General features: G+C 34.9%; 1 pseudogene; it reads left to right on the top strand.

Annotated features, from left to right (window-relative positions):
- Positions 1–64,924: 64,924 nt before the first annotated feature.
- Positions 64,925–68,102, top strand: LOC118055119 (uncharacterized; annotated as a pseudogene).
- Positions 68,103–72,089: the final 3,987 nt, after the last annotated feature.

Raw genomic sequence — 72,089 nt, 5'->3', positions numbered from 1 at the left:
GAATGAATTAGGGTCACGCAAATGAATTTTGAAGTGTATACGAGAACCAAATGTGGACACAACTAGGTTTTTTGTACTTTTGAAAGATTTTGATGAACTATTATAGGATGGGTGCAAAAATCATAGTACTTAAAAGTGTATGTTTATCAAGGTTTTATATCATCATTTTGCACTTGAAGTATGAATAACTCCTTAACTAAAGCATGTTTTATAATAACAAGTTTGATACTATAAGATACCTTAATTTATGGTAAATGTTCATCTTAAATGCAGGCCTATCACATAAATAAAAAGATTGAATGATGAGTTTAAGTATTGAAAGTAAAAGGACAAAGAGATGGCCAAACTTAGAAAAGAGATGCTGGTGCAGTCCAAACCGGAACATTGCTCGGTAATTGGATCATATCTAGAGCTCTAGATCTGGGATTTAGGTCCATTTTACATGGATGGAAAGGTAAGACAAAGGCCTACAACTTTCATGAGGAGCCCAAGATTTAAAAAGGCCGTTTTGAAGTTCAAATTGAAGGAACAACGAAGAAGTCCGAAGCTTTCCTGCAGCCCAGACACTATTTAGTGTTCAGCCCATATCTTGAGTTCTAGAAGTCCAAATGACCTCATTTTTTTTTTTTGGAAATGCTGAGACAATTTCCTAGAACATTCTTGAGGATTCTGGGAAAATTATGATGTTAGCAATGATGTATTGTTTAGACAAGAAGATAAGGATTGTCACCAAGTCAAGATGTGGCCACCCACTCATCAATTAGTCAACAAATCAATAGTTTTAAATTTTGGCCTATAAAAGGAGGCACTTACCATGTATTGGGGCATCTTGGTTTCCAGATCAAAATCATGCTCTTGCTTTCTCTCTTTGTATTGCCTATGTTTTGCTTTCATTAATATCAAGTTTATGCACTTCATTTCCTTTTCTTTACTTAGTTAACTTCTTTCTCATTTATGTTCTTATCTTGTTCATTTATGTTTCATTTATGTTTCTTTCTTTCATTATGTTTAGCTAAGTTAATTATGTCAAGGTGAAAAGGGTACACTAATGGTGTAAGAATAAGTATAATATAAACTTAACATGGACCTTAACGTTGGATACTAACATGTTTAATATTTGTTATCTTGTTCTTTTAATACTTTGCTTGTTAAATGGTTAATCTAGATTTATATTGTATAACACTTGGTACAACAAATACTTGGTACTTTCATAGCCTATACTGTATGGTATAACCAACACCTGAGCTATGAAAGGAACTTGATTTGTTGTTAACATAAGATATAATCATGAATGTCTGCCAACATTTACAAGTATTAGCTTTATTCGAATAAGATAACTAATGTAATCATGTTAACAATTTATAATCTGATTGGAACCTCCTTTATGTGTGGTTTCCAATTGAGTAATAAGAGTTTATACTATACTTGTTTGAAGTACCATTAGTGGATTATCTAACCTTGACATTTATTTTTATCGTTGTTTAATCCTTACATTAATCTTTCATCTCTTAAAGTTCTCATTAATTTCTTCATCTTCTTCTTCTTTTACTACTACTACTACTACTACTATTATTACTATTACTATTATTATTATTGTTATTATTATTATTATTATTATTTACATTCTGTTTATAATATATAATATATCTCTTTGATCTTTTTATAAACTCAGTATATAGGCTGGAAACCTGTGACCCAATCTTTTAGATCATTCTCAGGTGTAACAACGCCACGTACTAAGTATTATTATTATTATTGTTGTTGTTGTTGTTGTCTTGTTATTTATAATTTATACAATTAACCTCTCTGTGGTTCGACCCCGGTCTTGCTGGGTTATTTATTACTTCGACACTCCTGCACTTGGGAGAAGACATCAAGCTTTTGGTTGTGTCAACTTTTTGATGCCGTTGCCAGGGAGGTAAATTCTTGTATAAATTATAATATTTAATTTATTTTCTCTTTTCACTTTTCATTTTATCTAACTTTTGTTTTCTTTGTTTTGTTTTGTTTCCTTTTCTTCTATTTTCTTTTCTTCCTTTTATTCTCTTCTTACACATGCATGAGAGTTTGGTCACGTACATTAAGTGGTCGACTTTGTAGGGTATCCTCATCATTTTCAGAAAATATAGCCGAAGAAGATAATCAATCGCTTCATAATGAGAATAATCGTATGAGAACACTTAGAGACCACATGAATCCCACAAGAACAAGTGCACCCTCATGCATAGTTTCCCCTCCTGATGCATCTCATTTTAATTTTAAGCCAGGCATTATTCAACTTTTACCTTCTTTTCATGGTTTAGACCTAGAAAATCCATACTTGCATTTAAGGGAATTTGAGGAGGTCTGTAATACTTATAATGACTCAAATTGTAGCATAAACACCATTCGATTAAAGCTTTTTCCTTTTTCATTAAAAGATAAAGCTAAAACATGGCTACAAAATTTGAGACCAGGATCTATTCGTGCTTGGGATGAAATGCAACAACAATTTTTAAAGAAGTTTTTTCCGTCTCACAGAACAAACTCTTTCAAAAGACAAATCATCACTTTCACTCAAAAACCAAGAGAAACATTTTACCAATGTTAGGATAGGTATCGAGATTTGCTTAATACTTGCCCTCATCATGGTTTTGAAACATGGAGATTGGTTTCACATTTTTATGAAGGTTTAACACCTAGAGATAGGCAAATGGTTGAATTGATGTACAATGGAACTTTTGAAGATAAAGACCCTAATGAAGCAATGGAGTACCTAGACTTGCTAGCCGAAAATGCTCAAAATTGGGACACCACAGGTACTTATGAGGCACCAAGTAAAACTCAACCTCATACATCTAGTGGAGGTATGCACAACCTTAGGGAAGATCATGACCTCTAAGCCAAGTTTGCATCTTTAGCTAGAAAAGTCGAAGCACTTGAATTGAAAAAGAGTGGTCAATTAAAATCTATTTAAGACATTGTGTGTCAAATCTGTGAAACCAAGGAACACTCAATAAATGATTGTCCAACTTTGCCTTCTTTTAGGGAATGCCTCCATAAACAAGCCCATGCTTTAAACAGTTTCGAAAGACCCAACCATAACCTATACTCACAAACGTATAACCCTGGTTGGAGAAATCACCCAAATTTCAGTTGGAAGAGTGATAGCAACAATGCACAAACTTCACAGCCACCGTTTCAAGTACACCATAATTTTCAAAATTCTCATGGACATGCACCTTCTTACGCTCCATCTCCTAGAAGAAATCTTGAGGAAACATTGCATGTATTCATTGAAAACCAGGAGACAATCAACACTCAACTTGCTCAAAGCATGACAGATTTTAAAGATGCTCTTGCAAAATTAACATCTGCTCTCAGTTTCCAAGAGAAAGGTAAGTTTCCATCTCAACCACAGCAAAATCCAAAAGAGCAATACAATGCAAATGCGATATTTCTGGAAGCCAACACATGGATCAAGTCAAATTAGTCATCACTCTTCATAGTGGTAAGGTTATTGAAAAACCCATTCTTGAACCTTGTGAGAAAGATGATGAGTCTATCTCTGAGGGTAAGGAAGGGGTTGAACCTGAACATTGCAAAGAGAAGGCTGCTTCCCCACCAGCACTTCCATTTCCTCATACCATGACCAAACAAAGGAAAGTCAATCACAACTCTGAAATCTTTGAAACTTTCAAACAGGTAAAACTTTAAATAGTGCTCAAATGAATTACACCACCACTAAAAAAGAATTACTTGTAGTAGTATTTGCTTGTGATAAATTCAGGTCTTATCTGGTTGGCTCATCTGTTGTTGTTTTTAGTGATCATGCATCATTGAAATATCTTTTTTCTAAGAAAGATTCTAAGGCTAGATTGGTGCAGTGGATTTTGTTACTTCAAGAATTTGATATCACAATCAAAGACAAGAAAGGCACCAAAAATGTTGTTGCAAATCATTTGTCAAGATTGACAACAGATTTGAAATCTGACATCACACCAATCGATGACTATTTTCTCAATGAATCTTTACTTTCCATTTGTATGATGCCTTGGTTTGCTAATATTGTTAATTTTCTTGTTTCAGGACAATTGCCAGCTCATTGGAGTACCCAAGACAAAAGAAAGTTCTTGAACGAGTGAAGAACTTTTATTGGGATGACCCTTATTTATTCAAATATTGTCCTGATCAAATATTTTGAAGATGCATTCCTGATAATGAGGTAAGTAGTGTCATTAAATTTTGTCATTCTGAGGCATGTGGGGGTCATTTCTCATCAAGAAAGACAACTGCAAAAATCTTACAAAGTGGATTTTATTGGCCCACCATGTTCAAAGACTCACATGCATTCTGCAAGGCTTGTGGAAATTGTCAAAAGTTGGGATCTATTTCAAAACGTCACATGATGCCTTTAAATCCTATTCTTATCATTGAGATCTTTGACTGTTGGGGTATAGATTTCATGGGTCCATTTCCTCCATCATTTGGTTTCGTGTACATATTAGTCGCAGTAGATTATGTTTCAAAATGGATAGAGGCAATTCCAAGTCGAAACAATGATCACAAAACAATGATAAAGTTTTTGAAAGACAATATTTTGAGTCGATTTGGAATCCCTCGAGGCATAATAAGTGATGGTAGAACACATTTCTGCAACAAGCCATTTGCTTCTTTAATGAAGAAATATGGAATCACACACAAAGTTGCCACCCCTTATCACCCTCAGACAAGTAGACAAGTAGAGCTTGCTAATAGGGAGATCAAACAGATCTTGGAGAAAACGGTGAACCCTAATCGGAAAGACTGGTCTTTAAGACTGAATGATGCACTTTGGGCTTATCGAACTACATATAAAACATCATTAGGTATGTCACCTTATAGACTAGTCTATAGAAAACCTTGTCACTTGCCTGTGGAAATTGAACATAAAGCTTATTGGGCTATTAAAGCTTTCAATTCAAACATTGATGATGCTAGTCAGTTTCAAAAATTACAAATAAATGAGCTTGAGGAAATAAGAAATGATGCATATGACAATTCAAGAATTCATAAAGCAAGAATCAAAGAGTTTCATGACAAGAAAATACTGAGAAAAACATTCAATATTGGTCAAAAAGTCTTGCTTTATAATTCTCGACTCCATTTATTTCCTGGAAAACTAAGATCAAGATGGAGCGGTCCTTTTATTGTGAAACATGTGTATCCATATGGGGCCTGTGATATCGAGAATCCAAAGAATGGCAATGTTTTCAAGGTAAATGGGCATCGATTGAAAGTTTATTTTGACAATTTTTCAGTTGAAAATAACTCTACTGAATTGAGTGATCCTGTATATAAAGATTGATTCTTTTTCTCACATTGTTTTGTGTTTGTTTTGGTGTATCTTTTGTTTTGCTAGTTTCTCTCACCCCGGTCAAATGACGAATAACGGTACTCCGTGACTCTTAAGTCGGTTCTTTCAGTTTCCCATGATAACTGATATCTGTGTATATAATTGTGCAATTCTCTGCTCTTTCTTCTTTCTTTGCATCTCCCACCCAATTCTCATTTGAAAATGGACACCACTCTTAAAAAATTGAAAAAGTATTTTCCTGCTCTGCCTCAGAATGCGATTACAAAAATTTACCGTGCTAGGTGTGAAAGATTGAGGTTGTTAATGAACCATGGAATTCCTGAAGATATTCGTTGGCTGATTGAAGCAAAGGTCCGATTATCAGGTGAGTCCTCCAATTCTTTCATTTCACACATGCCTGGAACAGGTAAAAACACTTTTGCAAAGAAACTTCGTGCAAAGCGACTGAAAGTCTGTCACAGATGTGCCAGATGGACTTGTAATGCGGCATGTCGTTCTTTAGGAATGGTATCTGTAAACCGTGAAGATAAAATACAATTCATTAAGGATGGCCTGAGTAAGGGGTCTTTAGATAATCTTTTGTTGACCCTTGAGACGCATCCTAGTGGAGATGTGCATCGTGTAATTCATGATTTATGACCACAATTCCATAAAGAATATGATCGACTTAGTCTTGGGAATCTGATTAAAAAAGACCCTGTTTGCCAGTTTTTAAAAAAATTGGATGGGAAGAAACTGAAATGATGGGTAATAGTAGTAAAACATATAATTAAATTATCCATTTCTTTTGCCGTCTTTTTTTTTTTTTTGGATGGAAGGTAGAAAGTATGAAAAGAGCTCAAATTACAATAGCAAAGACGAGAGGGCCTTGTGGGATCGGTCAAAATTACGAAGAATAGAAACTTCTTAGATGTAGTGACGCTGGAAGAAAAGGGAAAATATAGCAAACGCAGTTAACGGCTTGTTGTGAGGACTGTAAACAAAGCCCTTCTAAAATTCCCAAAATATCAAGATCCCAGTGCTTTACAGCAATAGCAACCAATGCTTTCCTTTTGTGAAGCTTCTAGCGACGATGCTCTTTCTAGTTTTTCGTGGCATCATCATGTAATTCCCAGTTCTTTTTCTTCAATGCTCTTCGACTCTCTTCTCTTCTTTTTATTAGAGTGTAGTGTTTTCTTACTCATCTAATCTACCTCGCACCGTAGGATATATGGCTCTGAAATCTTGAAATCCATCTCATCCTTGTGCTGCTTCTTAGTTTGTTTACAAAGTTATCGTCACCTTCCAAAATTTCCACTCAGGCTCGCACTTTATTTTCAAGCAGGGTAAACACTCTTGCATGAGTGGCCTTAGCTTTTCTTTGTATCTCCAGTATCTCTCGGTTATGGATGAAATTTAACCTCTAGGAAATAAAAAGCCAAAATGCTAATAACATATCTATAAAACCATAACTATATTAGTCGCCGTATCCTCATGTTATTGGGTTTTGCCCATATCTTAAATATTATAGAGACATTCATATAGAACAATTAATTCACTTACCTAGATATCTCATATATAACTTGGGATATTATACTATATTGACTTGACACTATTGGGAGTTTGAAATACTGTGAATTGAATTGAATGATTAAATTAATTTTTGTGTTTGGAATTTTTTGAGGGCATGAATTTAAATTCCAAAAAAGTTAAGGTGAATCATTAATTAATATAAAAATCTATATATTCTATGATAATTTTGGAAAATTTCAGAAAATGTACATGCCATTTATAATCAATAATATAACACACTTTCACATCTAGAAAAATCATTATTAAAGACCTAGTCGTGTGCACCCACTTTGTAAGGTGATTTAATTTTAATCATCCATTTGTTTGTAAATTTACTTTGATTATTCTAATCATCCATTTGTTTGTAAAATATATAATCCATGTATTATGCTAACTAATGTAATTTCTTATTTGATGATTTATGATAATTAATATAATTAACTTTATGTATGTAGTCTTAGTGTGTGTATGTCAGAAAAACCATATTAGGTCCGATAACAATGAAAATCAATTTACTAAAATCTAATACAATTAACATCCAACTTTTAAACTTCTATAAATATGTTTATAATTTGAATTATTTCTTTATTTATATTGAACCCGTTTTATATTGCACCTATCCAATCCAAACATATATATTTGTTCAATGATTATTTGTACAACTTTCTATCAATTGAAACTAAATGAAAAGAAAAAAGAATTAAAATTATTATTATAATAATAATATTTTCTTAAATGAAAATATAAGATATTCTATATATGCATATTTATTTGAAAGTTCTTAATTACACTCTCCTATTGAAAAAAAAATACTACAAGTTATATTACGTGATTTAATATTTTTATTTAGAAAGGACTTAATTAAAAAATAATAAGAGTGTGAATGAAATATAATTTAATCTCTATATTAAAATAAATTTTTTAAACAAGTTAAGATATCTTGAAATAGATTGGTTTGATATTAAAATTATTTTTCTTATTTTATGTTTAGTTAACAATATGCAATATACATTTTAAATAAAATGTTACAAGATAATTTTTCATACGGTCAAAATAAAAATAATTAGTTATAATGATAGTGTAAAAGATTTCATTTAAAGTTCTTTAATTTTGTTGAAAACAAATTATGTGTAATATTTTTCTTTACATAATAAATGTAGAATTTTCGTGAGACGCATGGCCTTAGCATATTGATCACATTGCTTGCCACTTGTCAACATGATAAACTCTAATAGATATTTCTACTATTTTACATATGAAGGTATCGTTTTACTTTTAAATATAAAGAGACATAGCTAGGTATTAAGTATTACTTTAAAATATGTGAGGTTTTTTTATTTTTTTATTTTTTTATGGTGTAAAGATTTACTATTTATCCTTTCATACATTATTATTATTGTGGATGAGTTTTATAAATTTTATGTTTTATAAATTTGTTCCAAAAACTTTTTTTTGGTGATTTAGTCTTAATTAAATACCAATTGATTTTGATTTCTTATGAAAATGTGGGATTAAAAAAAAAAGCATCAAATATAGATGACATGCTATAACTTTATTAAAAGATGCACTTTGATCCTTGAACTTTAAAAATCATGCAAGTTATACAATTTAAGTACCTCAATATTTTTCCAATTTAATTTTAGTACAATTTTTTTTTCTTTTTTAGTTCCTTATTGAGGGAGGAGAGAGAGAGAGAGAGAGAGACAGAGAGAGAGAGGTTGTCGAATTCCAGCAGTAGAGAGATAAAAATGTTGTTGACACCAATTTAGGTCATCAAATTTAACGATATTTATATCAAATGATTCTATTTGATAATAGGAGATCATATTAGGTGTTTATTTAACTTTAAAATTCATGAAACAATAAATCTAAACTTGAGTTGACTTTTGGGTTTTGGGGTGGTTTTTGGGTTTTCTGATGCCATAAATAGATTTATCACGATTCCTATGATTTTTATGGATATTTGGGGTAAAAAATAGGTTGAAAAGGGTTTTTGGGTAAAAACAACATAAGCATCGCTTTTTGAGCAAATCAGACGACACGTTGTCGAAAAGGTTTTTTCAAAACAATCATATTGTCCACCTCAGTTGCAAACAAAAAACATTAAGGGCTCAATTGCGTGGGCTCTAACAAAATGGGCCAAGCGGATTGACCTGACTTGCCGAGCCCAACAATGATTTTTGTTTTATCAGTTTTTCTCTTAATTTTTTAATTTATATTTAAATTTGAAGGAGTTTTTCTGATTCATTTATAATTTTTTTTAATCTTTTTTATGGATGAACTTTATTTTTCATAATAAAAAAATTATTTTCATATAATATTTCTAATATGTGTAGCCTTGCATGATATTTTTTTTCCCTTTCATTTTATTCGATCAATTTAATTTGTGTTTCTATTTCTATTATCATTTGGTTAAATAAAAAACAATTATTTTAATAAAAAAATTTAGCAAACCTAATTGGATAAATATCTCATCTTTTGAGATTAAATATCTTAATCTACATCAGTCTCTTAATTTTTCAATTTTTAATTTTAGGTATCGTTAATAACTTTTTATTTATTTATTCACACACATAATTCTCAATTTATTTGATTAAATGTATGCATAAATTTTTTTATTTGAACTTAAATTTTTTAACTATAAAAATGTGTTGAAAAAACCAACATATATAATTTTTTTTATAGGCAAGAGCACAAGTCACATAACTAGTACTATCTATAAAATTACGAACTCAATGTCAAAATTTTTTAGTTCATAAAAATTATTCTTAAAGTTTAAAAACCATTAAAAGTCTTTTAATCCATATAAATATATGTCACTATTAATATGCAATTCATCTCTATCTCTAAATAATAAATTAAGAAAGAGTTAAAATATTAATATAATTTAAAAAGAATATAAAACCCCCTTTTTCTCATTAATACATATTTATAAATCATTTCAACCCTTAAATAATATAAAGTGAATTTCTTAAATCACCCCTAACCTATATAGTACCTTATTACATATTATTTTGACTAATACAATTCTATTTTTTCAAAATAAGTTAATAAAAACCAGTAATTAAAATCTATAAAATAATTAGATCCACAACAATTTTTTTCCCCAATTCCTTCTTACAATGGATACTAATATTAAAAAGAAGATCCTTTAAATAAAAATATTTATAAAATTTCTCTTCATGTAAATGTTTTTAATTTTCACTCACCCCATTTAGAGTTAAAATCTTTTAAAAAATAAAATTATATTAAAATTCTAAAAATTATAAATTGAACTTTGGTTATTTTTTCATGTAGAGATCCTTATTCCTTTTTAGTGTGTGTTTGATAATGCGGTAGACAATACTTTTCAAAAATAATTTTTAATTGAAAATCAATCAAAATAATGTTTTTTTAAGTTTCATTTTTAAATCTTGATATTGACACAACAAAAACTATTGTAAAGCATCTTAAAAAGTATCAATTTAATTTTTTTTCATGCAAAAAATAGATTAAAAAACATTTTTAAAAATATTTATTTTTCATTAATGGATCCAAGCTGATTAGTACTTAAAAGTGCATATTTATCAAGGTTTTATATCATCATTTTGCACTTAAAGTATCAATAACTCCTTAACTAAAGCATGTTTTATAATAACAAGTCTAATACTATAAAATGTCATAATATATGGTAAATGTTCATCTTAAATGCAGGCTTATCATATAAATCAAAGGATTGATTGATGAATTCAACTACTGAAATTTGTGAAGATAAAGAGAGGGTGAAACTTAGAAAAGAGATTTTGGTGCAGTCCAAACTGGAACACTGTTCGGTAATTGGGTCATATCTCGAGTTTTAGATGTTCAAATGACCTCAAATTTTTACACAGATTCAGTAAGACATAGGCCTACAACTTTCATGTTTTCATCAAGATCTAAGAAGGCCGTTTTCAAGTCTAAATTATAGCAACAATGGAGAAGTCCGAATCTGTCCTGCAGCCCGAACACTGTTCAGTGTTTGGCCCATATCTGGAGTTCTAGAAGTCCAAATGACCTCTATTTTTTTTTTCTGGAAAGCTGAGTCAATTTCCCACAACTTTCATGTTTTTTAGTGAACCAAGTTCGGATGGTAGCATTTTTTTGTTATTCAGACAAGAAGATAACGATTTTCACCAAGTCAAAAGTTGGCCACCCACTCAACAATTAGTCATGAAATCAATAATTCTGAATTTTGGCCTATAAAAGGAGGCATTTTCCATGCATTTGGTTAGCTTGGTTGTTCAGATCAAGTTCATGCTCTTTATTTCTCTCTTTATATTTTTTTTGTAATTTTTAAGTTTTGCTTTTATTAATATCTTGTTTATGCTTTTCATTTCATTTTCTTTACTTAGTTAACTTGTATTTTCTTTATGTTCTTGTTTTGTTTATTTATGTTTCTCTTCTTCATTATGTTTAGCTAAATTTATTATGTCAAGGTGAAAAGGTTACACTAATGGTGTAAGAATAAGTATGGTGTAAACTCAACATGGACCTTAATGTTTAATATTAACATGTTTTACCTTTTTATCTTACTCATTCTTAATACCTTGCTTGTTAAATGGTTAATCTAGATTTTATGTTGTATAACACTTGGTACAACAAATGTTTGGCACTCTCATAGCCCAACCATATGGTATTACCTACACCTGGGCTATGAAATGAACTTGATTTGTTGTTAACATCAGTTAACGTCATGAATTATGAAAAGATCAAAGAGATATATTTTTATAATATAAACAGAATGTAAATAATAATAATAATAATAATAATAATAGTAATAATAATAATAGTAGTAGTAGTAGTAGTAGTAGTAGTAATAGTAGTAGTAATAATAATAATAATAAAAGAAGAAGATGAAGAAATTAATGAGAACTTTGAGATGAAAGATTAATGTAAGGATTAAACAATGATAAAAACAAATGTCAAGGTTAGAGGATCCACCAATGGTATTTCAAACAAGTATAGTATAAACTCTTATTACTCAATTTGGAAACCACACACGAATGAGGAGGTTCCAATCGGATGATTTGTCATTAATAGCTCATTATAAATTATTAACATGATCAAATTAATTATCTTATTTACATAACACCAAACTTTTAAATATTGTCAGGAATTCATGATGTTAACAACAAATCAAGTTCCTTTCATAGCCTAGGTGTAGGTAATATACCATATGGTTAGGCTATGAGAGTGTCAAGCATTTGTTGTACCAAGTGTTATACAACACAAATCTAGATTAACCATTTAACAAGTAAGGTATTAAGAATTAGTAAGATAAAAAGATAAGACATGTTAATATTAAACATTAAGGTCCATGTTGAGTTTACACCATACTTCTTCTTACACCATTAGTGTAACCTTTTCACCTTGACATAATAAACTTAGCTAAACATAATGAAGAAGAGAAACATAAATAAACAAAACAAGAACATAAAGAAAATACAAGTTAACTAAGTAAAGGAAATGAAATGAAAAGCATAAACAAGATATTAATAAAAGCAAAACTTAAAAATTACAAAAAAAATATAAAGAGAGAAATAAAGAGCATGAACTTGATCTGAACAACCAAGCTCCCAAATACATGGCAAATGCCTCATTTTATAGGCCAAAATTTGGAATTATTGATTTGATGACTAATTGTTGAGTGGGTGGCCAACTCTTGACTTTGTGAAAATCCTTATCTTCTTGTCTGAATAAAACGAAAATGCTAGCATTAGAACTGGGTCCACTTGAAAACATGAAAGTTGCAGGAAATTGCCTTAAAAAATTTGTGTAAACATTTGAGGTCATTTAGACTTCTAGAACTCCAGATATGGGCCAAACACTGAACAGTGTTCGGGCTGTAGGACAGATTCAGACTTCTCTGTTGTTGCTATAATTTGGACTTGAAAACGGCCTTATTAAATCTTGATGAAAACATGAAAGTTGTAGGCCTATGTCTTATTGAATCTGTGTAAAAATTTGAGGTCATTTGGACATCTAGAACTCAAGATATGATCCAATTACCGAACAGTGTTCCAGTTTGGACTGCACCAACATCTCTTTTCTATGTTTGGCCCTCTCTTTGTCCTTTCAATTTCCATACTTGAACTCATCAATCAATCCTTTGATTTATGTGATAGGCCTGCATTTAAGATGAACATTTACCATATATTAAGGCATTTTATAGTATTAAACTTGTTATTATAAAACATGCTTTAGTTAAGGAGTTATTGATACTTTAAGTGCAAAATGATGATATAAAACCTTGATAGATATGCACTTTTAAGTACTAATCGCACCCCCCAACCAGCTTATTACTAGTCCCTAGTAATCAAATCGTTAAAATAGAAAAACAATTTGCAAATTCTATAAAGCAAGGCATTCATCATTCAACTTACTTTAATCTATCCAGATAAACAAACTCTCATTAAATTCATATATCTGCTCAATACCTCTTAAACAAGATATTACTAAACCTTTCTTTTGTGCTCAAAATATCAACATATAGTTATGGGGCTTTACTTGGAAGAAAAACAAATTTTTGTTCTAATGTTTAAGGCTAACTTCCTTAGGTTGGGATTATTTTTTTTCTTTTTCTTTATTTATTTATATACACATACAACTTGAAACACAATGCATCTTTAACCCATGTAACGAGTTTTAGGCTAATGACTCTTAGACCAGTTGGTCTTAGGGCATTAGGTGTTGAGACACCCCTACGAGCTTAGCAACTCGGGTTGTAGATACTGATACATAGATAGTGCAATGTTTGATTCCCTTAAGCTTTTCTCCTCAACCCATGTAACAAGCATTGGGCCAATAGCTCCCAAGTTAGTTGACTTTAGGGTATTAAGTGTTAAAACACCACTTCGGGCTTAATTGCTTAGGTTAGGGAGGCTACGAAACCAAACTTATCTACCTTTTTATTATCATTGTGTTTTTTTTTGCAAATTATATACTATCCCTTTCTCTTAGTTTTACCTTTAACAAAAGAACATAAATAATGTAATGATTCGATGTGCAACCCACAATCATATGTTAAAGTGTGTGTGTGTGAAAATGAAGATTTAAAAATACTTGTTAAATGAGCATATGAGCAGAATCAAGTGCGACCAATACGAGAGTTTGTAAACATGAATAAAATGAAAATGCTAGCATCAGAAATAGGTCCACTTAGTTGTAGGAAATTGACTCAGCTTTCCAGGAAAAAAAATAGAGGTGATTTGGACTTCTAAAACTCCAGATATGGCCCAAACACTGAACAGTGTTCGGGCTGTAGGACTAATTCGAACTTCTACGTTGTTGCTATAATTTAGACTTGCAAACGGCCTTCTTAGATCTTGATGAAAACATGAAAGTTGTAGGCCTATGTCATACTGAATCTGTGTAAAAATTTGAGGTCATTTGGACATCTAAAACTCGAGATATGACCCAATTACCGAACTGTGTTCTAGTTTGGACTGCACCAACATCTCTTTTCTAAGTTTCACCCTCTCTTTATCTTCAACAATTTCAGTAGTTGAATTCATCAATCAATCCTTTGATTTATGTGATAGGCCTGCATTTAAGATGAACATTTACCATATATTAGGGCATTTTATAATATTAGACTTGTTATTATAAAACATACTTTAGTTAAGGAGTTATTGATACTTTAAGTGCAAAATGATGAATATGCACTTTTAAGTACTAATCACATCTTCTCCCAAGTGCTGGAGTGTTAAAGTAATAAATAATCCGGCAAGACTTGTGTCGAACCACAAAGAGGTTAATTATATAAATTATAAATAACAAGACAACAACAACAACAACAACAACAACAATAACAATAGTAGTAGTAGTAGTAGTAGTAGTAATACTCAGTACGTGACGTTGTTATACCTGAGAATGATCTAAAAGATCGGGTCACAGGTTTCCAGCTTATATACTGAGTTTATGAAAAGATCAAAGAGATATATTATATAATATAAACACAAAGTAAATAATAATAATAATAATAATAATAATAATAGTAATAGTAATAGTAATAGTAATAGTAATAGTAATAGTAATAATAGTAGTAGTACTAATAATAATAATAATAATAATAATAATAATAGTAGTAGTAGTAGTAGTAGTAGTACTAAAAGAAGAAGATGAAGAAATTAATAAGAACTTTGAGATGGAAGATTAATGTAAGGATTAAACAATGATAAAAACAAATGTCAAGGTTAGAGGATCCACCAATGGTATTTCAAACAAGTATAGTATAAACTCTTATTATTCAACTAGAAACCACACACAAAGGAGGTTCTAATCGGATGATTTGTCATTAACAGCTCATTATAAATTTTTAACATGATCATATTAATTATCTTATTTACATAACACCAAACTTTAAAATATTATCAGGAATTCATGAGGTTAACTGATGTTAACAACAAATCACGTTCCTTTCATAGCTCAGGTGTAGGTAATACCATACGGTTAGGCTATGAGAGTGTCAAGCATTTGTTGTACCAAGTGTTATACAACACAAATCTAGATTAACCATTTAACAAGCAAGGTATTAAGAATTAGTAAGATAAAAAGATAAGACATGTTAATATTAAACATTAAGGTCCATGTTGAGTTTACACTATACTTATTCTTACACCATTAGTGTAACCTTTTCACCTTGACATAATAAACTTAGCTAAACATAATGAAGAAGAGAAACATAAATAAACAAAACAAGAACATAAATAAGATAGAAGTTAACTAAGGAAAGGAAAGAAAATGAAAAGCATAAACAAGATATTAATGAAAGCAAAACTTAAAAATTACAAAAAAAATATAAAAAGAGAAATAAAGAGCATGAACTTGATCTGAACAACCAAGCTAACCAAATGCATGGCAAATGCCTCATTTTATAGGCCAAAATTCGGAATTATTGATTTGATGACTAATTGTTGAGTGGGTGGCTAACTTTTGACTTGGTGAAAATCCTTATCTTCTTGTCTGAATAAACAAAAATGCTACCATCCAAACTGGGTCCACTTGAAAACATGAAAGTTGTAGGAAATTGACTCAGCTTTCCAAGAAAAATAAATGGAGTGATTTGGACTTCTAGAACTCCAGTTATAGGCCAAACACTGAACAGTGTTCGGGCTGCAGGACATATTAGGTGCACATGTTCCACCTTGTGACATGTTTATGACCATTTCGCGAAGCTGTTTGTAGGCCGCTCTTTGTTGTTTAGACTCCGCTCTTTGTTGTTCTTTGAGTTGTGCGTACGCCTCTAATAGGTGATCGTACTTTTCTGTGAGCTGAGCTGTATGTTGCTGCAAGGCCATGAACTCCTTAGATTGGGAGCTCGATATTGATGGGGAGCTCCCGACGATTGAAGCACTACGGGTCAACCGCAAGTTGTCGGTCGTAGTGTTGGAGAGCTTGTAAACCTGATTTTTATTGGGTCCACCTAACGATCCAACCTCCATCCACAAATCCGGATCGAATTCCGAATGGGTCGTTGGATCATCCCCGTATCTCTCCTTCAACCGATTATTATAGGTCTCCTGAAAATAAAAAAAGTAATCATCATATTCAATTCAATAAACATAATAATAACTTACAAAATAAAATGGTTGAACAAACATACCACGAAATGTTGAGCACAATTGTCAACGAACTATTGTGCCCCCTTTTGGCGGTCTTGACTCCGCACATGCGTCTCCACAAAGCCTGTAATGAAAAAAATTTATTAACAAATTAATTGAACAAAATATTTCATTTAAATTAATATTACCATCCATTTCGCATGTGCAGCAAACGGAACGGAGTCGCCGATGTGCTTTGTCACCGAGCCATGAATTGGCCAATTTCGGTTGAGGATAGTGCGAACCGCTTAGACATCACGTGTTGAGGATAGTGCGGCCATATATCTTCCAGGATGTATATCGGTTTGAAATCCCTCCAAACCGTAATATCGTTCCAGCCTTGGAACCCCCTATCCATTGCTGTTTTTTTTGCCCTTTTTTGGGCTTCGTACCAAAAATCACACAACCTACTTCACGCAAGAAAAAATTATATTTCGAAACATAAATTTTTTTCTAAAAAAAACATTGTATTGTTTTCGATGTTACCTGGTTGCCGCGTGATTTTCATAGACCCTCCTCACAACAGTGTTATGTTCACTGTCCCAACAGAATCGATCCTGTGTATAAAAAATTAATTTTTTAAAAAATATAATAATTTATTTACAATTATATTAAGAGTTTATTAGAAATAAGCTAAAAATTATATATTATCACTAACCTCAAATCTGGAAAACCGTGCATTGATTTGAGGCATCCATTCAGGATGCCTTGATATCTGACTCCATTGAAACAATGGAATCTCCATCGACCATTTAAACGCCGATGATATTACTTGGGCGGCCTTAATGTTTGTGAACCTGAAAATAAATGAAATTAATGAAATAATGATTACTTCATAAATTATGTTCATTTTTTTTAAAAAAAAAAAAACTAAAACCTTAACAAACTTACATTGAAAGGTCGTCCTTCCACTATGCCTCGTACTTGCGCGTAAACTATTTCTGTTGCGAAGGCACGTCGTATCTGTGCTGTGAACCAGTGTTGGAAGAGGCAGCATCGGTTGACGGTGCAGGTGGTATAGGTGCCTCTTCTTGAGAGGCACCTAAGGAAATATCGTCCTCGCTGCTAAACGAACTTGCTGCAACCGTACATGAACAACTAGCTCTGGTTTTCATTCTCTGCATCTACCCAATTTTATATAAACAATTATATAATTAAATGTAAATGTTAAAAAAATTCGACAGCACCTCCCCTATACTATATACTACCCAAATCCACAAACCTGCAAATATTCACAATAACCACAACCAATAGACCCCAATCTATACTAATTATTCCAACATATTCAATTACTAATCCTAAGGCAAATTCAACATTAACAATTACAATTCAAAATATTATTCAATAATTATGCCAATACAACAAAACAATAAATTCAAAATAAATGGAAACAATTAAACACAAATCATGCAATAATAGAGTAAAATTAATAATTATTTCAATGTATTCAATTACTAATTCAAAGGTAAATTCAACATTAACAATATTAATTCAATAAATTAATCAATAATTATGGCAATACAACAATAAAATATATTGAATAAATTAAAAAAGAATTATAGACTAACAATTAAAATCAATGGAAACAATTAAACACAAATCATGCAATAATAGAGTAAAATTACTAATTATTCTAACATATTCAATTACTAATTCTAAGGTAAATTCAAAATTAACAATATTAATTCAACAAATTAATCAATAATTATGGCAATACAATAATAAAATATATTCAATAAATTAAAAAAAAAATATAGACTAACAATTAAAATCAATGCAAATAATTAAACACAAATCATGCAATAATAGAGTAAAATTACTAATTATTCTAACATATTCAATTACTAATTCTAAGGTAAATTCAACATTAACAATATTAATTCAACAAATTAATCAATAATTAGGGCAATACAACAACAAAATATATTCAATAAATTAAAAAACAATTATAGACTAACAATTAAAATCAATGAAAATAGTTAAACACAAATCATGCAATAATAGAGTAAAATTACTAATTATTATAACATATTCAATTACTAATTCTAAGTTAAATTCAACATTAACAACAAACATTCAACAAATTAACTAATAACAATTATGCCACTACAACAATAAAAAATATTCAATAAATTAAAAAAAAAAAACTATAGACTTTAGGAAAGAAATATACTTACCTTAATAATGTGTTGAGTTCAAAACTTTATCTACATTACAAAAAAATACACCAAAACAAAAAACATAACAAAAATAAAAATAACTAAAAATAAAATAAAATAAAATAGAAGAAAACACTTACCTTTTAATGTGATGAAGATTCACAACAAATCTTGCCAGAGATTCTAGGTGAAAGCCTTGAAGGATTGAGAGGAAAAAAATCAAAATTTTGAGGTGAAAAACGGAGGAGAAGAAAAAATGAACCGAAGCAGCGGGCGCTGGAATTTATAGGGAAGATTTACCGATGGATTCACCTACGGCAATTAAATTTTTTTTTTTAAATCCGTCGGTAATAGGTCAAAAATTTGCTAGTAATTTTTGAATTTCGCACCAAAATTTTTAATTACCCTCCATATTTTTCGTGGTCCGTCGGTGATTCCGTCGATAATCTGACACGGTCAGAGGTGCATTCAATTCACATCCTTTGGAATTCGCACATTCCATCGGTATTTGTGTCGGTAAAATTTGACCACCAACAAATTACCGACGAAAGTATTCTATTAGTATCGGCGTCGATAAGTCTGTCGGTATTGGTGTCGGTGATTGTGGCATTTTGTTGTAATTATTTTCGAACTCTCTGTGAGATGCCGACGGATATGATTCCGTCGGTATTGACATCGGTGATTGTGGCATTTTGTTGTAATTATTTTTGAACTCTTTATGAGATGTCGACGAACATGATTCTATCGGTATTAACGTTGGTGATTGTGGCATTTTGTTGTAATTACTTTCGAACTCTCTGTGAGATGTCGACGGACATGATTCCATCGGTATTGAAGTCGGTGATTGTGGCATTTTGTGCAAGAAATGTTGTGTTTGTATTTCCTATTTACCTTCCTGCAAAAACTTCAATGATAAACTGTCCATCGCACAAAACAATAGCAACAATACTTAAAACAATAAATATATATTTCGTGTCACAAAATATATCATCCATAATGTAAATTACATGAAGAAAAGGGTTTTACACAGGGCTTCATTTTGATAGTTAGTCAAAATTTTCTTCTTCTTCATCATCAATTGAATAATCATCATCTTCATCACAATCTTCAATATGGATATCATCTTCTTCATCGACATTTGCTTGTTCGCTAGAGCTCAAAACAACGTTCAACTCCTCTACGTCAACATCAACAAGACTATCATCGAAAACACGAAAATTTGAATTTTGTTCCAATTCAATCGAAGGAGCAACTCGATAAGGTTCAACCAACTCACTAACTTGAAAGACTTCATCTCACACACTTGTGTCTTCGTTCTCATCTTGAACAACCTCGACACGACCTCGTGGTTTTGTTTTTACAACGGACAACCAATTAACTCTTGATCGATCCTTTCTAAATGAAGGGGTGTATGTGTAATAAACTTGTTAACATTGCTTTGCGAAAACAAAGACATCGTTTATGTTATGGTGTTTAGCTTTTGAGTTAATTTCGACCAGACCATAGTGCGGACAACTTTGATTCCTATATCAGTTGTGTCATACCAATAGCATTTGAATAAAAACACTTTATTCTGCTCGCTATGATATTGCAGTTTGACGATGATGTGCCGTGAATGATTTGAAAATCGGCAACAATAATTATAATGAAAATGGATGAAGGATGGGTCTGGTTGTGTTGTCTTTCTTTTGGTATTTAGGCTGGATTGTAGTGATTTGAAAGTAAATAAAATGGAGGATAGACTAGAATGATACTTTGATAAGTCGATCTGGACGCCACAAAGATCAGTCTAGGATTTCGACGCCACACTCTTTGTGATTGAAGAGTGATAAGTCAGGTAGGGTTCTTCACAAAAACGAATTTGGAAGAACAACTCTTAATTCTCTGAATTAAGTTTTTTCAATTTTGGCCAAAAGTGTTTATTTCATATTCTGATACATATTTATCTTTGGAACATCCCTCCAAAGTTAGGTGAATTCAACATGACAGAAGTCAAGCCTAAAAACTAGACTTTTAATAAAGCAAGTAGACAAATTTAACTAACACACGTTTTTTGTTGACATTTCTAAAACATATGCAGACGAAATTTAAAACAGCCATAACTTTTGACACAAAAGTCCAATGCACTCATGGTTGGACAATATAGAAAGATCACGTTCTGAACTTGAATTTTACCTACATAAATCTTGTTTTCACATGCATTGGATGACTTCAAATTCGGGTTCAAATCCATCTACTGTTCTGACCGTAAACAGCATCAATTCCTTCACTTGCATTATCAATCCAAATACAAGTAGCCCAGCATGAAAAGAACCATTAAGGGCTTTTCCCATCTCCAAGTTCCAATTGTAGGCAAATAAGCACCCTTGAACCAATTTCAAACTGATTGCTAATTTTTAACTCCGACACAGCTTCAATCATTGCAATTTGATTCGTCAAGGCCCGTTGTAGTTGTTTCGCTCTCGCTCTTGTCATTGGACCATCTGAATCCTCTTGCATATTAGATTCAGCTTTACGAGATGGATTATAATTCCCATGATGCACATCATCAGCCCCGGGTTGAAAATGATTTGTCCTCAAATCAGAATCGTCATCATCATCCAAGTACGGAGATAAGTCTTTCACATTAAAAGTAGCTGATACGTTGTAATCACCAGGAAGATCTACCTTATACGCATTGTCATTCACCTTCTCTATAATACGAAATGGACCGTCAGCTCTTGGCATCAACTTGGACTTACGTTTGCTTGGAAATCTGCCCTTGCTAATATGAATCCAAACAAGATCTCCAGGTTCAAACCTGACCATCTTTCGCCCCTTGTTAGCTTGTTTAGCATACTTTGTTGTTTTCTCCTCAATATGTAGTCGAACCTGCTCATGTAGTTTCTTCATCAATTCTGCCTTTCTAATTCCATCCATAGATGTCCTCTCATCAATTGGAATATGAACAAGATCAATAGGAACACAAGGATTAAAGCCATAGACAACCTCAAATGGTGAAAATTTTGTAGCCCCATGCACACTACGATTATATGCAAACTCCACAATCGGCAAACAAGTATCCCAACTCTTCAAATTCTTATGTATAACAGCTCGTAACAAAGAAGATAAAGTTCGGTTTACTACCTCAGTTTGTCCATCAGTTTTGTGGATGACACGCCGTACTGAAAAGTAACTTTGTTCCAAGTTTCCTCCAAAGAGTCTTCCAAAAGTGGCTTAAGAACTTTGTATCACGATCAGAGACAATGCTTTTAGGAATTCCATGCAAACGAACAATCTCTTGAAAGAACAAATCAGCAACATGTACTGCATCGTCAGTTTTCATACAAGGAATGAAATGGGACATTTTGGAGAATCGATCAACCACCACCATTATTGAATCCTTCCCACGTTGTGTTCTCGGTAGTCCAAGTACAAAGTCCATGCTAATGTCCATCCATGGTTGCTCTGGAATAGGCAGTGGCATATAGAGTCCATACGCATTCTCTTTACCTTTAGCTCTCTTGCAAATAGCACATCTTTTCAATCACCTTGTGTACATCCCGTAACATGCTGGGCCAAAAAAAATGTTCTTTCAGCAGCTCATAAGTCTTCTTCTCCCCAAAATGACCACTAAGACCACCACTATGAGCCTCTCGCACAAGCAACTCCCGTAACGAACCTGAAGGAATACACATTCTGCCCATTTTGAACAAGTAACCTTCATGCATAAAGAACCCATCACAAGCTCCCTTTGCACATTCGGCAACCACATTAGCAAAGTAGGAATCATTGGCATACTGATCCTTCACCTGTTCAAAACCCATCAGCCTTGCATTCAACATAGAGATCAGTGCGTACCTCCTAGAAAGAGCATCAGCAACCACATTAACTTGCCCTTTCTTGTACTTTATGACATAAGGAAATGACTCCATGAACTCCACCCATTTAGCATGTCTTCGATTCAACTTGTTTTGCCCCTTAAGATACTTCAAGGCTTCATGATCAGTATGTATAACAAATTCTTTAGGCAACAAGTAGTGCTGCCATACCTCTAGAGCCCGAATCAAAGCATAGAACTCCTTGTCGTAAATAGAGTAGTTCAAACGCGCTCCATTTAACTTTTCACTGAAGAATGCAATCGGTCTCTTTTCTTGCATCAAAACAGCACCAATTCCAACCCCGGAAGCATCGCACTCTATTTCGAATGTTTTAGCAAAGTCTGGAAGTGCTAAAACTGGAGCTGTACACAACTTTTCCTTAATTAGCTCGAAAGCTTTCTGCGCATCTTCACTCCATCTAAACTCCTTCCCTTTTTTCAAGCATTCTGTCATAGGAGCAACAATAGAGCTGAAGTCTTTCACAAATCGCCTGTAGAAAGAAGCTAAACCATGGAAACTCCTCACATCAGTGATACTAGCAGGTTTTGGCCAGTCTTGAATTGCCTCAATTTTCTCCTCATCAACTCTAACTCCCCTGCTAGAGATAATATATCCAAGAAACACGACACTTTCTTTACAGAAGTAACACTTTGTGAGTTTCCCATACAACTTAGAATCTTGCAAAGTCTCAAACACAACTCTAAGATGCTTCACATGATCATCAAAGGTCTTGCTATACACCAGGATGTCGTCAAAATATACTACAACAAACAGCCCAATATACTTCCTCAAAACATGATTCATAAGCCTCATAAATGTACTAGGCGCATTAGATAACCCAAACGGCATAACCATCCATTCATATAACCCCTGTTTAGTTTTAAATGCTGTTTTCCATTCATCTCCCTCTTTCATTCTAATTTGGTGATAACCACTCATCAAATCGACTTTAGAAAACAATGCAGCACCATGCAACTCATCAAGCAAATCATCAAGTCTGGGTATAGGAAATCGATACTTAACTGTTATTTTGTTGATAGCGCGGCTGTCCATGCACATCCTCATGGTACCATCCTTCTTCGGTACAAGCAAAGTAGGTACGGAACATGGACTAAGTGATTCTCGCACATAGCCCTTCTCTAAGAGCTCACCGACCTGCCTTTGAATCTCTTTCGCTTCCTCTGGATTACATCTGTATGTTGGTCTATTAGGAAGTGAAACTCCCGACACCAAATCAATTTGATGCTCAATACCACGAATAGGTGGTAATCCTTTAGGTAATTCATCTGGAAACACATCTTTAAATTCTTCAAGTAATTCCTTAATCTGTCTTGGTAAGTCCAATCCTTCTACTTGTAGTAGTTGCTTTGCCCAGACCATGAAAACAAGCCCTGTTGTGGCTAATGCTTGTTTGATGTCTCCTTTTTTGGCTAACAACAGCCCCTTTCGTGATGTCACCTCTTTTTGTTGGCTTCGTAACTGATCCTCTCTAACTTGTTGAGAACTCAGTGGTAACAAGTTCACCTTCTTTCCATTCAGCATAAAAGAATAAGTGTTCTTTCGTCCATTATAGGTCACATCCTTATCAAACTGCCATGGACGACCCAGCAACAAATGGCTAGCTGACATTGGTGCAACGTCACATAAAACCTCGTCGTGATAGGTTTTAATGGAAAAAGGTACACGAACTTGCTTTGTCACCCGAATCTCCCCATTCTCATTCAGCCATCGCAAACTATAGGGTCTGGGATGTGGAAGGGTATTTAAACCCAATTTCTCCACCAAGGTAGTTGACGCAACATTAGTGCAACTTCCATTATCAATGATCATCCCGCACACCTTATCTCGAATCTGACATCGAGTATGAAAGATGTTCTCGCGTTGCTCATCACTAACGTCAATTTGTGCATTCAGAACCCGTTGAACAACCAACAAATCTCCCTTCACTGGTTCGAAATCCTCTTCTTGTTCAGCCACTTGTACCTCATCTTCGTCTTCAGTTTCAACCTCATCTCCACTGATCAGCTCTCCATGATCCCCATGCAAAATCATCACCCTTTTATTTGGACATTCCGAAGCAATATGCCCATGTCCCAAGCACTTGAAGCACTTGATGTCTCGAGACCTCCTAGGGTGTTGAGGTTCTGTCATTTTCTCCTTTCCCTTCAAAGAATCAGAACTGGTATTCCCCTTGCTAAACTCCACCTTCTCATCTCGTTTAGGTGTGCTCCATGTTCGTGTAGGCGTAGAAACAGCCCTTGTCGCGCTTGACGTAGTTACACTAGTTCGGACACCTCCTCGTCTCTGCTGCCTCTCTACTCGGGTTGCAAGCTTTATAACTTCCTCAAGGAAGATGTACGGTTGTAACTCAACAACATTAGCTATATCCTTCCTCAACCCTCCAAGAAATCTAGCTATTGTTTGCTCTTGAGGTTCCATCAATTCACATCGAATCAGCAGCAATTCAAACTCTTTCACATACCCTTCCACAGTCAAAGATCCCTGTCGCAAAGTCTGAAGTCTGATGTATAGCTCCTGTTTATAGTAATCAGGAACAAATCTCTTCTTCATCACTCTTTTCATAGTTGCCCATGTTGCAATCTCCTCCTCTCCTTCCCTTCTCCTCTGAATCTTTACGTTTTCCCACCATAAAAGAGCATAATCTGTAAACTCAAGTGCTGCCACCTTGCACTTCCTTTCTTCAGAATATTCGTACCATTCAAACACCTTTTCAACCTTCTGAATCCACTCCAAGTATTCCTCAGGTGAACTACTTCCTCTAAACGGTGGAATTTTAAGTTTGAGACCATTAGGAGGATTATAATTCTGCCTTCTTGGTCTGACCCTATCATCAGCCTCTTCATCCCCATCTGGATCTTCGTCAGCTTCTATAATATCATTTCGTGGCACCCTAAGTGCTTGCCTCGGTTGGGGTTGCAAATTATTTCTTTGCATCCTTTGCATAAGGGTATTCAACTGTTCACGAATTCCAGTCATCTCATCCCGAATCTCAGCATGAGATCGTTGTAAGCCCATGACTTGTGCCTGTTCCAAACTTAACCCTCTTGGCAAATCTTCTTTATCTCCAGCCATAGTTAAGTCTGTCAACCTCTGTTCCAGCAAACCTTTCTTCTTGTTGTTGTTGTTTTTGGCTCCTGTCTTAGATCGCAACTGATGCTCTGATACCAGATGATGTGCCGTGAATGATTTGAAAATCGGCAACAATAATTATAATGAAAATGGATGAAGGATGGGTCTGGTTGTGTTGTCTTTCTTTTGGTATTTAGGCTGGATTGTAGTGATTTGAAAGTAAATAAAATGGAGGATAGACTAGAATGATACTTTGATAAGTCGATCTGGACGCCACAAAGATCAGTCTAGGATTTCGACGCCACACTCTTTGTGATTGAAGAGTGATAAGTCAGGTAGGGTTCTTCACAAAAACGAATTTGGAAGAACAACTCTTAATTCTCTGAATTAAGTTTTTTCAATTTTTGGCCAAAAGTGTTTATTTCATATTCTGATACATATTTATCTTTGGAACATCCCTCCAAAGTTAGGTGAATTCAACATGACAGAAGTCAAGCCTAAAAACTAGACTTTTAATAAAGCAAATAGACAAATTTAACTAACACACGTTTTTTGTTGACATTTCTAAAACATATGCAGACGAAATTTAAAACAGCCATAACTTTTGACACAAAAGTCCAATGCACTCATGGTTGGACAATATAGAAAGATCACGTTCTGAACTTGAATTTTACCTACATAAATCTTGTTTTCACATGCATTGGATGACTTCAAATTCGGGTTCAAATCCATCTACTGTTCTGACCGTAAACAGCATCAATTCCTTCACTTGCATTATCAATCCAAATACAAGTAGCCCAGCATGAAAAGAACCATTAAGGGCTTTTCCCATCTCCAAGTTCCAATTGTAGGCAAATAAGCACCCTTGAACCAATTTCAAACTGATTGCTAATTTTTAACTCCGACACAGCTTCAATCATTGCAATTTGATTCGTCAAGGCCCGTTGTAGTTGTTTCGCTCTCGCTCTTGTCATTGGACCATCTGAATCCTCTTGCATATTAGATTCAGCTTTACGAGATGGATTATAATTCCCATGATGCACATCAGACGACCTCTTCTAATATATCATAGTAGTCAACTTCTAACTTACTACTAGTGGATCCCTTAACACAAACACCGCAGTTGTATGTCTTTCTTCCTTGCCCGTATTCTTCAGTATGGAAAACATATCCATTGATAAAATACCCGTTGTAGCACTTAAGTTTTCTTGCAGGCCCGAGGCTTAGTGAAGACAATGACTTAGGCGCACTCCTTCCTATTTGATAAACCTTGTATATATGTAATGTACATCAATAAACAGTAAATGAACTTGAATCTCGTTATGACATGCATACGTATAGTAATTTTGCAGTTAGAATGAGTTTGTGATAGTGCTTACATGTGTTCTGAACCACGTGGCGAATTGTTCATCTTGTAATTGAAAGATCTGGGATTCGGTCAACTGTGAGTTATTGGAGAGCAAATATTGTCGATGCTGCCTGCAAGTGATAATGAGTGTATGATATTACAATATATAATTAATAGTATATTACTGACAAAGTTTAATTAGTGTTACGCATATATAAACTTAATGAATAAAAGGTCTCAGCTCATCACAGTTAAATAGAACGTAGTTGTGTGCTTGTTTGAATTCTATTTCCGATAAATATCTTCCTCTTACGGCATTTTTTAGGTGTGGGTCGTCCAGTATTGGAGAATGTTGAGAAGTTCCCACTGGAAGGCACTTCATCGCCATCATCATGCCGTGGAATGCGATTGATTCTTGTTCTCATATGAGGTTCGAAATAGTACGAGATAAATGTTGAGATCTCCTCAACAATATAGGCCTCACATATCGAAGCCTCAACATGCGCCATGTTCTTAAGCTTTTTCTTGAAATTAAACAAGTACCTACATTGAATTACAATTCAAGTATTTTCAATTAAGAAAAACATAGAAAATACTTTTATATATGAATTACATTGCAACTGTAATATCTAACCGTTCGAATGGGTACATCCATCTATACTGGACCGGTCCTCCAGCTTTTGCCTCGAATGGTAGATGTATAGGGAGATGCTCTATTAAGTCAAAAAATGATAGAGGGAATATCATCTCAAGTTTGCATAGTGTCTTAATGATATTCATTTGAAGCCTCGTCAATGATATTCGTTTGAAGCCTCGAAATGTGCTCAACATTCAACTTGCTGGAGCATATATCTTTGAAGAAATGACTGATTTCCGTCAGTGGCAACAAATCACGAAAAGCTAATGGGATGAGTGTTTGCATAAACATATGGCAGTCATGACTCTTCATTTCATACAATCTGCAATCCTCTATATTAACCAGCCTTGATATGTTCGATGCATGTCCATCTAAAAAACACAGACTCTTAAGCCATTTGTAGACTAGCAGTTGTGTGTTTTTCTCTAACACGAAGCTTGCCTTTGGTTTTGCGACCTGCGACTCATCATAAACCAACTCCATATTTTTACGATTATAATATAAAGCTATATCCAATCTAGCCTTGATGTTGTCCTTTGTCTTCCCCTTCACATCCATGACGGTGTTGAAAATGTTCTCAAACACGTTCTTTTCGATATGCATGACGTCAAGGTTATAGCGGAGCAGATTGGTCTTCCAATAAGGAAGCTCCTAAAAGATACTTCGCTTTACCTAATTATGGGTCAAACCAAAACCAGGAAACTTTTGCTTACCTGATTGAAGGTCAAACACAATGTTATCGTACTCTGATACAACATCATGCAATTCTTCACCAGAAAGACATGGGGATGCAACATCTTTTTCAACTCTACCAACAAAGAAATCTTTTATGTTCTTTCTCTACCTGTGATTAAGTGGCAAGAAGCGACGGTGACAATTCTTCACCTCTGTTTGCTAGCGTGAATGCCTTGTTGTTTTCCATATAGTATAGGCATGCAAGTTTCCCATACGTGCTCCAACCACAAAGCATTCCATAAGCTGGAAAATCATTGATAGTCCACATCAAAGCCGCCCTCATAAGGAAATTTTATTTCCTCGATATATCATAAGTCAGAGCTTCGGAGGACCACAATTGCCGCAATTCATCAATAAACGGTCGAAGACAAACATCTATATTCCACCCCGAGCTGCTTGGCCGGGTATGACAGTAGATAAAAACATGAACTCCAGCCTCATACACATTCCCGGTGGCAAGTTATAAACTGTGAGTATGACCGGCCAATAAGAATAGGGAGCAACAAATGACCCAAATGGGTTGAATCCGTCTGTACACAACCCAAAACGCACATTTCTTGATTCAGCTAAAAAGTTAGGATGCACACTGTTAAAGCATTTCCACGCTTCGCCGTCAGAATGATGCACCATCACACCATCAACCGCATCATGTGCTTGGTGCCATGTCATGTGCTCAGTAGTCCTTGGTGACATGAATAACCTCTGCAATCTAGGTGTGATCAGGAAGTATCTAAGTTTTTTATAGGCCACTAGAGTCTTTCCCATGCCAGTTATGGGTTTGTAATGGGAATGCCCGCATGTCATGCAGTCGTTCATCTCAGCATTTTCAAGGTAGTATAACATGCAGAAGTTAGGGCACATGTCAATTTTCTGGTATCCTAAACCAAGGGGTTTCATCATGGACTTCGCAGCATAGAAGTTCTCTTCCAGCCTATTCCCTTCAGGTAAAATGCTTCTCGCCCATTCAATAATTTTGTCATACCCGGCCTCACTCAGCCCGTGATCTAACTTGATGGTGAACACCTGTGCCACGGCTGATAATTTACTGTGGTTTGTGAAGCCATCCCATAATGGTTCGTCAGAATCTTTCAACAAATCAAAAAACCTAGCTGCATTTGCATTAGGTTCTTCTTCTACGAGTGAACATTGACTGACATTACCTTGATTCATTCTCATTGCATCCATAACCATATTTCTGTAAGGATTAGTGTTGTCATTTGTCGTTTCATGCACGTTGCTAGCACTAGAAGTTGACCCAACCATCGTTTCTCCCATTCTCCTCTTACTAACAAATACTTCTCTATATGCATACCAACATTGGTAATTCTCCATAAACCCTTTGTGTAGAAGATGCATCATTACAACATCTGGATGCAGATACTTTTTATTTTGACACTTCCTGCATGGACACCTAATACCGCCTCCAGTAAAATTTCTAGGAATAGATGTTGCGAAATTAATAAAACCCTGAACCCCGTTACAATAATCCATCCTCCGCAATCCTCGGGGTGAATCTCGATACATCCATGAACGATCATCCATGACTTATATATATCGAACCTCTACAAAATTATGATGACATCATGTATTAATTAACTAAGTTAGGTAAATAAACTTGTAAAAATATTACTTTACCTTGAGATTATCCAACAAATCAATCACAACTTCTCATAAATATTAAATATTCATTATGATCATTTATTTAACGTCTATACATACAAATTAATATATATAAATTTACAGAAATTACCACACCGCAATACCATTAATAAAACTTAAAACGGACCCATTAAGCAAGCTATTCATTATTTCAAAACAGCACATATAATTAGGTAATTCCATAAAGTTTTAACGATTTACAAACAAATATAATCTTACAAAAACTAAAACAAACCATAATAGGTATAAATTTATACATTCATATACTACAAGTTTGTTTCAGAAATAACAATAAAACATTTACGTACATCTACTAACAAAATACATATACTAAAAAAAACAAAAAATTAAATTGACATTTAAATGTTAACATTTAAAAAGATAGATTGAATTACTTATAAAAATTGATAAAATCCGTCGGAAAATCAAAACACGGATTATGTGACCACAAAACTTCAAGAAATATAACTTGTTGCAGCAGATGAGGGAGATTTTTGTTTGGGTGTTGACTATTTGCAGATGTGGAGAGTTGGGATTAGGAAGAAGAAGGAGAAATAGGGGAGGAGAGGGTCGGCAGCAGGGAATTATATTAACTTTTTCCGACGGTTTCACCGACGGAAGTATCCGTTGGTAAAAATAGACATGTCACCGTATGGATCAGCCATTTCAAATCCATCGATGATTTCATCGGTATGTTTAACGGTGAACCAGTCATGTCACTGCATGGGCCTGTCGTTTTGCGTCCGTCGGTGATTTTGTCGGAAAAAACCTCCCCACCAAAACTTCCACGTCAGCCACCTGCCTTTTTTTTTTTTTAATTCTGAACTTTTCGTTCGTAATTTGGTCGGTAACTACCGACTGATAATATCCGTTGGTAAGTACTGACCGAATTACGGACGAAAAAAGTCCGTCGGTAATTTCGACCTCAAATTGTTGATAGAAATATTCCGTCGGTAAATCTGTTGCTATTAAGCGAATTTCTGGTAGTGTAAGATAAAAAGATAAGACATGTTAATAACAAACTTTCTTGGATATAAACATTAAAGTCCATGTTGAGTTTATATTATACATATCCTAACACCATTAGTGAAACCTTTTCACCTTGACATAATAAACTTAGCTAAACATAATAAAGAAGATAAATATAAATAACATAAGAACATAAGTATAGTAAAGGAAATGAAAAGCATAAACAAGAGATTAAGGAAAATATAACATGAAATAAAACTTAAACTTTACAAAAATATAAAGAAAGAAATAAAGAGTATGATTTTAATTTGAAAACCAAGATGCCTAAATGCATGGCAAATACCTCCTTTTATAGACCAAAATTTGAAACTATTGATTTGATGACTAATTATTGAGTGGGTGACCACATCTTGACTTGGTGACAATCCTTATCTTCTTGTCTGAACAAAATGTAATTGCTAACGTCAGAATTTGAACAGATTTATGTGATGAAAGTTCTAGAAAATTGTCTTAGCTTTCCAATAATAAAAAAAAGAATTGGTGCATTTGGACTTCTAGAACTCGAGATATGGGCTGAACACTGAATAATGTCTAGGCTGCAGGACAGATTCGGACTTCTCCGTCGTTGCTACAATTTGAACTTGAAAACGGCCTTTTTGAATCTTGCACTTCTCATGAAAGTTTTAGGCCTATGTCTTAGCTTTCCATCCATATAAAGCAGACTTAAATCCAAGTTCTACAACTCTAGTTATGATCCAATAACTGAATGGTATTCCAGTTTGGACTGAACCAACATATCTTTCTAAGCTTAGCCCTCCTTTTGTCTTCTCAATTTCAGTAGTTAAACTCATCAATCAATCCCTTGATTTATGTGATAGGCCTGCATTTAAGATGAATATTTACATAAATTAAAGGTATCTTATATTATTAGATATATTATTATAAAATATGCTCTAGATAAGAAGTTATTGATACTTCAAGTGCAAAATGATGATATAAAACCTTGATAAAAATGCACTTTTAAGTACTAATCACACCCCCAACTAGTTTATTACTAGTCCTTAGTAATTAAAGCATTAAAATAGAAAAACAATTTGCAAGTTTCACAAAGCAAGGTATTCATCATTCAACTTCCATTAATCTATCCAAATAAACAAACTCTCATTAAATTTATATATCTGCTTCATACTGTTGAAACAAGATATTAATAAACCTGTCTTTTGTGTTTAATATATTAACACATAGTTATGAGGCTTTACTTGGAAGAAAACAAAATTTTGTTCTAATGTTGGGATGGGTCTACTTCAACCTTTCTCAACAAAGTGATATAAAACACATCATGAATTTTTTCCAAATATGAGGGCAAATCTAACTTGTAGACCATTGGCCCTACCCTCTTGATGACATCATATGGTTCAATGTATCTTGGTGCTAGTTTTCTCTCTATACCAAATCTTAGAATATGCTTCTTTGAAGCAACTTTTAAAAATACTTTATCTCTAGTACTGAACTCAAAAGGTCTTCTTCTGTTATCTGCATAGCTCCTTTACCTATCTTGGGTAACTTTCATTCTATCCTTTATAATTTTTATCTTTTTTTTTTTAAGTAACTTGTACCATCTCTAACTCGATGAGCTTCTTATCCCTAACTTCTTCTCTAACAAACTAGCGTCTAACATCTTTTACCAAATAAAGCTTTATAGGGAGCCATCCCTATCATAGCCTAATAGTTGTTATTATAGGTGAATTCAACCAAAGGTAGGTGATCCTCTCAATTACCATTGAATTCCAACATACATGTTTTTTGTAAATCCCTCATTATCTGGATGGTTCTCTCGAATTATCCATAACCTAGGGATGAAAAGTTGTTCTTAAAGTCAACTTTGTTCCTAAAGTATGTTAGATACTCGGCCATAAGCGAGAGGTAAACCTAGGATCTCGATCTGAAACAATTGACACGGGCATCCTATATAATTTGACCACATCATTCACATACAACTTTGCGAATTTATTGACCAAATCTGTCATCTTTATATGCAAGAAAAGCACAAACTTGGTTAGCCAATCCACAATGACAAACAACATCTCTGCCCCTTCTCTTCTTAGGATGCCCGTGTCAATTGTTTCAGATCGATCTTGATCCTAGGTTTACCCAATCCTAGCATAACATCTCTGCCCCTTCTTAATTCATGCTAATAATCATTAATCAATCTCAATAACATTTATCCATTATAAAATCAATACAATTCCATCCTCACAAAAGCATAACATTCACAATTCATTAATAAAAACTCAAATTCAATGCAATTAATCTTGTCGCACCCTCGCGGCGTCCCTCAATTGATTTCAGGGTTTTCTTTTGTTTTTGTCTAGCTTTCAATATCCTTCTTCAATTAAATCCCTCATTTTAGCACTTTTTGATTTAGTCCTTGGTCCAAAAAATAATCCTTCGAATCAAGCCCGTGAACTTGGGCTAAACCCTTATTGTGGTAGGATTCTCTGATTTCATATTTTTAAAGAGAGAATTCATGGCCGAACTTTATTTTATTGATTGGGAAATTATGGAATACATCAAACGTAATATTTCCTTACAGATTTAGAATTCATAGGCCTAACTAGATCTTCTCCATCCATTCTAGATAACAATAAAGCTCCTCTCGAGAATGCTTTCTTCACCACGTAAGGGCCCTCATAGTTCGATGCCCATTTACTCTGATCTTCTCCTGGTAAAAGCAATATTTTTTTCAGTACAAGATCTTCTTCGTGGAATCCTGGAGGTCGAACCTTCTTGTCGTATGATTTGGCCATCCTTCCTTGGTAGAGTTGATGATGACAAATTGCAGCAGCTATCCTCTTTTCACTTATCAGATTTAATTATTCATATCTAACTTTGCCCCATTCTACCTCTTACAGCTTAGAGTCTACCAGTACTCTCAATGATGGGATTTCCACTTCTAAAGGCATCACCACCTCCATTCCATATACCAACGTGTACGGGGTGGCTCTGATTGAGGTTCGGACTACGGTGTGATATGCATGAAGGGAAAATGGCAACATCTCATACCAATCCTTATAGGTGACTACCATCTTCTGAATAATCGTTTTGACACTCTTGTTATCATCTTCTACCGCACCATTCATCTTTGGTCTATATGGCGAAGAGTTGGAATGCTTGATTTTCCATTTAGTGCAAAGTTTTATTATCATTTTGCCATTGAAATTCTGGGTATTATCAGTTCTAATCTTTTCTGATGGACCATACCGACATATCAAATCTCTCTCTATAAATTTCTTCAACACTTTTTGCATCACATGAGCAAATGACCCGGCTTCTACCCATTTTGTAAAGTAGTCGATAACCATGAGAATAAACCTATGACCATTGTTGGCTCTTGGGTTTATAGGTCCAATCACATCAATTCCCCACATAACGATGGGCCATGGAGATGTCAAGTTAAATAGAGGAGCTGGAGGGGTGTTGACATTTTTGGACATAGTCGATGCAATCCTTCTCTAATGTCATCCAGAAGTACCCGACTCTTTGTATCTTCCTAGCCATCACGTGTCGATTAGCATGGGTTGAGCAAATCCTTTTATGGACTTCCTGTAACACACCTTTTACCTTCAATTCATCTAAACATCTCAACAAAGTCCTGTCGGATGATTTCTTATACAAAATCTCCCCATCAAGATAAAAATCCATTGTTAACCTCCTCAAGGTCTTCTTGTCGATTTTGGATGCACCCATGGGATATGTTTGGTTTTGGATGAAATTCTTTATATCATAGTACCAAGGGTTTCCATCCACTTCTTTTTTGACTAAGCAGCAATGAGTTGGGTTATTTTTTATATTGATGTGTATCGGCTGTACCTTGTGCCCAAAGTCTATCTTGGCCATAGATGTTAGTGTGGCCAAAGCATTTGTAAACTGGTTTCCTTCCCTTCCTAAATGGGTGAACTCTATTTCTTCAAATTCTCTAGCCAGTTTAGATATGTATTCTTGTTAAAGCCTTAACTTCTCGTCCTTGGTATGCCATTCTCCTTTTACTTGGAAAATGATCAACATTGAGTCTCCATACACATCTATCTTTCTGATGTTCATCTCTAATACAACCCTTAAACTGAGAATGCAAGCTTCATACTCAACCGTGTTGTTAGTGCACCCAAACTGCAACCTAACTGAAATTGGATACTACTTTTTATCAGGAGAGATTATCACTACACCCGCTTCGTTACCACATACATTTACAGCACCATCAAAGTACATAATCCACCAATATGATTTCTTTTCCTCGATTGCAAGCACATATTCATTGGGAAATTCAAAGTTTAATGACTCATAATCTCCCATAGCATGGTCAGCCAGGTGATCGACAATAACACTCCCTTTCACGGCTTTCCTTGTCATATATACCATGTCATACTCAGCCAATAGAACTTGCCATCTTGCAATTTGGCTATATAGATAGGGCTTTTCACAAATGTACCTTAACAAGTCTAATTTGGAAATTAACCACATAGTGTGATACAACATATACTGACGTAATCTCTTTGCAACCCATGTTAGTGCGCAACACAACTTCTCAATCATAATATACCTAGACTTACATTCCGTGAACCTCTTGCTCAAGTAATAAATGGCCCTTTCCTTTCTTCTAGTTTCATCGTGTTGCCCAAGCACACATTCCATTGCTGTTTCGGTTACTGTTAGGTATAATATCAATGCCCTTTATGGTACAGGAGGAAAAAGCAGGGGTGGATTCAGCAAGTACTGCTTGATTTTCTCAAAAGCCTCTTTGCACTCTTCATTCCATATTCTAGGGTTCTTCTTCCTTAACAAATGAAAGATCGGGTCACAAGTTATGGTTAATTGGGATATAAACCAAGCAATGTAATTCAACCTTCCTAAGAAACCTCTCACATCTTTCTCAGTCTTGGGAGGTGGCATAGATTGAATAGCCTTTACTTTGTTGGGATCCAGTTCTATCCCTTTGTCACTCACCACAAATCCCAACAACTTACCGGATTTCACCTCGAATGAACACTTCACTGGGTTAAGCCTCAACTTATAATTCCTTAGCCTTTCAAACAATTTCTTCAATATTTGGTCATGATTCTCTCCCTCTCTAGATTTAGCAATCATGTCATCCACATATACTTCAATCTCTTTGTGCATCATGTCATGAAACAAAGTTATAATAGCCCTTTGGTAGGTGGCCCCAGCATTCTTTAAACCAAATGGCATGACTTTGTAGAAAAAGGTTCCCCATGGTGTTACAAAGGTTGTCTTCTCTTTATCCTCTTGCGCCATTTTTATCTGATTGTAGCCCGAAAACCCATCCATAAAGAAATATGTGGAGCTGTGTGTTGCATTATTAGCTAACATATCTATGTGTGGTAAAGGGAAATTATCTTTAGGGCTAACCCAGTTTAAGTCCCTAAAGTCCACATAAACTCTGATTTTACCTTCCTTTTTGAATACCACCACTCTGTTATATTAATTTTGTGAATTCCCATATGTTTTTCTTCACCCATTCCTCATCGTCTATAGCTACTATGTATTTTTTAAAAGTTTGGCCATTCATTCTCAATGTAAAGTGTAGGTGTTGTTGTGGAGGATCCGTTTTCAGGGTTTTTGAAAGCGAAAAGTGATGTGTAAATGCACAATAAGACATCAATACGAATTTTGAAAATGCATTATCTCATTAAAAGGAAAAGATTGGCTCAAAAACAAAAATAAAATCCAATTGACATCTTGAGCCTCGATTGTCAATGAATAAAACCAAAACAAAACAGAAAAAGGCAAACAAAATATATAAAATTATAATCTAACAATCATTGTTGATTACATTTTGAAAACCAATGGAGCTTCTTAGGTCTCCCAATTCTGGAACTTCTCACCTTCAGCTAGCTTTTGAATGAAAGTCTTGGTGGTGACTTCTTCTAGAGTGTAGATGGTTAATTGCGGCAGCTCTTTATCCCTTCTTCTAGATTCTATCTTCTTAGTAATGTCCTCGACTTGATCTTCCTCCAGAGTGTTTATGTTCATTGAAGAAAGCTTCTGAAGGAGATTTTCATGTCCCTTATCAGGTTACATCACATATAAGGCCTTTGGAAATGAAATCCTGATTGGAGGGATGGCTAAGCTTTCTTCTTCAGGCTTCCTTCCTTCAATCCTAGCCATTCTCTTCTCCCTTCTTGCACCAGCAGCTCGCTTGTAATCCTCCTTCTTGGGCTTATATCCCTAAGCCCAAACCTCTGTTTTGCAGCTTTCAACTTGATTATATCAATCCATTCAAGCCTTCCTTTCTCAATGTCATATGGGAAAGGAATCTTGTGTTTCAAAAAGTTTTTAGCGTCTATTTTTGGTGGCCTCCAAGATTTTTGGTTTCCTCACCACAGTGTTCTTGGGCACCCACTCGGTATTCACAACCTCAAATGCATGAAGGTTTCCATCCTTACAATCTTAAGCTTTCATGAATGGAACTGCTACATTTCTTACCATTGATATAGTCTCCTTAGCCTTAATAGTAACCAGAACACCATTGACAATGTACTTCAAACATTGATGCAGCGAGGAGGTGACAACTACCGTAGAATGTATCCATGGCCTTCCTAACAAAATACTATAGGAAGAGTGGATATCCATCGCTTGAAGGGTTACTAGAAAGACTTGTGGACCCACAGCTAGTTCAACCTCAATTGTCCCTATCACTTGCATTGGCGAGCCATCGTACGCTCTAGTAGTCATCACATCCAGCATATGCCTTGGTAACATATTAAGGGTTGAGCCATTATCGATGAGAACTTTACTAATGAGACAATCTTTGCATTGGACCGTGACATACAAGGGCTTGTTATGGCCAGTTCCTTCAACGTCAAGTTCATCATTTATGAAATATAAGTAATTGGCAACATGGATCCTCCCTACTAGATGCTCCATAGTCTTTTGTTCAATATCTTGGGGTACGTAGGCCTCATTTAGTACTTTTTGCAAAGCATTACGTACGGCTCGGATCTAAGTATTAATGACATGATTGAGATCTTGGCAGGGGTCTTCTTTAACTGATCCACTATACAATACTCACTATGCTTCATCAATTTCAGGAACTCATTTGTTTCTTCCATAGTCACAGGTTTATTTACCTCAAGCTCTTTATCGAGGTCCAACACCTCCTTGCCCTTAGCCTTTCTTTGCTTCTCTAGTTCTTCAAGTGTGAAACAATGACCACTCTGAGTTAGCCCACTTATCTCAATTTAGAACAACGACAAAGGAGTTTCGATATTTGAGGTATAACCATAATCTCCAAGCATCGCTCCATAGTCTACTTTGTTTGCATATGAGGGCTTAGTTAATACCAATTTCGAGAGCCCATTAGTTGTTGATTGGACTCTACATTTCCCCTGATTCTCTATCATCTCTATCTCTTCATTATCTCTTACTGCCTCGAACCTTGGCTCTCCTAAAGTCAGCATTTTTGCAACCTTTTGATGAAACTCAATGCATTCATCAATGTGATGCCCTTTCTTTTTATCGAATAGGTAAAAATCATTTTCCCTCATGCAATGTTCAGATGGTTTCTCCAAATGTCTAGATTATATAAACATCTCATACAGCCTTGCCATGGTCACTTTTAGCACCTTCTCTTTGCTACTGACCTCCATAGTATTCACTCCACTACCACCTACAACATGTTTAGGTAGAGGGTTCAAATTCACATTAGGCAAATCTTCAAAAGTGACCCATCCAATTTTGATAAGCTACAATACCCTATTCTTAAAAGCTACGTAGTTTTCGATGTTGTGACTCGTATTACCAACATGGTATTCACAAGTCAACTCGGTGTTGTACCAGGTAGGGAAAGGTGGCTGCATAGGTGGTAGTGGTAGGGGAGCTATCTACCTAATACTTAGCAATTTGGCATATAACTCTTTTAGGGTCATTGGCAAAGGTGGTAAGTGTTCTTCTGGTTGTCGGTTTCTCTCTTTTGGTAAATGTTTTGGTTATTGGCCGGGAATTTTATTTGATGGGGTTGGTTTGGGATGGAGGGTTTGGAAAAGTTAATGCTGGTGATTTAAGAGGTAGGTGTTTGGTAGTTTTGGTAGTTTTTTCCTTTTTCTTGGTACCTGCCTTCTAGGTTATTCACCTCGATTTCATTCTTCTTCCCAAAAAACCCCTTCTTCTCTATAGGTTCTGCAATTCTCCCACTTCAGATTCCTTGCTCAATCCTTTTAGCAATTCGCACTGCATCATAGAAATGCTGGGCTGAGCTACCCATAAGATGTTTATAGTATAGGGCCATAAAAGTATTGGCAAACAATGTCACCATCTCTGTTTCTATTAGTGGAGGTTGTACATTGATAGCTTGGTCTCGCCACCTTTGAGCATAAGTCTTTATAGACTTTTGAGTTCCTTTCTCCATGGTAATCAGATTGGTCCTATCAGGAGCAATCTTAAGATTGAACTTGTATTGCTTTAAGAAAGCATCTGCCATGTCTATCCATTTCTTTATCCTAGCATTGTCCAGTCTCATATGCCATCTGAGGGTCGATCCTGTTAGGCTATCTTGGAAGAAGTAAATTAATAATTTATCATTGTGGATAACTTCTGCCATCTTGTTATAGTAGGAATGAAGATGGGTCTTTGGGCATTCCATTCCAATATACTTAACAAACTCCAGCACTCTAAACTTCTTTGGAATTACGATGTTAGCCACAAAACATACTTCAGCGGCCCGAACCAAGTCAAATAAATCATTTCCTTCAATTGCCCTTAGCCTCTCTTCTAACGCAGTCCACTTATCATACCCTTCATGATTAGAGAATCTGACGCCATGTGGATCCTCGTTTGTTAAATCCATTATAATAGGGATTTTGATGGGTCGAGTGGGATTAGGATGCTACTTATTTGGTGTATTTTCCCTCGCGTTTATAGGTGCAAAAGGATTTGAGTTACTAGTGGTGCTTCATCAGGTTGAGTAGACATTCCCTCTCCATCTCTGGCTCTCAACATTTGCTCTAGCATACTGGTCAAGTGTGCCACATCATTCCAAACTCCTTCAAGCTCTCTTTGGTACTAAGCTTCTGGTTGTGACCTTTCTTTGTTTTCCATTCTTTTTCTTTGTCGAGTGTTGTGGATTCTAGAAGGGGGACCTATGTTTCTTAATCTACAGATGCGTGCATAGATGTATGAGAAAATGCATGATTGTGATAAGAATGCTTTTTATATTGGGTATGGATGCAACCTTTTCGTGGATGAATAATAGCCACCACCTTATAAACATAGGTTCTCTTGTCACGTTGCTTTGATAGTAGTACTATCTTTCGAGTCGTTTGCTTGAATCATATTCACCAAGAGACAGATTTTGCATAAGAAGATGGGTCAACACCGTTTTCATTAATGCTTGATAAGTTTATTACATTTAGAAATAAAAAAGGAAATACAACATATTAATCCCTTAACTCCACAAACTCTCTAGCCAAAGGTAAGAAGGCAAAGCCGCGGTTCTCAATCCTCCTAAGATACTAGCTTCTCATCCAAATACTTCACCTTTTCACGTTCCTTTTCAAGTTTTATCCTTATAACTTTTATCTCATTCTTCTTAACCGCTAACTCTGCTTCAACACCCTCAAAACCTATCTTTTTACTTTTCTTATTTTGCAATCCCCGTCGAACAGCTTTCCAACTCCATATATTTCTTATTCAAATCCTCATACTTCTCAATCTTATCCATCAGTTCAAACTGAACTTGTACAAAATTTTGTTGGTAATATTCTACACTTCCTTGGCAATCGTTAAAGTCAATCTCCATTGCTTCAAGTTCAGAGCAACTTTGCTTCCAATCCAAACTCATCCCTCCTAGCTCCTTCTCACTTTCTTCCGTAGCAATCTTCTCCTCACTTAGCTTTAACTCAAGCTTTGTTATTCTTGCATCTCTAGATTGTATTTGCTCATCTAGAAATGCTATCCTTTTATCCCCTTCTAGCATCATTTCTTCCAGCATTGCCTTGTCTTTTCTGCTTTTGCTCAACTCTATTCGAAGTTTTTCCACTTGTCTACTCAACTCCTCTTCATTATTTACCATTTTTCTCTTAATAGGCTCTTCTACAATTTGGGGAGATTTGGCTCCTATATAAGGCATGGCTAAAGCAGCTACATCTTTCCATCTTGCATATCCTTCACTTGCACCTGGATCCTTTAAACCTTTTATCTCAACCAAAACCAAATGCTTCCAATCTTGTTTGATGATCTCCAAAACTTCTTATGCAATGGGATCTTTGAACAAACCAAAGAATTGAGCAATTCCCATAGTCCTTTGAACAAACTGCATGCCCTAAAGTTGCCTTACCACTAGGGCAGGAGCATAACTCACATAACTTGTAATCCCTACCAATGGCACCCAATGTCTTTGTCCACAACTCATTAGGACTTCCATTATTGTTATCCATGGGGCTCTCCACTTAAAATCAATATTAGGCAAACCTTCTAATTTGTCAACCCAACCTTGGTTGTCTAGATCTCCCTATTCTTCTTCTTCTACTAACTTCAGGGGTCTTTAGGTGAACCACCAAAAATTATTGAAGACAGGCCTTTTTGTTTCGATATGGCTAACCGTCTAGATATACAACGATTGCGTGTAGCATCTCATTGCTCCTTTTCTGATCCTCCTACAATGGTTATGTGTCAAGATGGTTTCAACTAAAATAGCAGCCATTGCATTGATTTGTGTATTCTCATACTCTACATAAGCAATAGTGGCTTCCAAACTCACTACACCTGTCTGGCTTGAGAACAACATAAGGTCAAATATGCCCAAGGCAATCAATCTCTCTTTTTCTAACCCTGACTTCTTTTCTAGTTCAATTTCTAGTATCCTCCATTTCAGACCGGTAGCATTCTTTTGTAAAAACTTTTCCAAGTTGGAGATTTTGAGCAATTTTGACAGTTCGAGGATGATCTTGTTAGATCTCAAAGGCAAATAAATTTGATATAGATTGTTTGGAAACTCAGTCAACATCCAAAAAAACAAATCGATAGTTTGGATCCAAAAACTGAACTAAAGCTCGCACAGTTGGGTTTAAAACTTCTACCCTTGCAATTTCCACCAAACACCCGTATTTCTTAAAAAATGCACCTTTATCTACATTCTGAAAATGAGTCATTAACTTGTTCACCTCATTCATAATGCAATTCAGGTTATTGATTGGTGAGATCTTCTTAGCATCGCTTCTAAGGTAGTCTTCTTCAGTCAATTGTGATCGTTCAGAATTTTTTCCATACTCTATGATGGAAAATTTATTGATAATGGTCATTTCGTTCACAAGTCCTGCAATTCAAGATGCCTTGGGGTTAGACTTGTTTTGACGCAAAAGATATTATGGAGCATACACCCTAAGGATAGGTTCTAGTTCCTTTACGTGACACATAGGGTAGGTTTACTACTTGGTCTCTAAAAAAAGGTCTCTTGTTGTTCTAGTGATCACCCTCATAAAGGCAATATGGGGGTCCAACAGATAGTGGATGGCACATGCACCAATCACTATTAGTCTAAACACTTAGCAAAGAGTTGAGGTTTACACAAACTTAAACTTGACTCAAGTCATAAGGCAAGCTACTAGTTCCCCACTTAACTTAAAGTTAAATGTGTGTGCCCTCAAAAAGATAATAATAATAAAGAGATGCATGACTATACCATGTATGACAGAATGTGAAGATGCATGCTAAAGCTTTTAAACAAAGCATCATTCATATAAGAAAACAAAAACCAATAACACATAGCATAAACAAACAAATAACCAAGCCTAGTTTTAAGTCCCCAGCGGAGTTGCCATCCTGTCGCACCATCATGGCGAAGCAGCATCCCTCAATTGATTTCAGGGTTTTTTTTTTTTTTTTGTGTAAAGGGGTCGCCACCTAGTTTTGGTCACTAGGAACCCTAACTGGTCTTTCAGAGATTCTAAGGCAAGGGACTGGTTGCATAAAGGGAAGGTATTAGCATCCCTAAGACGCCCTACCTAAGGTAACGTGCTTGGTGTTTGGTTTACTTTATAATTGTTATGGTCTTGGTATTTTCTAATACCATCAGTTTTTCTAGGTTTAATTCAAACTAAATTTATTAAGATAGAAATCTAAGGAGATTCCATGTGCTTTAAAAGCTCATTTTCCCCTTAGTATTTCAAGAGTTTGCGACTCGTAAATCACAAGGAGGAGGGACAAAAATTTAGAAATATAGGGTGCTTTAAAAACCTATTTTTGGCTTAGTGTTTTATACTCTCATGGCTTGTAAACCGTGAAGTAAAAAATTAAAATGTCCTCGATTATAATCAAGGCTTCTTTCAAGGATGTGTGATGACTTATTATTCCTAGAAAATTATTTTTGGATATTTACCACTAAGAGTTTCTTTATCAAGTTATTAATAGTGAATAATAACAAGTTATTCCTAATAATATTTTGGATATTCATACCTTTGGAATTTTTTTATCCAAACATTAACGGTGAATGATAGATGAATTCGCCCTAAAATAAGATTTTTTATTTTTTTTGAAATATTGATCAATACCCTTTGGAGTTTTACAAAGCAAGCCATCATAGATATTGTAAGATTTACAAGAAACTTAAAACAACTCATAAAAAATCATTCAAATAAAATCCTGTAACTGGAAAAGGAATACATCTGTATGCGTAAAGGGGAGCCAAGGTTCTGACACCAAAGTTTGAACTAAAAAACTTGATGCAGTGCAGCCATACTAATTTCATGCAAAAGGAAAGGAACCTAGGTAGCATGCCTCTATTCCCCGTATGTTAAAGACTAAGACTAAAGAAATAAATGGCAGCTACCTCATTTTAAAGAAAATAGAAACAAGTGTTTGAAAAGAACGAACAGTAGCCCCTAACTATACATACGACAAAGAAGAAAAAAATTGAGGCTAATACCTACTAATATTGTTGTCTTCTAACGCAGTGAAGAGGACACAACAGTTGGTCGCTTGATGAGCCTCACTTTCTTTGAGAAATGTTCGCTACACTGCTAGCCTTTTATCCTTACCAAACCTCAACTTCGTGAAAACAAACTAGGACGGATTAGTACCATCATATTCTGCTGCCGGGGGAGGGGGGCAAATGGAGGAGAGACTGTGTGTGGCCAGAGAGAGAGAGCTCTCTTTTTTCTTTTCTTTTTCTATTTCTCACCTCACTTGGTTTTCTTTCTCCTCTCTTTCTTTACTCTTCTGCTCTGTTTTCTTTTTTCTTTCTTTCACGTTCTAGTGAAGGGTTTTTTAGTATATAAAAAAGCCTCCTTTCTTTCTCCTTGTTTTGCCTCTGTCTCTATTTTTTCTTCTCCTTTCTTCTGCTGTTTTTTTCTGCTCTTTCTCCTCTGCCTGTTAGGTCATTAGAAGGGCTTATATATAGTCTAAATACATCTCTATTTAGGAAAGATTCAATGCATTAATTTTAGGATGCAAATCCTTGCTGATCTACAGTAAAAAAAATACAAAAGGAAACTGAAATATCCTGATTCCTATTCTGATTTCAACAGTTAGTTTCCGGTGGTATAACTCCTTTCTTTCCTTCCACAGTTGGGACCATGAGGCACCAGCTGTTTCCTTTGAAATGAGGCAATAAAAATATGGTTTGCAGCTCTCCAATCAGCAAGACAAACATGGAGACCAGTAGGAAATTTGCAAAGAAAAAAAGGGAAGAAATCAGATGAGTAAGGGTGCATGTTGCAAAGTTTTATTTTCCTTATTCGGTGTGGTAGAAATCCTTTCATTTATGATGCTTTAGCCCACCTGTGCAGCTTTCAATATCCTTCTTCAATTAAATCCCTCATTTTAGCACTTTTCGATTTAGTCCTTGGTCCAAAAAAAAATCCTTCGAATTAGGCCTGTGAACTTGGGCTAAACCCTTATTACAGTAAGATTCTCTGCTTTCACATTCAAATGGGAATATCTTGAGCTTGTGATATTGAAATCAAGCGATTCGAAAGCCCAAATTTATCTACACATTTAGGACTCCAACTTTGATGAAGGTGTCAAAGTGAGATAAAATCATTTTAGAGAACAAAAACTGGCAGTAATCTAGTTGATCAAAAAGGATCTCCGAGTCTAATTCAGAAACTAACAATGCCGAGAATCCTGATATGACTGAGAGTATGACCTAAGAATAAATCAACAAAATTTGTGATGAAAGTAGAGTTTTTAGTGCAAAACTCGAGTTAGGATCCTTCTCGCAACAGAGTTCTCTACCTTCACGTTAGATATTCAAAAAGGAATATCTTAAGCTTCTGATATTGAAATCAAGTGATTCAAAATCCCAAATTTATCTACGCGTCCAGGACTACAACTTTGATGAAGGAATCGAAGTGAGAAAAATCATTTAAGAGAACAGAATCTGGCAGTAATCTAGTTGGTCAAAAAGGTTTTTGATCTGACAATGCTGAGCATCCAAATCTGACTGAGAATCTGCCCGAAGAACAATGATCCCTATGACCCAATAAAGGTGTAGGTCAATTTTTCAACATGTCATTAGTGACAGAATATAGCTAGGATGGTCAGATATCGTACGAAACCAAGTCAGAATCAAGGCCTAAGTCGGAAAAAAAAATTGTGGCAGTAGTAGAACCAAATTTTTTTAGTGCAAATTCTGAGGGATTTATCCAACCTTAAAGACCAGATAAAAAAGGAACGAATTTAGTATTATGAAGACTCCTAGTTAATCTAAGAAAACCTGACAATTTTGGTAGCAAAGGGGAAGGATAAAGAGAGTAGAAAATAACTCAAACAAGGTTTTGAAAAAAATATATTTCTTTCTCCACTTTTGTCTATCTTCTAACAAACATGAGCTAAACTCCTACACTCAGTTCAAAAGAGGTATACACCATCTCCAGCACGTGGGGTCCAAAATTGAGTAACAACAAATCTATTTGAAGGTATTTCTTACCTTAAATGGAAGATTTTTTTAAGTGTTGGAAGTTTAGGAAATCAAGGCCCCTTCAATTCCCCTTCCTCCTTTTTTTGTTTTTTCAAAACCCTAACCTTTAATGTACTCTCCAAAAGCTCACCCAAAACCCTTAATCTCCCTTTTTAATTCCTTTGCTAAGCTTTAAATACCCTAATCTCTTTATTTTTGGTTGAATTTTGCAAGAATTTGGAAGAAAATATCACAATTTCCCCCCCTTTTTCTCATGTAAATTGCTAGCTATGTGGAGAAGAAATGGGTATTTATACCCTAATTTTCCATTAATACAAACCCCCCTACATTTAATTCTCTTTTGTTCCACCTTATTTCCATCTAAGTACTATATGCCTTGATCCAATTTATTTCATGGCCTAAAAATAAATTTCGTTTACTTTTTTTTAGAAAATATGTAACCGGGCTTTCATATAGGCACACTAGCTTAATATTTTAGGCCTTGTCGCCTTTTTCTATTATATTTGTTTAAGATTTTTAATTGAGATGCTCTAAAAATAAAATATTGAACATGATATTTAAATTATTATTCAATTTTAGTAGAGTTTTTATATAATATTATAGGTTTTTATGGGAGTATTGAAAATTTCCTTTTCAATTATTATATAATATTATTTTTAACATTTTTTTTTTATTGAAACTTGCTTTTGAGTATCTAAAAACAATACTTCCAAGTAAAAAGTATATTGTTGTTACAACAATAAAGAGCTGCATTGATAAAGTAATGAAATTTAGATTGAAGAGATATATTTTTTTTACTTATTTTAAATGATTGAAATTTTTAACAAACTATTATAGAATAGGATTCTAATATAGGATGTTGTAATCATTACAGTTACTCATGTATCTATCAGAATAGGATTATAATGTAGGATGTTATAATCATTACAGTTACTACAGTGTTCTGCTGCCTCCATATAAATAGGAAGGTTGGCTAAGGCACAACCCAACACATTCCATTATTCTCAACTTGGTATCAGAGCCACAAAATCCTAAAATAAATTAAACCTAATTTTCTCACAGCCTCCCTTCTTCATTGGAACAGTCGCCACATACATCTTCAAATTCTGCAGCACCAGGAGTCCAACTTTGTTCTTCTCCGACAGTGCAGCCCTCTTCTCTTGCAGCGCCTCCTCTGCTTTCCTCTGCTACGTCACCGCCTGGATTCTCCTCTGCTATGGCTGGTGAACGCCTCCTCTTGCTGCCCATGTTTGCTGCCTCTGCTGCCACAAGCATTATCTCCCTTTCTCACACTCATCAAGTCATCTCCCTTAAATTAACAAACACCAATTATTTAAATTGGCGTATGCAAATGCTGCCTTATCTCCTAGGCCAAGGTGTTTTTGGTTTTGTTGATGGCTCCAACATATGTTCTTGCCCATGATGGTATCTCTCTTCAGGTAAATCCTCTTTTTCAAACCTGGAAACAACAGGACCAACTCATTCTAAGTGCTCTTCTTTCCTCCCTATCTATGGAAGTTTTGCATCTTGTTGTTGGCTGTCAAAGTTCTTGTTCAGCTTGGGGCACATTGAGCGAGCTCTGCTTCCACCTCCAACTCTCGTATTATGCAACTTCATGGCTCTTTTCAGGATCTTCAACAGGGTGATGAATCAATAACTCAATTTATGCAAAAAGTGAAGGCCTTATTTGATGAATTGGTCGCTGCTGGTCGGCCAGTTTCGCTTGAAGATTTCAATTTATATGTGTTTCGTGGTCTTCAGGGAGAGTTTAAAGACTTAGTTACCAGTCTTATTACCAAGGCTGAACCTTTATCATATGCAGATCTTCACAGCCATCTCCTAACATATGAATTTCTTCACAAATCTTCTGCTGCCATACATGCTCCTCTGCTGCCCACACCCAGCATTCCATCTTTTGCTCTTGTTGCGCAATGCCAGACTTTTGGCAATTTTGGCCGCAGCAAGGGCCGCTTCAACGGTGGCTGGCGTCCCAACAGCAGAGGCAACCAATTTGCTGGCTCCAGAACTGATCACCGCAGCTTCCAAAACTCCTCCTTCGGTGATAATAGGCAGGGCTCTTGGCAACGCAATAGGTGGCAGAATCCATGCTGCCAACTGTGTCAGAATTTCAGCCATACAGCTCCCCATTGCCCTCAATTCCAGTAGCGAGGTTATGGCCAACAACCTACTCCTAACCTGGTGCAGCGCAATCTCTCCTCAACCAATTCTATTGATTGGTTTCCAGATATCGGTGCCAATCAACACGTCACACCTGATCTTGCCACCTTGACCGCTTCAGAACCGTATCTTGGTAATGATAATTTGCATGTTGGTGATGGTAAGGGCCTTCCTATATCTCATCTTGGTCATACAAAAATATATACACCACATCTTTCTTTCACCTTATCTAATGTTCTTCATGTTCCTTAAATCACAAAACCTTTGCTCTCTGTTCAGAAATTGTCTTGATAATAATGTTTATTTTGAATTTCACCCTCGTGTGTTTTATGTCAAGGATTTCAACACCCATTAAGTCCTTCTCTCAGGTCAGAGTAAAGATGGTCTCTATGCCTTGACCAAGTCTTTCGTCACGTCAGTTCCTCAAGCCTATTGGTCTCCCTGCACTTCTGCCTCTGCCGATTTATGGCATCGTCGACTAGGTCATCCTACTTCACGTATTTTTCAATTGTTAATCTCGAAAAATAAGATCATTTGTAACAACAAACGTCTTAATTTTCAATGTCAAAGTTGTCCTTTAGGAAAATCATCGCATTTGTCTTTAGGACCTACGGGTCACAAAACTTCTGCTCCACTTGAATTAATTTTTAGTGATGTATGGGGCCCTGCTCCTCTTTTTTTTTCAGATGGCTATCGTTATTTTGTTATCTTTGTTGATGCTTATACTAAATATGTATGGTATTATCCTCTCGTTGCCAAGTCTAATGTTTACTCTGTTTTTCATCAATTTTAGACTCTTGTCAAACGTCAATTTTTATTAAAAATAAAATTTGTTCAAATTGATTGGGGCGGTGAATACCGAAAACTATCCACATTTTTTCAGACCATTGGTATTTATCATCGTCTGATTTGTCCCCACACTCATGAACAAAATGGAACAGTAGAGCGTCGTCATAGGCATATTGTGGAAACAGGTCTTACTCTTTTAGGGCAATGTAAAGCACCTTTTTTATTCTGGAATTATGCTTTTGAAACCTCTGTTTATCTTATAAATCGCATGCATACTCATATTCCTTCCCATCGCTCTCCATTTGATTATTTATTTCAATGGTCTCTTGATTATCATTTTTTACGTACCTTTGGGTGTCTCTGTTTTCCTTTTCTGCTTCCATATAATAATCATAAATTGGATTTTCGTTCCTCTCCATGTGTGTTTTTTGGATATAGTTCCTTGCATCTTGGTTATCGATGTCTTGACATTGCACCTCACTGTATTTATATTTCCCGTCATGTCCGCTGCCATGAACATGTGTTTCCATTTGATAATTCTGAACAAATTGGAAAGGTCTCCACCACAACCCCCACCCCACCCACTACTATCACCCTCCCAAATTTGCTAAATCACCCACCGCCACCCACTTTCACTAGCCACCCAAACAGCCCACAACACTCCGCTTTGCCACTCCAAATAGCCACCCGACCACAGCCTCCACCCATCCCTTGGCCATTATCCCATGCTTGTTTATCTAACTCTTATGATGCAGGTTCAGATCATCAATTGGTCTCCTCTCCTCATGGTCTTGGGGCACTTTCTAGTCCCTCCTCTACTTCGCCCTCCCTGGCTAGCACTCCTATAGCTTCAGTCTCTACCTCCAGCCCCTCCTCTACTGATAGTCCTGTGCTTGAGGCTGCTTCTTTATCATCCTCTCCCGCTGGTCTGCAACTTATGGTTGATTTGTCTTCTTATCAGCTGCCACAGGTCTCCTCGCTACAACCTTCTTCCCCTACGTCTCTGATTAGTACTTAAAAGTGCATGTTTATCAAGGTTTTATATCATCATTTTGCACTTGAAGTATCAATAACTCCTTAACTAAAACATGTTTTATAATAACAAGTTTGATACTATAAGATACCTAAATTTATGGTAAATGTTCATCTTAAATGCATGCCTATCACATAAATAAAAGGATTGAATGATGAGTTTAAGTATTGAAAGTGAAAGGACAAAGAGATGGCCAAATTTAGAAAAGAGATGCTGGTGTAGTCCAAACCAGAACATTGCTCGGTAATTGGATCATATCTAGAGCTCTAGATGTCGGATTTAGGTCCATTTTATATGGATAGAAAGGTAAGACAAAGGCCTACAACTTTCATGGGAGCCCACGATTTAAAAAGGTCGTTTTGAAGTCCAAATTGAAGGAACAACGAAGAAGTCCGAAGTTGTCCTGCAGCCTAGACACTATATAGTGTTCAGCCCATATCTTGAGTTCTAGAAGTCCAAATGACCTCATCTTTTTTTTTTGTTGGAAAGCTGAGACAATTCTATGGGCATATTTTGATGTTAGCAATGACGTCTTGTTCAGACAAGAAGATAAGGATTGTCACCAAGTCAAGATGTGGCCACCCACTCATCAATTAGTCAACAAATCAATAATTCTAAATTTTGGCCTATAAAAGGAGGCACTTACCATGTATTGAGGCATCTTGGTTTCCAGATCAAGATCATGCTCTTGCTTTCTCTCTTTGTATTGCTTATGTTTTGCTTTCATTAATATCAAGTTTGTGCACTTCATTTCCTTTCCTTTACTTAGTTAACTTCTTTCTCATTTATGTTCTTATCTTGTTCATTTATGTTTCTTTCTTTCATTATGTTTAGGTAAGTTAATTATGTCAAGGTGAAAAGGGTACACTAATGGTGTAAGAATAAGTATAATATAAACTTAACATGGACCTTAATGTTGGATACTAACATGTTTTATATTTGTTATCTTGTTCACTTTTAATACTTTGCTTGTTAAATGGTTAATCTAGATTTATGTTGTATAACACTTGGTACGACAAATACTAGGTACTTTCATAGCCCATACTATATGGTATAACCGACACCTGAGCTATGAAAGGAACTTGATTTGTTGTTAACATAAGTTATAATCATGAATGTCTGCCAACATTTACAAGTATTAGCTTTATTCAAATAAGATAACTACTGTAATCATGTTAACAATTTATAATCTGATTGGAACCTCCTTTATGTGTGGTTTCCAATTGAGTAATAAGAGTTTATACTATACTTGTTTGAAGTACCATTAGTGGATCCATCTAACCTTGACATTTATTTTTATCGTTGTTTAATCCTTACATTAATCTTTCATCTCAAGTTCTCATTAATTTCTTCATCTTCTTCTTCTTTTATTACTACTACTACTTTTACTACTACTACTATTATTATTATTACTATTTTTATTTATTATTATTTACATTTTTGTTTATATTATATAATATATTTCTTTGATCTTTTCATAAACTCAGTATATAGGCTGGAAACCTGTGACCCGATCTTTTAGATCATTCTCAGGTGTAACAACGCCATGTACTGAGTATTATTATTGTTGTTGTTGTTGTTGTCTTGTTATTTATAATTTATACAATTAACCTCTCTGTGGTTCAACCCCGGTCTTGCCGAGTTATTTATTACTTCGACACTCCTGCACTTGGGAGAAGACATCAAGCTTTTGGTCGTGTCAAGTTTTTGGCGCCATTGCCGGGGAGGTAAATTCTTGTATAAATTATAATATTTAATTTATTCTCTCTTTTCACTTTTTATTTTATCTAACTTTGTTTTCTTTGTTTTGTTTTGTTTCTTTTTCTTCTATTTTCTTTTCTTCCTTTTATTCTCTTCTTACACGTGCATGAGAGTTTGGTCACGTACATTAAGTGGTCGACTTTGTAGGGTATCCTCATCATTTTCAGAAAATATGGCCGAAGAAGATAATCAATCGCTTCATAATGAGAATAATGAGAATAACCGTATGAGAACACTTAGAGACCACATGAATCCCACAGGAACAAGTGCACCCTCATGTATAATTTTCCCTCCTGATGCATCTCATTTTAATTTTAAGCGAGGTATTATTCAACTTTTACCTTCTTTTCATGGTTTAGACCTAGAAAATCCATACTTGCATTTAAGGGAATTTGAGGAGGTTTGTAATACCTATAATGACTCAAATTATAGCATGAACACCATTCGATTAAAGCTTTTTCCTTTTTCATTAAAAGATAAAGCTAAAACATGGCTACAAAATTTGAGACCAGGATCCATTCGTGCTTGGGATGAAATGCAACAACAATTTTTAAAGAAGTTTTTTCTGTCTCACAGAACAAACTCTTTCAAAAGACAAATCATCACTTTCACTCAAAAACCAGGAGAAATATTTTACTAATGTTGGGATAGGTATCGAGATTTGCTTAATACTTGCCCTGATCATGGTTTTGAAACATGGAGATTGGTTTCACATTTTTATGAAGGTTTAACACCTAGAGATAGGCAAATGGTTGAATTGATATGCAATGGAACTTTCTAAGATAAAGACCCTAATGAAGCAATGGAGTACCTAGACTTGCTAGCCGAAAATGCTCAAAATTGGGACACCACAGGTACTTATGAGGCACCAAGTAAAACTCAACCTCATACATCTAGTGGAGGTATGCACAACCTTAGGGAAGATCATGACCTCCAAGCCAAGTTTGCATCTTTAGCTAGAAAAGTCGAAGCACATGAATTGAAAAAGAGTAGTAAATTGAAATTTGTTCAAGACATTGTTTGTCAAATCTGTGAAACCAAGGAACACTCAACAAATAATTGTCCAACTTTGCCTTCTTTTAGGGAATGCCTCCATGAACAAGCTCATGCTTTAAACAGTTTTCAAAGACCCAACCATAACCCATACTCACAAACATATAACCCTGGTTGGAGAAATCACCCAAATTTTAGTTGGAAGAGTGATAGCAACAATGCACAAACTTCACAACGCCACCGTTTCAAGCACACCATAATTTTCAAAATTCTCATGGATATGCACCTCTTTATGCTCCACCTCCTAGAAGAAATCTTGAGGAAACATTGCATGCATTCATTGAAAAGCAGGAGATAATCAACACTCAACTTGCTCAAAGCATGAAAGATTTTAAAGATGCTCTTGCAAAATTAAGATCTGCTCTCAGTTTCCAAGAGAAAGGTAAGTTTCCATCTCAACCACAGCAAAATCCAAAGGGGTAATACAATGCAAATACGAGTAGTTCTGGAAGCCAACACATGGATTAAGTCAAATCAGTCATCACTCTTCGTAGTGGTAAGGTTATTGAAAAACCCATTCTTGAACCTTGTGAGAAAGATGATGAGTCTATCTCTGAGGGTAAGGAAGGGGTTGAACCTGAACATTGCAAAGAGAAGGCTGATTCCCCGCCAGCACTGCCATTTCCTCATGCCATGACCAAACAAAGGAAAATCAATCACAACTTTGAAATCTTTGAAACTTTCAAACATGTAAGGATCAATATACCTTTGTTGGATGCTATTAAACAGGTTCCTTCCTATGCTAAATTTTTGAAAGATCTGTGCACTATGAAGAGAAAACTAAATGTGAAAAAGAAAGCCTTTTTAGCCGAACAAGTAAGTGCCATTCTTCAAAACAATAATGCTTTGAAATATAAAGACCCTGGTTGTCCTACAATTTCTTGCTTTATTGGAGAACATAAAATTGAAAGAGCCTTACTTGATCTTGGAGCTAGTGTGAATTTACTTCCATATTCAGTCTTTCAAAGTCTCAATCTAGGTGAGTTAAAACCAACCTCTGTAACTCTTTTACTTGCCGATAGATCTGTAAAAGTGCTTAGAGGAATAGTTGAGGATGTGTTAGTACAAGTTGATAAATTCATTTACCCTGTAGATTTTGTTGTCTTGGATACACAACCTGTTGAAGCATGTAATTCAATTCCTGTCATTTTAGGACGTCCATTTCTTGCCACTTCTAATGCATTGATTAATTGTAGGAATGGACTGATGAAGCTATCATTTGGAAACATGACATTGGAGATGAATATTTTCAACATTTACAAGCAACCTGGAGATGATAATGATTTACAGGAAGTGGACTTTATTGAAAAATTAGTTCATGATCAATTTCAAACCACTTCTAGTGAAACTAAGATTGATGAATCTGATGATTTGCAAATGGTCTACTTTCAGGAATCAAAGGCATGCAATTGGAGACCACAAATTGAAGAATTGCCACCATGATCAATTGAGCCCATACCTTCAAGTGTTCAACCACCAAAACCTGAATTGAAGTCGTTACCATTTAATCTCAAATACTCATTTTTTGGGAGAAAATGAAACTTTTCCGGTAATAATCTCTTCTAAACTTGATGCACATCAAGAAAGTAAGTTATTACAGACTCTGAAAATGCACAAAAATGCATTAGGATGGACCATAGCTGACATAAAAGGAATTAGCCCTTTGATTTACACACACAGGATTTATTTGGAGGAAAATGCTAAACCCTCTAGAGAAATGCAACGAAGGCTTAATCCTAATATGAAAGAAGTAGTGAAAAATGAAGTCATTAAGCTTCTAGATAATGGAATCATTTATCCTATTTCTGACAGCAAATGGGTAAGTCCTACCCAAGTTGTACCCAAAAAGTCTAGAGGTACTGTGATAACGAATGAGAAAAATGAGTTAATTCCAACTAGGACTGTTACTGGTTGGCGCATGTGCCTTGACTATAGGAAACTTAATTCTATGACTAGAAAAGATCATTTCCCTTTACCTTTCATGGATCAAATCCTAGAAAGAGTTGCAGGTCATGAATTTTATTGTTTCCTAGATGGCTATTCAGGTTACAATCAAATTGAAATTGCATTGGAAGATCAAGAGAAGACTACTTTCACATGTCCATTTGGTACTTTTGCATATCGAAGGATGCCTTTTGGATTATGTAAAGCACCAGCCACGTTTCAAAGATGCATGCTTAGCATATTTAGTGATATGGTTGAACGTTTTCTTGAATTTTTATGGATGATTTTTCTGTTTTTGGTGATTCATTTAATGATTGTTTGACTAACTTAGAAAAGGTTTTGAGCAGGTGTGAAGAAAAGAATCTTGTACTGAATTGGGAAAAATGTCACTTTATGGTAACAAACGGCATTGTACTTGGTCAAATTGTTTCATCAAAAGGAATTAAGGTTGACAAATCTAAAATCGAGTTAATTGCCAAATTACCAACACCAAAATCTGTTAAAGATGCTAGATCATTCTTAGGACATGTTGGTTTTTACATAAGGTTCATCAAAGATTTTAGTGTAATATCTAAGCCCTTGAGTAACCTTTTAACAAAGGATAATATTTTTGAATGGACTGAACATTGTGAAGAAGCCTTTGTTAAACTTAAAAACTTGCTTACTTCTGCTCCTATCATTCAACCTCCTGATTGGTCATTACCTTTTGAAATAATGTGTGACGCTAGTGATTATGCCATGGGTGCTATCTTGGGACAAAGAAAAGATAAGAAACCTTATGTGATTTACTATGCAAGTAAAACTTTAAATAGTGCTCAAATGAATTACACCACCACTGAAAAAGAATTACTTGCAGTAGTATTTGCTTGTGATAAATTCAGGTCTTATCTGGTTGGCTCACCTGTTGTTGTTTTTAGTGATCATGCAGCATTGAAATATCTTCTTTCTAAGAAAGATTCTAAGGCTAGATTGGTGCGGTGGATTTTGTTACTTCAAGAATTTGATATCACAATCAAAGACAAGAAAGGCACTGAAAATGTTGTTGCAGATCATTTGTCAAGATTGACAACAGATTCGAAATCTAACATCACACTAATCGATGACTATTTTCCCGATGAATCTTTACTTTCTGTTTGTACGATGCCTTGGTTTGCTAATATTGTTAATTTTCTTGTTTCAGGACAATTGCCAGCTCATTGGAGTACCCAAGACAAAAGAAAGTTCTTGAACGAAGTGAAGAACTTTTATTGGGATGACCCTTATTTATTCAAATATTGTCCTAATCAAATATTTTGAAGATTTATTCCTGACAATGAGGTAAGTAGTGTCATTAAATTTTGTCATTCTGAGGCATGTGGGGGTCATTTCTCATCAAGAAACACAAGTGCCAAAATCTTACAAAGTGGATTTTACTGGCCCACCATGTTCAAGGACTCATATGCATTCTGTAAGACTTGTGAAAATTGTCAAAAATTAGGATCTATTTCAAAACATCACATGATGCCTTTAAATCCTATTCTTGTCATTAAGATCTTTGACTGTTGGGGTATAGATTTTATGGGTCCATTTCCTCCATCATTTGGTTTTATGTACATATTAGTCGCAGTAGATTATGTTTCAAAATGGATAGAGGCAATTCCAAGTCGAAACAATGATCACAAAACAGTGATAAAGTTTTTGAAAGATAATATTTTGAGTCGATTTGGAATCCCTCGAGCCATAATAAGTGATGGTGGAACACATTTCTGTAACAAGCCATTTGCTTCTTTAATGAAGAAATATGGAATCACACACAAAGTTACCACCCCTTATCACCCTCAGACAAGTGGACAAGTAGAGCTTGCTAATAGGGAGATTAAACAAATCTTGGAGAAAACAGTGAACCCTAATAGGAAAGACTGGTCTTTAAGACTTAATGATGCACTTTGGGCTTATCGAACTGCTTATAAAACATCATTAGGTATGTCACCTTATAGACTAGTCTATGGAAAACCTTGTCACTTGCCTGTGGAAATTGAACATAAAGCTTATTGGGCTATTAAAGCTTTCAATTCAAACCTTGATGATGCTAGTCAGCTGCGAAAATTGCAAATAAATGAGCTTGAGGAAATAAGAAATGATGCATATGACAATTCAAAAATTCATAAAGAAAGAATTAAAGAGTTTCATGACAAGAAAATACTGAGAAAAGCATTCAATGTTGGTCAAAAAGTCTTGCTTTATAATTCTCGACTCCATTTATTTCCTGGAAAAATAAGATCAAGATGGAGCGGTCCTTTTATTGTGAAACATGTGTATCCATATGGGGCCTGTGATATTGAGAATCCAAAGAATGACAATGTTTTCAAGGTAAATGGGCATAGTTTGAAAGTTTATTTTGACAATTTTTCGGTTGAAAATGACTCTATTGAATTGAGCGATCCTATATATAAAGATTGATTCTTTTTCTCACAATGTTTTGTGTTTTGTTGTATTTATTGTTTTGCTAGTCTCTCTTTCACCCCGGTCAAATGGCAGATAACGGTACTCCGTGACTTAAGTCGGTTCTTTTAGTTTCCCAAATAACTGATATTTGTATATATTTGTACAATTCTTAGCTCTTTCTCCCTTCTTTGAATCTCTTCTCTAATTCTCTTTTGAAAATGGACACCACTCTTGAAAAATTGAAAAAGTATTTTCCCGCTTTGCCTCCAAATGTGATTAATAAAATTTACCGTGCTAGGTGTGCAAGATTGAGGTTGTTAATGAATCATGGAATTCCTGAAGATATTCACTGGCTAATTGAAGCAAAAGTTTGATTATCAGGTGAGTCCTCCAATTCTTTCATTTCACACATGCCTGGAACAGGTAAAAGCACTTTTGCAAAGAAACGTCGTGCAAAACGACTGAAAGTCTGTCACAGATGTGCCAGATGGACTTATAATGCGACATGTCATTCTTTAGGAATGGTATATGTAAACTGTGAAGATAAAATACAATTCATTAAGGATGGCCTGAGTAAAGGGTCTTTAGATAATCTTTTGTTGACCCTTGAGATGCATCCTAGTGGAGATGTGCATCGTGTAATTCATGCTTTATGGCCACAATTCCATAAAGAACATGATCGACTTAGTCTTGGGAATCTGACTAAAAAAGACCATGTTTGCCAGTTTTTAAGAAAACTGGATGGGAAGCCTATCCCCGACCCATAGAGGGCGTTTAAGCCGTTCTTGGACGTAAAACCAAGGGAAGATGTGAGCCACAATCACAACTACCTGTACATACATGCTTTGTCAAAATAAATAAATAAAGAGAGAGAGTGTGAGACTACAGCTGGCCTATATATAGGTGGTATGATTGCATTTTCACTTTTTCATCTATAAATTCTTCTCTTCCTTCCGTTCATTTCTACCCATCCCATACATTCATCAAATATAGAAGTGTGTAGAAATGGCAGGTTCCTCAAGTCATCACATAAGAAATATTTGTGTTTTTGGTGGATCCAGCCCTAGGAAAGAAAAAGAGTTTTTAGAATCAGCAAATCATCTTGGTCAAGTACTAGCTGAGAGAAAGATTCATTTAGTGTATGAGGGAGGCAGCCTTGGGTTAATGGGAGGTGTTTCAATGGCTGTATTTTTAGGAGGCAGACAAGTTTTGGGGATTGTCCCCACAGCTTTAACAAATAGGGACACCATTGGAAAAACAATTAGAGAGGAACTACAGGTCCCAACAATGTCTGATCAACTGAACGCCATGTTTAGCCATGCTGATGCCTTCATTGTCTTACTAGGTGGTCTGGGCACAGTGGAAGAGATCTTTCATATTTCATCTTGGGCCCAACTGCACATTCACCATAAACCTATAGGTTTGTTAAATGTTAATGGTTTTTATGATAAGTTGCTATCTTTCCTTGATCAAGCTGTGGAACAGGAATTTTTAACATCTTCAGCACAACAAATCATAATCTCTGCTGCTACTGCTAAACAATTGATTGACCAACTACAATCTTTCATCCCTGTCATTGATCCCTGCATGAGTCGCCTAGATTGGTCAATTAAGGAAAGCCGTAAAAAGCTTAGATTAGATTTGAGCCTTCATTTGTGAAACATTGTGTCTTGTGGTTTTATTAATAGCATATTATTTTATTTTGTTACTTCTTATATTTGTTTAAGTGTGTTTCAGGTTTGTCATTGTTCGTTGTTTCGGGTGATGTCTTCTATACTCTATCTTTCTACTTTAGGACATTGAGGACAATGCCTCGTTTTGGTTGGGGGGAGAGGGTAGTAGTTTAAAAAAAAATAACCAACTAACTGTTTTTGTTTTTAAAAAACCATTTGGCAAAACTGTTATTACTAGGATGGCAGAGTAAAGAGAAATTATTCTTGAGACACATCTTAGTAAAAACTTTCTAATGGTTATTTGCAATATTCATAACAAGGCCTATTAGAATATGATGCGAACCTCGTGATCACGTGGTCACGCAACCCACATGCAAAGACACCAATTCCCGGAAAGCCAAGTAAATCAGGTTTGATAGGAGTGTGACACAAAGATAACTTGTACCTAGGCACCAGCACTATTGGAAACGAAAAACCCCCACCCAACGAATATAGATTCGCGAACGAGAAGTATAAGGATGATGCCATAATGCCAGTTGTTCTTCGATAAGTCGTTTTCAATTCTTTAGAGAACCAAGGAAGGGAGATTATCTCACCAACACACACACACACAAAGTGCGGCAAACAAGAAGTTTTATTAATATGAATTGTCTTCTTACATGTCTGGTTATGCCCTTATTTATAGTGACTGCAAACTAAAATAAACCCTAATGGACCCCATATGTGGACTTATATGATGCCCACTTACAATTAAACCCAAATAATATAAATATACCCTAAACTAAGAAGAAAATAACATTAAAATAAATAAATCTAAATTTAATATCCTAAATATGATAGGATCAGATTTGTAGCCCTTGAGAAGTCCTATATAAGCTAGGAGAATCAAATCTGAAGGTAGAATTAGTTCTGAAATCTTCTTTCCTTTTTGTAGCTAGGATGAATAAGGAATCCTTGCAAGAAAAGGATTCTGAAACATTTATGAATCCTTGCCACACTTGGAAACTATGTTGCAGCCCATTAAAGATCTTTGTAGAATTAGGAGATTCCCAAAATAAGCTGCCGCATCCTTTTAAGAAAAGAATCCTAGCCAAATAGGAAGTCCACAAGTGAAAAGGAAGTAAATAACAAAACCCGTATAGCCTCTGTTGACCCGTGTTTGGATGTCTTTCCGAACTCCGATTGACATGATATTTTAACCCAAGGTACAAAAACATGTCAGGAGCCTCCACGTAAAATTTCAGCCCGATCCAACGGTGGGATTGAGAATTATGACTATTTCCGTAAAACTGGATAGTTGCGCATTTTACATCAAAATCCGAATTTGACCTTGGCTGGATCGTATCAGAATACTTCTTGAAATATTCAGGTTTACAAACTCTCGCATTGTTATCACTTGATTCTGCTCATATACTCATTTAACAAGTATTATTAAACCTTCATTTTCACACACACACTTTAACATATGATTGTGGGTTGCACATTGGATTATTACATTATTTATGTTCTTTTGTTGAAGGTAACAACTAAGAGAAAGGGATAGTATATAATTTGCAAAAAAAAAAATATTGATAAAATTGATGATAATAAAAACGTAGATAAGTTTGGTTTCGTAGCCTCCCTAACCTAAGCAATTAAGCCTAAAGGGGTGTTTTAACACCTAATACCCTAAAGTCAACTGACTTGGGAGCTATTGGCCCAAAGCTTGTTACATGGGTTAAGGAGAAAAGCTTAAGGGAATCAAACATTGCACTATTTATGTATCAGTATCTGCAACCCGAATTGTTAAGCTCGTAGGGGTGTCTCAACACCTAATGCCCTAAGACCAACTGGTGTGGGAGTCATTAGCCTAAAACTCGTTACATGGGTTAAAGATACATTGTGTTTTAAGTTGTATGTGTATATAAATAAAACAAAAAAATTAAAAGAAGAAAGAAGAAAGAAAAAAAAAAGTAATAATAATAATAATCCCAACCCAAGGAAGTTCACCCTAAACATTTGAACATAATATTGTTTTCTTCCAACAAAAGCCCCATCATCTATGTTTTCATATATTGAGCACATAAAAATAAGATTTATTAATATCTTGTTTAAGAACTATGAAGCAGGAATATAAATTTAATGAGAGTTTGTTTATCTAGATAGATTAATGGAAGTTGAATGATGAATGCCTTGCTTTGTGAAACTTGCAAATTGTTTCTCTATTTTAACACTTTAGATTACTAGGGACTAGCAATAAGCTGGTTGGGGGGTGTGATTAGTACTTAAAAGTGCATGTTTATCAAGGTTTTATATCATCATTTTGCACTTGAAGTATCAATAACTCCTTAACTAAAGCATGTTTTATAATAACAAGTTTGATACTATAAGATACCTTAATTTATGGTAAATGTTCATCTTAAATGCAGGCCTATCACATAAATAAAAGGATTGAATGATGAGTTTAAGTATTGAAAGTGAAAGGACAAAGAGATGGCCAAACTTAGAAAAGAGATGCTGGTGCAGTCCAAACCGGAACATTGCTCGGTAATTGGATCATATCTAGAGCTCTAGATCTCGGATTTAGGTCCATTTTATATGGATGGAAAGGTAAGACAAAGACCTACAACTTTCATGAGGAGCCCAAGATTTACAAAGGCCGTTTTGAAATCCAAATTGAAGGAACAACGAATAAGTCCGAAGTTGTCCTGCAGCCCAGACACTATTTAGTGTTCAGCCCATATCTTGAGTTCTAGAAGTTCAAATCACCTCATCTTTTTTTTTTTGTTGGAAAGTTGAGACAATTTCCTAGAACATTCCTAAGGATTCTGGGCATATTATGATGTTAGCAATGACGTCTTGATCAGACAAGAAGATAAGGATTGTCACCAAGTCAAGATGTGGCCACCCACTCATCAATTAGTCAACAAATCAATAGTTCTAAATTTTGGCCTATAAAAGGAGGCACTTACCATGTATTGAGGCATCTTGGTTTCCAGATCAAGATCATGCTCTTGCTTTCTCTCTTTGTATTGCTTATGTTTTGCTTTCATTAATATCAAGTTTATGCACTTCATTTCCTTTACTTTACTTAGTTAACTTCTTTCTGATTTATGTTCTTATCTTGTTCATTTATGTTTCTTTCTTTCATTATGTTTAGCTAAGTTAATTATGTCAAGGTGAAAAGGGTGCACTAATGGTGTAAGAATAAGTATAATATAAACTTAACATGGACCTTAACGTTGGATACTAACATGTTTTATATTTGTTATCTTGTTCACTTTTTAATACTTTGCTTGTTAAATGGTTAATCTAGATTTATGTTGTATAACACTTGGTACAACAAATACTTGGTACTTTCATAGCCATACTGTATGGTATAACCGACACCTGATCCATGAAAGGAACTTGATTTGTTGTTAACATAAGTTATAATCATGAATGCCTGCCAACATTTACAAGTATTAGCTTTATTCGAATAAGATAACTAATATAATCATGTGAACAATTTATAATCTGATTGGAACCTCCTTTATGTGTGGTTTCCAATTGAGTAATAAGAGTTTATACTATACTTGTTTGAAGTACCATTAGTGGATCCTCTAACCTTGACATTTATTTTTATCGTTGTTTAATCCTTACATTAATCTTTCATCTCAAAGTTCTCATTAATTTCTTCATCTTCTTCTTCTTTTATTACTACTACTACTACTTACTACTACTACTACTACTACTACTACTACTACTACTACTACTATTACTATTATTATTATTATTATTATTATTATTATTATTTATATTCTGTTTATATTATATAATATATCTCTTTGATCTTTTCATAAACTCAGTATATAAGTTGGAAACATGTGACCCGATCTGTTAGATCATTCTCAGGTGTAACAATGCCACGTATTGAGTATTATTATTATTATTATTATTATTACTATTATTGTTATTATTGTTGTTGTTGTTGTTGTTGTTGTTGTCGTCTTGTTATTTATAATTTATACAATTAACCTCTCTATGGTTCGATCCCGGTCTTGCCGAGTTATTTATTACTTCGACACTCCTGCACTTGGGAGAAGACATCAAGCTTTTGGTCGTGTCAGTCTCCACCAGCACACAGCAGACATCCTATGACTCTTAGACTGCGGCAGCCGAAGACAACTAATCTGGTTGCTTCCGCTGCCGCTACTTCTACCTCCACACGGGTACTGTATTCTCCCTCTTTTGAGCCTTTTGCATTCTCTGATGCTGACCGGTATGCAGTTTGGCATAATGCTATGTGATGAGATCACCATTTTACGTGAAAATTGCACTTGGTCTTTGGTTCCATTTCATCCTTCGATGAACGTTGTTGGTAGTAGATGGGTATATCGGATCAAACGTCATGTTGATGGTAGTATTGAGCGCTATAAAGCACGCCTGGTTGCTAGAGGTTTTACCCAGCAGGAAGGTATTGATTATTCTGAAACCTTCATTCAGTTATTAAGCAGGCCACTGTCCGATTGATTTTCTCTATCGCGGTTTCGCGAAATTGGAAGATTCATCAGCTTGATATTCATAATGCCTTCCTCAATGGTGTTCTTGCTGAAAAGGTCTACATGAAACAGCCTCCAGGTTTTGTTGACTCTTCTCTTCCATCTCATTTGTGCAGATTGCACAAATCATTGTATGGTTTGAAACAGGCACCGAGAGCATGGTACACTCGTCTAAGTGATTTTTTGCTCTCCATCGGTTTCCAAGCTTCCAAGGTTGACACCTCCCTGTTTATCTTATCTGATGGTACTAATATCTCTTATCTTCTGGTGTATGTTGATGATATTCTGCTCACGGGTAGCAACTCTGCTATGCTCCATCACCTTATACAGTTACTCAGCTATGAGTTCAAACTTCGTGACTTAGGTGAAGTTCAGTCTACCAGTATGGGTTTAATGTTGCGTCAACATAAATATATTCTTGACATCCTCACCCAAGCTGGTATGACTTCCTGCAAACCACTTGATACTCTTGTCTCCCCTTCGAAAGTCATTTTATTACCGGATCATTCATTCTCTGATCCTACATGATTTCGTCAAATCGTGGGTGCTCTTCAATATCTTACCTTCACCCGTTCAGATATATGTTTTGCTGTTAACAGAGTTTGTCAGTTTATGCATGCTCCTACAGAATCTCATTGGGCCGCTGTCAAACGTATTTTACGATATCTTAAAGGTACAACATCTTATGGTTTCCATATCACTTGATGCTCCTCTTTTGCTCTACATGGCTTTACAAATGCAGATTGGGCTAGTAGTATTGATGATCACAAGTCTACGAGCGACTATCTTGTCTTTTTTGGTCAGACGCCGATTTCTTGGAAATCCGGCAAGCAACGCACTGTTGCTCACTCCTCTACTTAGGCTGAGTATAAAGCCCTTGCTGATGGTACCGCTGAAGTCATTTGGCTTCAATACTTGTTAACAGATTTGCAGGTTCCCTCAGTCTCTGCCCCTACCATTTGGTGTGATAATCTTCGTGCTACCTATCTCTCAGCAAATCCTATCTTCCATGCTCATACTAAGCATGTTGAAGTGGATTATCACTTTGTCTGTGACCGTGTTGCCAAGAAAGAAATTCAAATTCGTTTTGTTCCCTTTTAGGATCAACTTGCCGATGTCTTCACTAAACCGCTTCCTGTTGCATCCTTTACTGCTTTTCGATTCAAACTTCGGGTTGATCCCCCACCCTCAGCTTGAGGGGGCATATTATAGAATAAAATTCTAATATAGGATGTTGTAATCATTACTGCCTCTATATAAATAGGAAGATTGGCTAAGGCACAACCCAACACATTCTATTATTCTCAACTCAAACCTTTATTTTAATAGTCGCTCTCTCATATTAAAAAAATATGCTACTAAAAAAATTATGTTATTAATTTTAAAAAATAATATTGATTACATTTCTAAATATACTCTGAATCAACTAAACACCATGGATACATGTGAGGCTAGATCGAGTTGCTAAAAAGCTACCCGCGGTAAAATATATATATATATTATATATATATATATATATATATATATATATATATATATATATATATATATATATGAAATTAAGAATCTTGCCACGCTTGTTCCTTTACCTAGTCAACACAACCGGCTATCATTGAAGGAGCAAACTGAGAAGAACAGTGCTGCTGTATAGTGTATACCATATTATCAGTTTCAAATTTTCAATGCACACCCATACAGCTCTCTTATAAAGCATATGATAAGTCAGACCATATTAGGACACATAACTTCTGATACATAAAGGCCAAACATATCTCATACTCTGAGTGGAAAAGATGGCCAAGTTTTGTCTGTTGTTGTGTTTTAGCCTGCTGCTGATTTTCGGGTTTCCAGCTATTGGCTCTGCAACAAAGGAAGAGATTGGCATGTATGAGCTCAAGAAAGGAAATTTCTCTATGAAACTCACCAATTAGGGCGCACATATTATCTCCCTTCTTCTCCCTGATAAATACGGTACAGTTTTTCTTCATCCATTATTTATTTCTTGAAATTTATTTGTTAATTCCTTATTTTGGGAACGTATGACATTGCATTTCAGGTTCAAGAAGATGCGTTCTCATGCTAAAGTTTTGTTTCTTGCTTTTGTGTTAATTAACAAATTAAAACAGGAAAGTTCGCTGATATTGTCCTTGGCTATGATACTATTAAGGAATACAAGGTGAGATTTGTTCTTCCTTTCCTTTCTTTTCCTTGTTTTTGCTTTGGTTTTATGAAAGTATATGATTTCACATTCTTTTACAAATTGATCCACATTGTTGATTGTTCAATTTGTGTCTTTCTCTTTCAAGCCAATGGCACTCAGAATATATAAGATGATGGGTTCTTCTGCAGGACCACGACTCGCAGGGCAAAAAAAGTTATTAAAATTCCGTTGGGTTAAAGCTAGATCAGCTAGCTGTATAATTTGTCGTACTGAAATATGTGTCTTCTCGATAGTCTGAGGAATTATTATTATTATTATTATTATAGTTCATATTTATCACTTCAAAAAATACTTTGTCGTGTCTGTTCACACTTGTCTGATTCTTCTTACAGTACCGTCCCTCTTCGTCTTATCTCGTGCTGCATTTATTAAATATCATAGGTTGATGCATGTTCATACGACAACGCAGAGAATAATACCATATGACATTTATTAGATATGTATCATCTCTTGGTTAAATTCAAAAGTCAAATCTTTATCTTGAGAACTGCATTATTAAGTCTCAAAATAATAAATTTTTGTGTGCAACATTAAAGTATTCAAAGGCATCTTTTATTCCTTTTAATATTAATGTTTTAATATAAAAGTAAGAGAAAATAAAATATAATTAAAAATTATTTTTAAAATTAAACAGACTGTCCATATGAAACTTGTTTAGAAAGAATAATAAAGCATTTCCCTTTTCTTTTCTTTAAACTTTTAATTTTTTCCAGCATGTAAATATTTTCATATCTATAACAATCATTAAATCAATTTCTTTAATTGCTTTTCCAAATGCAACGAATTATCTCTATAAAATTCTTGACTGATTCTTTTTATTATGAACAGTCATTGGATGTTAGTGGTACAAAACATTGTCAAGGAAAAAAAAAAAAAAAAAATATGGGTAGCAGATTAATTTGCTGGCTCTTCGAGATATACGAGTGGAAGATGCTTTTAATTAGCAGTGGATTTCTTAATGATCGATTTTTTATTTACATTTTAAAGAAAATCCATTCTCTTAAATATATCTCGAAGAGACTAATTTGTTTGTTCTTGCACTTCATCCTATACCTCATTGCCATTGTAAAAGAACTAGTTTAAATGGTTGGTGAGATCATGAAAATAGTTTTGGTCATAAAATTAAAAAATCATTTTAATTCAAAACTTTAAACTATATATATATTTTAGTAGTCATGCTCTAAAAGTTGCCACTTTTATTTTCTTTGTTTTCACTTCATGTATATCGGATTGATAACGTTGTGCAGAATGATTCATCAAACTTTGGAGCCACTGTGGGACGAGTTAATTGCCAATAGAATTGCTGGTGCTCAATTTACTTTGAATGGAACTCTATATAAACTAGTTGCTAATGAAGGGAAGAACATGCTTCATGGTAAAATATACATCTTACTACACCTTCGCTAGCAAAGTAGAATTTTTCCCCGTATTGATTGATTTTCTATCAACTTGAATTGAAGAGGTATCTTTTTTTTTTTTTTTTTATACTTTTGGCACTAATTGCTTCCATGGATATCAGGCGGCCCTAAAGGATTTAGTAAGGTTGTTTGAAAAGTGAAAAAGTACAGCCCTGAAGGACGTACTCCTTGCATTGTCTTTGCCTATCACAGCTTTGATGGTGAAGAAGGTCAGCATAGTCTGTCAAGCCATAATTTTTCACACTAGCTACAGGCTCAACACACACACACACATATATGTGTGTGTGTGTGTGTGTGTGTGAGCATAAATGACACCTACAACAGAAATTAAAGCTATGAAACATTTTTCATATACACAGGATTCCCCGGTGATCTCCATGTAATTGTGGGATCCAAGCTCCTTGGGCACAACAAGTTGCTTATAACAATGAAAGCAAAAGCTCTAAACAAGGCCACTCCGGTTAATCTAGTTAACCATGCCTATTGGAACCTTGGTGGACACAATAGTGGTGATATCTTGTCAGAGGAAATTCAGATCTTCGCTTCGCACTACACTGCTGTTGACAGCAAACTCATTCCTACAGGAGAGATTGTGACAGTGAAAGGAACACCCTATGATTTTCTCAAACCCAACACCATCGGAAGCAAGATCAACAAACTCACTAATGGCTATGACATCAACTATGCACTTGATGGAAGTGGAAACGACAAGTTGAAGAAAGAGCAATTGTGCATGATAAGAAGTCTGGAAGAATGATGGAGATATTAACAAATCAACCAGGTGTGCAGTTCTACACAAGCAACACTTTGCATCAGAAGGGAAAAGGTGGATTCGTGTATGAACCTCATGGAGCTCTTTGTCTAGAGACTCAAGGATTTCCTGATTCAGTAAATCACCCCAACTTCCCTTCACAGATTCTGAATCCAGGGACGTTCTATAAGCATCAGATGTTGATCAAGTTTTCGAATTTCTAGATAATTCGGGACACCAAACTTTCAAATGAAAAAAACAAGATGATTGTGTGTTTTCAGAGTGCTTTTGGCATAGTTTCGAAATTGGAGATCATTTGTACTTTCTATCATCTAAAGTCATGTGATTTTGTTGCTCAATGAAATCAATAATTGCTGCAGAGTGCAGAGATGTTGAATACTTCATGTATAATAAACAATCTTCTTGGCCACCTTTCAGTACTAAATGTGTTTTTCGCTTCGTGGAAGTAATTGCGGTTGAGCTATTTTCAGGTTCGCCACCCCTAAAGGAATGTGCCAGAAATTTAAACCTCAGGGTTTGAGATAGAGCTTCGAATATATTCCAAGCATTTAACTTTTAGAACCTGCTCCTTTTTATTGGAGGATCTAGTGTAGCACACATGCAATAATACATTGTGCGTGTTGCATTGGAAACTACAGGTTGAGTCCAACAGCATGTTCAACCCCCTTTGTAGTGGAGCTAGATAATTTGGCTCGAAAAACATATCAATAAGAACAGTTACATTTATATATGCTATCACCGAATGCATAAATTTTGATATGGAATTATAATTATTATTATTATTTTTGAATCTCTAACGGTTAAGACTATTATTGTTCTAATAACAAGCAATAGAGAGACCAATTGGATTCTTTAATTCATTCCTAATTTTATTAATATTGCTATCTTAAATATGGAAGACAACGGAGTATGAGCAATCCTCTTACACCATCTGTTTTTAAAAACTCAACCCTGTTGAGACGCACAGGATGATAAATCCTGCCACATGATGGAGGTTTTCTTAAGATTTCTGTTTTCTAAGCACACACTGTCAAACTAACCAGTAATATATATGTTGCCGAACAAATTAGGAAGTGTTTATAATAATGAGCACAAAAATTCAAAAGATAAGCACAAGCCTTGAAACCTTGCCAAGCTATTTTTTAGGTTGCACATACTTTGCATTCCTCTTTTATTCAACACAGCCACAAATATAGTAAGACCATTGTTGTAGCAGACGAACCATCATATATTGAGCCAGTTAAATCTTGACTAGTAAAAAACAAAACAAAAAATACTTAATATTAATTATATATGTTTAATGATAAAGTTGGAGAGTTTAGTGCTTACCATAAACAATAGAAATTCATGCAGATATCTAGGCATTGGTAGAAATTTATGAGGGTAGGGGTCTTTTGGTTTCTATAGACCAAAAACATTTTTTTACCATGTTTAATGAGATGATTAAATTTCACTGACGGCATGAGAACCTTTTAAGGAGGAAGAGATTGGATACTACCGATCTTGTGATTTGTGCTCTTGGTGTTAAAATTATTTTTTTCTTTACACTCATATTAATTATATCTGAATTAACTCATTTTTTTTGGAGCATTTTTTTAAGTTTAATAATTTTATGATCATAAGATGTACTTCTAAAGTAGCAATCATTTATACATCACTTATGGATACAGTCAAAAGTCACCAAAGGTAAGATTTTGAAATCTTAGATATGATTTCCAAGACTCACATAGTAAATAAGCAGGGATCCATTCTTTATTATTGTAATAGTTTTTGGCACATGTAGTATGAAATACATGCTATAGTGGAATTTACTTTCTTTTTTTAAGACAGAATATATGTCGTTGCTCTTCTTATTAAAGGAAATACACCATACAAGTCTTAGTTTTGTTGCCAAAAACATAGACTTCAATTAGAAATTCTCATTTGCTCATTGTCAGTAGTGGTAGATGAATAATTTCATACTCGACTTTAATCATAGTAGACACATGAATAGTGAGAATTTATTAATATTGATTCCTTTATTTAAGAACCTCATCTTGGTCTTAACCAAGGTAATATTTTAAAAATTACTTTGAGTTAAAATTGCTCCCACTATGCCCAAGTTGCTTATTGAGCATTAAAACTCAATTAGTCTCATCTTTACTCGCTTTACAAGTGCTAGAGGTAATTGCTCATGTGAATGAGTCAATCTAAGTCTATTGACATACTTTAAGAAATTATACTATATGATACTCAATATATTCCATAAAATAAATAGTGAATAAAATGATATTCTAATGAGATTTATTCATTACTCAATCACAGTAAGTCTTTGTATGATCCTTAAAACTAGTTATATTACTAATTATATTCTACATAGGCCAAAGGATCTCATATATCTAACAAATACATCCCTTGCTATTGGTTTTATGAGTGGATCTGCAACCATAGAATTTGTAGAATTGTGTTTTAGGATCACATCATGTTCAATAATTGCTTATCTAATGTGGTGATATCTCATCTTGATGTGTTTGGTATTTTGGATCTTTGGTTACAACTATTGTAGCAGTGTTATCATAGTAAATTATCATTGGGTCTGATGCTGATTTGATAATTTTCAAATGATACATGAAACTCCTTAACCAAACAACATCTTGTGTTATTGCAGAACAAGCTACATACTCAGCCTCTATGGTAGATAAAGTTATGCAGTATTATTTCTTGCTCCACCATGGTATTGCATTATTATTAAGAAAAAAAAACATATCCCGAAGTTGATTTGGATGATCAACATCTTCTTCCCATTCAGCATCAAAGTAACCAATTAATTGTAAGTCTTTATTTCCTTGGTAACATAACATGTAATTTGAAGTTTCTTTCAGATATCGTAGAATCCTTTTTACTACCATTTAGTGTTTCTAACTAGGGTTTGAGTGATGTCGGCTAACCAATTCAACAATATAACATATATCGAGACATATGTATATACATCATTGCATATACATCAAACTACTAACAACACTGGCATAAGGTACTATGAATATTTTCTCTTTTTTTTTTATGTAGTCTTGGGTATCATGGCTTAGGCGCAAGCTTTTATCAACAAGGGTGTCTATTGGTGTGTTATCTTGCATGTGATAAGGCTCTAACATATTTTTTATGTAAGTCTCTTGAGATAAACCCAAAAGCCTTTTAGCATGATCTCTTATGATTTTCACACCAAGAGCATAGCTGACCTCACCCATATCTTTCATTTCAAAGTTTGATGATAACCACCTCTTGGTAGTTTGATGAAACCATATTATTTAATAGTTTTACCCACATTTACCTAATATTTTGCCTATGTTTTATATATAAAATGCCTTGATATTCTTAATTTTATGTTTTATGTTTTAAAGGCACTTTTGGATGTAAGATTCAAAAAAGAAGTAAATTAGAGATAATTGATAGATTTGACCTCTGATCGAAATTTTGTGCAAAGCTTGAGCTCTAGAAGTCAAAATGATGTGATTCTAATGGAATTAGAAAGCTAACATCTATACCTTTCTTTACATATATGGAAAGAAAAATAAAAAGAGAAAGAGCATTGATATCTCAGCCTTTAAAGTCAAATATCGTATTCTGCTAGTCCATTTGATGCAAACTCAATTTTTTTACATTCTTGACTCGAAGACCTATTAGCATACCACATTTCAGTAGAAAATGAGTTCATATGAGAGATATATAATTTTTCTAAGATGACCCATGAATTCTGTCAACAGACAGGTTTTGAAGAAATATGTCCAAATTACATACCAAAGCATCTAATCCGACATCCAAGTATTTATTTCAAAAATTTAGCTCCTCTAAGTCAAAGTCAAAGCTTGAAGATTTTATACAAGGCTATTTCTCCTTTTTTAGGAAAATAGTTATTGAAATACTTAAATGTAAATTGTCTACTTAGAAACGGACCATTTTGTAGAAAAAAGATTAGGGTTTCTTTGGATATAAAAAGAAAGAGAGAAGGGAAAGAGAAGAACGCGCAGCCAAGAGAAAAAAAAAAGCACACCTTCCTCTAATAGAACCCGAAATCATGCTTTCTTCTTTCTTTTTGATTAATTGTTCAGTAGACATGCAAGGCTAAACTTTTTGAATGAATATGTTTGTTCTCCTATGTCTATTTTCTATGATTTTTTATTTTAATTGCTAGAGCGGACTCTAAGTTATTATTGTGAACAATCTATTACTAAGTTTGCTATCAAAACCGGAGTTGTGGTATATAAACTTGTGAAGCAACTGAGATTAATAATTATGGCAGATCTAGATTAATAATCTTAGGGAAAACATTTGATTGATCAAATCAAACATGGACTGCTGAAGGTTATGTTGTCTCGATTAATCAACTCATCTAGTTCTTAAGTCTACCATTGAATTAAATTACTAGTACTAACAC

Source organism: Populus alba, chromosome 4 (genome assembly GCF_005239225.2).
Source record: "Populus alba chromosome 4, ASM523922v2, whole genome shotgun sequence".
NCBI lineage: Eukaryota > Viridiplantae > Streptophyta > Magnoliopsida > Malpighiales > Salicaceae > Populus > Populus alba.
The sequence above is the reverse complement of the archived record's forward strand: the minus strand, read 5'-3'. Positions and strand labels throughout refer to the sequence as shown.